This window comes from Triticum aestivum, chromosome 5B (assembly GCF_018294505.1).
Source record: "Triticum aestivum cultivar Chinese Spring chromosome 5B, IWGSC CS RefSeq v2.1, whole genome shotgun sequence".
Lineage (NCBI taxonomy): Eukaryota > Viridiplantae > Streptophyta > Magnoliopsida > Poales > Poaceae > Triticum > Triticum aestivum.
The window spans coordinates 423309838-423381926 of NC_057807.1; the positions used below are offsets into that span (position 1 = coordinate 423309838).

The 72089-nt window shown below is 43.5% G+C and overlaps 1 protein-coding gene across 4 annotated transcripts; it reads right to left on the minus strand.

Annotated features, from left to right (window-relative positions):
• Window positions 1-38414: 38414 nt before the first annotated feature.
• On the minus strand, window positions 38415-42194 carry LOC123112237 (pentatricopeptide repeat-containing protein At3g16010). 4 transcript variants are annotated; one of them, XM_044533175.1, is made up of 5 exons: window positions 41951-42194; window positions 39705-41531; window positions 39506-39604; window positions 39180-39319; window positions 38415-38836 (listed from the first exon to the last, which is right to left on the minus strand). In XM_044533175.1, exons 1-2 carry the CDS (start codon window positions 42018-42020, stop codon window positions 39715-39717), a joined length of 1887 nt encoding a protein of 628 aa, XP_044389110.1. In that variant the 5' UTR covers window positions 42021-42194; the 3' UTR covers window positions 38415-38836; window positions 39180-39319; window positions 39506-39604; window positions 39705-39714. The 4 variants fall into 4 exon arrangements, with proteins under 4 accessions (XP_044389110.1, XP_044389111.1, XP_044389109.1 ...); XM_044533176.1 differs by having other exon boundaries at window positions 38415-38896; XM_044533174.1 differs by having other exon boundaries at window positions 38415-39319.
• Between the last annotated feature and the right edge of the window lie 29895 nt (window positions 42195-72089).

Genomic DNA, 72089 nt, shown 5'->3' on the forward strand with positions numbered 1-72089 from the left:
CTCAGTGCTCGAAGAGTACCATGTTTGAGTGACATGTATCTCAATTGTAAAAACAATGCTATTTTGAATATAAAGGTTGTGTTTATACTTTTGCCCGTAGGTATTATAATGCCTCCTGTGCGGCCGCTTATGTATGTATATAACCTCAAAGTTTGCAGTCGTCAGCTTCGCCCCCACGCATATAATGCGGGGGTGTTCGAAAAAAGGCGCGTAATCACACTTGATCCAACGTCTTGGTCCATTAAGGAGGTGATAGCACGGAGAACTAAGCAATCAGACTATATAGTTTTAACACTTTCACTTAGCCATAGGAGTTTGACGGTGGGGCTACTATATAGACCGTGGTACTTCCACGTTCATCCGAATACGATGCGCGTACATACATGACCAGGAAACCTGTCCTTCTTTAATGCGGATGAATCGCAAAGATTCCACTGAGTCATCAGGTGGTTGACCAGTCTCGTGCTGTATCATGACAGTTAGTTTTCGGCTTTCTCTACTGAGGTGCTCATCCGGAATAACCAGGGCACAATCGCAGTAGTTCTCCTTTGGCCAACTTAGCCGCTAAAACGAAACATAAGGTAGCAAAACCCAGGAGCCGGGCAAACCCAACATTTGACCAAAGAAATGATTCGGAGTTGATGCATATAAGGCCAAACTCACGACGCAGAACACTCCCGAAGGTATTCGGACTTTATAACGTATACTGTGCTGAATGCCGCCCTCGATAATGAGCCCCGAATTCCAGGTACATGAATTAATCTGTCGTGACAAAATGCCAAAAACGCCAGTATCCCTCTCGGGTGTGTTAAGTACCCGGAGGGTGTCAAGCAACAAGAGACATTAAAGAAGGTTTTCACAGGGGCTTAATCTAAAGAGAAACCTTTGAGCGGGGCCCTGCTGCACGTCTGCGCCTTTGTCTCTGTAGTGCCGTATCCTGGAAGGGTGTAGCATGATGGTCATCTGTAAAAAGGAAAAACCCAGGTAAAAGAGTCTGGTGTAATCGTGCGAAAAGTTGGTTATTCTCAATGAACCATGAAAAATGCAATCTATTATTGTATTAATAGGGTCAAGCCAAACTGTGGGCTTTTTTACATGCGGGCAGCCCCTAGCACCACCTATGGGGGTATATCCATAGAACCAAGCTCAGGTTTATCTGGGCTGTTACAACCGGCGGTGCGCTGGACTCGTCTAACCGTGTCCGTGGTCTTGACGACCAATCATTTATTCTGGTTGTAGAGGCCACTCAGTGTTCGGCTGCTAGAGCCGCCACATATTCTTCCGCACGTAAGGAACGCTCTGTGTTTCCGCTAACTGTGATGATGCCACGTGGACCGAGCATCTTGAGTTTAAGGTAGTCGTAGTGCGGTACTGCGTTGAAACGAGTGAAGGCCGCTCTTTCGAGTAGTGCGTGATAGCCGCTTCGGAATGGAGCGATGTCGAAGGTTAATTCTTCGCTTCTGAAGTTGTTGGGAGAACCGAATATAACCTCTAGTACTAGAGAGCCCGTGCAGCGGGCCTCAATGCCTGGTATTACTCCTTTAAAGGTAGTATTACTTTGGCTGATTCTTGACGGGTCTATCCCCATTTTGCGGACAGTGTCCTGATATATCAGATTAAGACTACTACCGCCGTCCATAAGGACTCGGGTGAGATGGTATCCGTCAATTATTGGGTCGAGCACCAAGGCAGCCGATCCTCCGTGTCGGATACTAGTCGGATGATCCCTGCGATCAAAAGTGATCGGGCAGGCCGACCAAGGGTTGTATTTGGGGGCGATGGGCTCTACAGCGTATATGTCTCGGAGTGCGTGTTTGCGCCTTCTCTTATGTATGTGAGTTGCGTAAATCATATTCACTGTTTTGACTTCTGGTGGGAATTTTTTCTGTCCCCCAGTGTTCGGCTGGCGAAGCTCATCTTCGTCTTCACTTGGCGTCTCCCTTCCTTTGTGTTCGGTGTTTAGCTTGTCGGCCTGCTTGAAAACCCAACATTCTTTGTGGGTGTGATTTGCAGGTTTTTCGGGGGTGCCATGAATCTAACATAATCTGTCTAGAATCTTATTTAGGTTGAACGGTCCATCTCTGCTGCCTTTAAATGGCTTTTTCCGTTGACCAGGTCGAGAGCCCCTGAATCCGGCTGTCGGTGTCAAAACCGGCGGATCTCGGGTAGGGGGTCCCGAACTGTGCGTCTAAGGCTAATGGTAACAGGAGGCTGGGGACACGATGTTTACCCAGGTTCAAGCCCTCTCGATGGAGGTAATACCCTACTTAATGCTTGATTGATCTTGATGATATGAGTATTACAAGAGTTGATCTACCACGAGATCAGAGAGGATAAACTCTAGAAGCTAGCCTATGGTATGATTGTTGTTGTTGTTGGGTCCTACGGACTAAACCCTCCGGTTTATATAGACATCGGAGGGGGCTAGGGTTACACAGGGTCGGTTTACAGAGAAGGAGATCTACATCCGAATTGCCAAGCTTCCACGCCAAGGAGAGTCCCATCCGGACACGGGATGAAGTCTTCTATCTTGTATCTTCATAGTTCAATAGTCCGGCCAAAGTATATAGTCCGGCTGTCTGGATACCCCCTTATCCAGGACTCCCTTAGTAGCCCCTGAACAAGGCTTCAATCACGATGAGTCCGGCGCGTAGATTGTCTTCGGCATTGCGAGGCGGGTTCCATCTCCGAATACTTCAAGATAAGTTCCGAACACAAGGACCGTGTCCGTCTCTGCAAGATAAATTCCATATACCACCGTAGAGAGAATAATAATCCACGAATCTGATCTGGTGACAACTCTTTGTAGTGTGATAGCACGCCATGGTTTGGTAATTATTCGAACCATTTCTTACAACCTGCTTCCGCACATATTGCGAGGTGGTTTCTTTGGCACGTCTTGTCAAAGCAGAGATCGTGTCCCCTTAATGTGGGATCCTCTTCAATACGGGCGTGGGTAACCCAACCGTACCATCAATTACGGTGAGTGGGGAATGAGCAGGTTCCATTAGGCAAGCGGGGAGGTATAAAGTTTCATCGCCTCTATAAAGGGGAAAGCTTCCTCCTTTCTACCGATGCCTTCTTCTACTTCTGCTCGCCCCTTTCCTTTCGCCCGAGCCCTAGCGCCCAAGCATTCATCTTCCCCACCAACAAAGGTCCTCCTAAAATGTCCAAATCCGGAGCAGGAGGCAAGTGGATGGCCTCCTCCGTCCAGGAGAAGGATATTAAAAAGCTGCGGGCGGCCGGATAACTGGCCAAGAAAATCGGCCACCGTCTTCCAACGGCGGGACAGATTGTCTCTACTCTGGAGCCCCATGAGAGAGTCGGTTTCGTCCCCCATTTCATCCGCGGGCTTGGGTTCCCCCTTCACCCTTTTGTTCGCGGCATCACGTATTACTACGGGATTGATTTTCACAATCTATCCCCCAATTCTTTCCTCAACATCTCGACGTTTATCATCATGTGCGAGGCCTTTCTCCGCATCTCGCCGCACTTCGGGCTATGGCTCAAGATCTTTAATGTGAAGCCCAAAGTGGTGAATGGTGAACATGCCGAGTGCGGAGGTGCCATGGTGAGCTGGATACCCAAGGTCACATGGCCGACGGGTACTTTCAACGACTCCGTCAAGGAGTGGCAGCAACAGTGGTTCTATATAACTGAGCCGCGCGGCAAAAAGTGGGCCGCTGCTCCTGAGTTTCAATTTGGAGCCCCTTTGCGGCTCACGTCCTGGCCCAAGAAGGGTGTGAACTGGTCGTCGTCCGACGAACTGTCAGTGATCTAGGCGCGCGTCAAAGGTATGGAGGACAAGGCCATCAGGCTTGTTGACGTGGTCTAGGTGATGCTGGTCCACCTGATCCTTCCTTGTCAGCACAGAGGCTGTGATTTGTGGGAGTATGACCTGGCCGAGCACCAGACCCTGCGGGAGCTTTTTGTATCCTCGCACAAGGACACCTGGAAGGTGCTCTTCAAGTTCGGCAAACCATGGCCGGACTCTGCCGTAGACCACGGGTACCAATTGTCCCACCCCGCTAGTCCGGTAAGTTGTCATTATGTCCTGGCTATCCGTATGTTTCATTGATATTTCCCGAGGGAGATGTTTTTAACGTGCTTTTCCACGATCACCTCAGGGATGGACGAAGAAGGCGGAGCAGATTTATTGTCCGGCCCCGCTACCGGAAGAACCGGTGGGACCTCTTCTGACGAAGATGCTGGTCCCAGTGCCTTACGAGGCGCCGAAGAAAGAAGCTGACAAAAAGGCCAAGGAGACCAGGAGCGGTCTCCATCGTCGTGGTGCTTCGGACACGAAGTCCGAAGATTCTAGTGACCATCCCTCCTTCGGCGAGGAGGAGGAAGAGGACGAGGAGGAGGGAGAGGATGAGGAGGAAGAAGAGCTCGAGTCCCCTACGAGGGGGAGGAAGAAAAGGACGGCCTCTTCGTCCTTAGAGGCAGATTCGCCTAAGAGGGGAAGAACATCCATCCCCGAGGCGTCCACCACGGCTACCGATAGCAGCCCGGAGTGGGATCCCAGGGCCTAGCCCCTGGTAAAATTATAAGTGCATGAAATCTGAACACATTCATGCGTCCCAATTCTTTACTAGAATGTAGTATTTTGATTTGCACCATACTTTTTACAGTCCGGCGAGGTCTCCTGCCCAACAGGCCTCATCCGAGGACTCGTTGAGCTCCGATGCCTTGGAGAGCGAGACACCTCCCAGGGCCCCTTCCCCAAAGCCTGGTTGTGACACCGAGGTGTCGTCCAACAAGGACCTGAGCCAGGGGAGCGTACCTCGGGGGCCGGACACGCGGGAGCGGCGGTTCCCATGAACGTCGACAGCAGGGGCAATCATGAATTCGGCCCACAACCGGACACAGTCCCAGAGACCCTTAAGGCTCTGGGGTCAGGCAGGCAGCCCCTCTTGACTGGAGGGGGCGGTCCTGCTCCACATGCGACCTCCGTCCAACCAAAGGTGTCGAGCGGCCTATTGACAACACTGGAGAGTGCGTCCATCATTGATGAACACCGCGCCCTTATGGGCGTGGTGATAGAAAAGATTCAGGCCACCGAGAGCGGACTGAATGAATCCTGTATCAGCCTTATAAAAGGCTTGGAGGTATGTTTGTTAGAAGATTGTCATAGTATGGATGGCAGCCCCTGATGCACTGTTCGGAGAGGACAGGAACCAGACATGGGATCAAAGCTCTGTCCGCAGGAGACTCAGCTAATGACATAGATTTATTGAATTATGAATCAGGTGTCTGCAACGACTGCCTTCTCTCATACTGTGGAGGTGTCCGGACTCAAGCAGAGTCTGGAGCGGGCCGAAGAGGAACTCGGCCGAGTGAAGAAGCAGCTGGAGGATAAACAAGGTATGTTTTGAAACTTTTAGTAAGTTTTAGCACAAGTAAGTAGTTGTGTCTATCTTAAAGCATATATATCGCACACTCCAGGGGTAGATGCCGAAATTGAGGCGCTCAAGAAGGTTGTTGCCTTGGCCGAAAAGAAAGCGGCCACGGAGCAGGCTCTCCACGGAAAGCACGAGGCGAGGGTCGTGGAAGCTGAGCGAGAGCTTCAGGAAGCCGTAAAGAAAAGCGAGAGTTTGGAGCAAAGTCTATCATTGAAAGAATCCGAACTCGCCCAAGCTCTCGAGACGGCGAATGATGCTCGAGAGGAAGCCCATGCTGCTCTCTGGTAAGGGTTTTTTCTTGTTCAAAGCGCCTTACGCCTTCGCAGGGAACATTCATCGTGACCCACTGAATCCTAATTTTTCCAGGGGCATTTGCGGATCTGCCGTGTAGCATATCTGATGCCGCCCAATTCTACCGAGCTGAGAAGAAGGAAACTGCGAAGAAGCTCTTCTGGTCGCAGTATTTGGCGCCGAATTATCCAGTGCCATTTGTCGACCAGCTGAAACAGCTGATCGAACTGCATCAGGCAGCCGAACTAGCCATGAAGGATTTGGTTATCCGGCTATGGCCCACCGAGCCCATACCGAGCAGTTTCTTTGGGCTCGTGAAGCGAATTGTGGATGCCTGCCCTCGGTTGGACGTCATTAAGTGGTCAGTTTGCATAGAAGGAGCACGAATGGCATTCGCCCGTGCGAAAGTTCATTGGGGGAAGCTTGATGCTGAGAAGCTAATGACTGAGGGGCCGTCGGAGGGGAAGGAGCACCGCAAGTCCGAATTATATTATGATGGTGTCCTGAAAGGGCCCGCCTCGTGGCTGGGCAATGTGCGAAAGACATTATTTTTCCCTGAAAGCAGTTGTGCTATCTTTTGTAAGGCGAAACAGAGTCACTTATATGTATGTGCCTATTATGTGTAAATTTTATTCCTGCGCGGCCGTCTAATATGTTAGTCTTGAGAGTTGTCCAGTCATCGGCTTCTGCCCCCATGTAGGAACTACGGGGGTGTTCGGGATAAACCTGAACACTCTTTATCCCATTCTTAGGTCCATGAAGGAGGTGTTCAGCACAGCGAACCAGGCAATCAGACTATAGGGCTTTATTACTCTCACTTAGCCATAGGTATTAGGGTATGGGAGGCGCAGCCCCTGGTGTTCGGAAGACCGCACGAGGGGCTCTAATAGCGCCTGATCGGTGGACCGATCCATCGCACGCTGCATTTTATTATGGCATTATGCGGAATAAATCCTTAAAGATTTTACAACCTCTCGAACAGCTGACCATCTCTCGCCTTATCATGACAGTCGGTTTTCGGCTTTCTCTACTGAGATGTTTGTCCGGCAGAACCGGGACACAACCGCAGTAGTTCTCCCAGCGCTACCTTAGACGATATTGCGGAACGTAAGGTACCAAAACATGGGAGCCGGGCAAACCCAACCAATGACCCAAGACATGATTCAGAGATGATGCATATAATGCTATAAGTTCGGGGTGCCGAACAACCGAGAAGGTGTTCGGACTTTATTCGCCGTAGTACGGGTGCAATGAATCCCCTGGCGTTTAAAGGCATAACACGATGTTCGGATGCCATTATGACAAAATGTCATTGAGAAATAATAGCAGATAAGCGTCAAATGACTCTACATGCTGTATTTAAGTAATACGTCTATGCGTATGAGTACGGTGCATGTTATAAAAGAGAGGCATGACAGCAGGACCTGTTGGGGCCGGGCGGTGGTTAGCTGTGCGCGAGTCCGGAGGAATATCCGAATTGTATTCAGGTGGGGTGGAGATTCCCCCTGTGTGCGTCCGAGCTGATTCCAAGTCGCCGGTCCAGTTATGCGCGAAGGCGAACCTGCAAATAATGCTTAAAAGGCGTGTGTGAGCAGTGGCTGAGCCGTGGGATGTGACTCGTCCAGCTTATGCTGAAGGATCTGTATGAGCTATGATCAGGCTGGGGTATCATGAAGTAGTTCGGACTCCTTTGTCGGTGTCCGGGAGTTCGGCTGTCGAATCTAAGTTCAATTGAAAAAAACCGTGACTCGATGCTTCTGGTAATAAAGTAGCTGAATACTCTTCGGCGCCGAGGCGAAGCTCGGTCTTGCCTGCAATTGTGACTTCATCACGTGGGTCTTCGGTGATAATGCATCAAGTCGCAGTGTATCCTGGCGGTGCTGAATAGCTACTTCCTAGAGGTGTAAGACCGAAAGTTGGTGTGGCAATTTTTGGCGATCCGAAGACCATCTCTAGAGTGGCGGGGCCTAGGTGGCCTTCACGCCTAGTTGTGACACTCTAAAATGGGTTTTTTGGTGGGTCTGATCCTCGAGTGGTCCATCTCTAGACTTGATAATCTGGGCTTCTTGCCGTGGGACCTCTTCATGCTCCTTCCGGCGTCGGACTGCCAATTTGTTTAAAGACCCAGCATTCTCTATTTGTATGATTGGCTGCCGCTCCTGGGGTACCATGAATTTGACATGGGTGGTCAAGTATGTGGTTCAGGCTGGAGGGGCCCGAATTAAGATGTTGAAGTCTCTTCTCCCGCTCAACGGGTTGAGGACTACGGGCTCCTGTGTTGATCGTCGTTTCTTGGGCGCCATTCTTTGTCTTGGGACACTTATATTTGTTGCACCAAGGTTTGCAGACTCTGTTTTTGTTTGCTGATGTGCCCGGGGTGCTTGCTATGTTGTTGTTTGGTATGTAATGCTGGTCTTGCACGCAGCCCCTTGCCGCAGTGTGTTGTCGGTGGGGTGTAGGCCTGCGTTTGATTTTTAGTGCCGCCTCCTCGAATAGAGGTAGTAGCCTGTGCTTTGGGTAGTATTTTGTTTGGCGCTCGAGTCCGTATTCCTCGGCTGCTCGGGCCTTAGTCTGTTTGTCTGTGAGCAGATTCTTATCAGCTTGAAGCTCCCGCTGTTTCTTTTTCAGGCTTCTTGCAGTGGCTATAAGCCGGCGTTTGAAGCGCTCCTGCTTTATGGGATCCTCTGGTACGCCGAATTCGTCGTCGCCGAGGCTCACCTCATCTTCGGAGGGAGGCATATAGTTATCGTCCTCTGAGTATTCGTCCGTCGCCTGTTCGTCTTGGCTAGCCCGCCTGTGTTCCTGTTCGGCTTGCTCGAAGGTGGGTTGATCAGCATCATATTCCTCTTCGGCACAATTTGGATTTTCTTCTCCCGTGCCGGTGTTGATATGGCGGGGCTTGGAGCGGCGTAGGTGACACCCATGTTTTGATTTCTTCCCTGAGGGGTTATCTCATGTTGCCTCATCACCATTGTTTTCTTTGGGAGTATCCACCATATATATATCATATGAAGAGGTGGCAGTCCAGCGCCCTGTGGGCAGTGGTTCCTGTTCTTCTCCCGCATCGTCGTCTACACTGTCGATGTCTTCAGAGTCGAGGTTAAGCATGTCATTAAATCATCGACCATGGCTATTAAGTGGGTGGTGGGCGGGTAACAAATTTCTTCATCGCCTGCTTCCCACTCGAGCCGAACATAGTTTAGCCAAGAATCTCCTGATAGAGAGAGAGATTTTAATGATTTTAGCACATCGCCGAAGGGGGAGTGCTGGAAGATATCCGCGGCGGTGAATTCCATAACCGGAGCCCAGTTAGATTCGACGGGCATGGATGCACGCGGTCCGGAACATACGGCCGGAGACAAGTCCGGGGGTCCGGAGATACAGATTTCCTTAGGAGAGGAGTCTGTGTTTGGCTCCAAAGCCGATGAGTGTGCGGCCTTCGGGGTGGGGTCCATCCACCCGTCCTCGGAAGGCACGACCTACGTTGGAACAAAGTCCGGAGCCGTAGCAGGTGCGATGTTTCGGATACTGTCCGACAGCAGATCTAGGTCATGCATGTCGTGATCGTTCGACGCTCCTGACATGGGCCCGAATCCGTCGAAGATCAAGTCTCCGCGGATGTCGGCAATGTAGTTTAGGTTTCCGAACCTGACCTGATGGCCAGGGGTGTAGCTGTCGATCTACTCCAGATGGCCAAGCGAGTTGGCCCGCAGTGCGAAGCCGCCGGACACGAAGATCTGTCCGGGGAGGAAAGTCTCACCCAGGACGGCGTTGTTGAAGGTTGGAGGAGCCATCGAGCCTTACAATGACGACACAGAGGAACTCTCAATGAAAGCACCAATGTCGGTGTCAAAACCGGCGGATCTCGGGTAGGGGGTCCCGAACTGTGCGTCTAAGGCTAATGGTAACAGGAGGCTGGGGACACGATGTTTACCCAGGTTCGGGCCCTCTCCATGGAGGTAATACCCTACTTCCTGCTTGATTGATCTTGATGATATGAGTATTACAAGAGTTGATATACCACAGATCGTAGAGGATAAACCCTAGAAGCTAGCCTATGGTATGATTGTTGTTGTTGTTGGGTCCTACGGACTAAACCCTCCGGTTTATATAGACATCGGAGGGGGCTAGGGTTACACAGGGTCGGTTTACAGAGAAGGAGATCTACATCCGAATCGCCAAGCTTGCTTTCCACGCCAAGGAGAGTCCCATCCGGACACGGGATGAAGTCTTCTATCTTGTATCTTCATAGTCCAACAGTCCGGCCAAAATATATAGTCCGGCTGTCCAGATACCCCCTTATCTAGGACTCCCTCACCGGCGTTGACCGCCGTGTTATCTGGACTGTCTTCATTGTTTCAATGCTTGTTTTTATGGCATCGCGGCTTCCCATTGCCATCCCTGATTTTGGATGTGCCTGGGTCGCTAGTGCCGCTACGGGCCAACCCGTTGTCCTCTCGCGCGCAGAAGCGGGTCATAAGGCTTGTTAGGGCTGCCATTGTCCTCGGCTTTTCTTGGCCGCGGTGTCTGGTGATGTCTACTACACAACCTTCTTCTTGTAGACGTTGTTGGGCCTCCAAGTGCAGAGGTTTGTAGGACAGTAGCAAATTTCCCTCAAGTGGATGACCTAAGGTTTATCAATCTGTGGGAGGCATAGGATGAAGATGGTCTCTCTCAAACAACCCTGCAACCAAATAACGAAGAGTCTCTTGTGTCCCCAACACACCCAATACAATGGTAAATTGTATAGGTGCACTAGTTCGGCGAAGAGATGGCGATACAAGTGCAATATGGATGGTAGATACGAGTATTTGTAATCTGAAATTTTAAAAACAGCAAGGTAACTAATGATAAAAGTGAGCGTAAACGGTATTGCAATGCTAGGAAACAAGGCCTAAGGTTCATACTATCACTAGTGCAAGTTCTCTCAACAATAATAACATAATTGGATCATATAACTATCCCTCAACATGCAACAAAGAGTCACTCCAAAGCAACTAATAGTGGAGAACAAACAAAGAGATTATGGTAGGGTACGAAACCACCTCAAAGTTATCCTTTTTGATCTATCTATTCAAGAGTCCGTAGTAAAATACCATGAAGCTATTATTTCCGTTCGATCTATCATAGAGTTCATACTAGAATAACACCTAAAGACACAAATCAACCAAAACCCTAATGTCACCTAGATACTCCATTGTCACCTCAAGTATTGGTGGGCATGATTATACGATATGCATCACACAATCTTAGATTGATCTATTCAACCAACACAAAGTACTTCAAAGAGTGCCCCAAAGTTTCTACCCTAGAGTCAAGACGAAAACCTGTGCCAACCCCTATGCATAGGTTCATGGGCGGAACCCGCAAGTTGATCACCAAAACATACATCAAGTGGATCACGTGAATATCCCATTGTCATCACAGATAAGCACAGCAAGACATACATCAAGTGTTCTCAAATCCTTAAAGACTCAATCCGATAAGATAACTTCAAAGGGAAAACTCAATTCATCACAAGAGAGTAGAGGGGGGAGAAACATCATAAGATCCAACTATAATAGCAAAGCTCGTGATACATCAAGATCGTGCCATAGAGAGAACACGAGAAAGAGAGAGAGAGAGAGATCAAACACATAGTTACTGGTACATACCCTTAGCCCCGAGGGCGAACTACTCCCTCTTCGTCATGGACAGCGTCGGGATGATGAAGACGGACACCGGTGAGGGATCCCCCCCTCCGGCAGGGTGCTGGAACAGGGTCCCGATTGGCTTTTGGTGGGTAGAGAGGCTTGCGGCGGCGGAACTCCCGATCTATCTTCTTTTTCGATGTTTTTAGGGTATATGGGAATATATAGGTGAAAGAAGTCGGTCGGGGGACACTCGAGGGTCCCACGAGACAGGGGGCGCGCCCAGTAGGGGGGGCGCCCTCCTATCTCCTGGCCTCCTCAAAGCTTCCCTGGCTTGTACTCCAAGTCTCCTGGATCATGTTCATTCCAAAAATCACGTTCCCGAAGGTTTCATTCCGTTTGGACTCCGTTTGATATATTCCTTTTCTTCGAAACACTGAAATAGGCAATAAAATAGCAATATGGGATGGGCCTCCGGTTAGTAGGTTAGTCCCCAAAATGATATAAAAGTGTAAAGTAAAGCCCATAAACATCCAAAACAGGTAATATAATAGCATGGAACAATCAAAATTATAGATACGTTGGAGACATATCAAGCATCCCCAAGCTTAATTCATGCTCATCCTCGAGTAGGTAATGATAAAAACAGAATTTTTAAGGTGGAATGCTACCTAGCTTATTTCTCAATGTAATTTCTCTTTATTGTGGCATGAATGTTCATATCCAAATGATTCAAAATAAAAGTTCATATTGACATAAGAAATAGTAATACTTCAAGCATACTAATCAAAGCAATCATGTCTTCTCAAAATAACATGGCTAAAGAAAGTTCATCCCTACAAAATCATATAGTTAGGCTATGCTTCATTTTCATCACACAAAATACTCCCATCAAGCACAACTCTGGTTTTAGCCAAGCAATTGTTTGATACTTTAGCAATTTCAAACTTTTTTCAACTTTCACGCAATACATGAGCGTGAGCCATGGATATAGCACTATGGGTGGAATATAATATAATGATGGGGATTGTGTGGAGAAGACAAAAAAGGAGAAAGTCTCACATTGACGAGGATAATCAACGGGCCGTGGAGATGCCCATCAATTGATGTCAACATGAGGAGTAGGGATTGCCATGCAACGGATGCACTAGAGCTATAAATGTATGAAAGCTCAACAAAAGAAACTAGTGGGTGTGCATCCAACTTCCTTGCTCACGAAGACATAGAGCATTTGAGGAAGCCCATTGTAGGAATATACAAGCCAAGTTCTATAATGAAAAATTCCCACTAGTATATGAAAGTGACAACATATGAGACTCGCTATATGAAGAACATGGTGCTACTTTGAAGCACAAGCGTGGAAAAAGATAGTAACATTTCCCCCTTTTTTTTCTTTTTTTTTCCTTTGGCCTTCCTTTTTTTCTTTTTGGCCTTTCTTTCTTTTTTTTCTTTGGCCTTTCTTTTTTTTATTTAGGGGCAATGCTCTAATAATGATGATCACCACACTTCTATATATTTACAACTCATGAATTACAACTCGAAACTAGAACAAGATATGACTCTATATGAATGCCTTCGGCGGTGTATCAGGATGGGCAATGAATCAAGAGTGACATGTATGAAAAATTATGCATGGTGGCTTTGCCACAAATACGATGTCAACTACATGATCATGCAAGGCAATATGACAATAGTAATGTATGTCATGATGATAAACGGAACGGCGGAATGTTGCATGGCAATATACCTTGGAATGGCTATGGAAATGCCATAATAGGTAGGTATGGTGGCTGTTTTGAGGAAGATATAAGGAGGTTTATGTGTGATAGAGCTTATCGTATCACAGGGTTTGGATGCACCGGCGAAGTTTGCACCAAATCTCAAGGTGAGAAAGGGCAATGCACGGTACCACAGAGGCTAGCAATGATGGAAAGATAAAAGTGTGTATGATCCATGGACTCAACATTAGTCATAAAGAACTCACATACTTATTGCAAAAATCTGTCATCAAAAGCCAAGCATTACGCGCATGCTCCTAGGGGGGAGGTTGGTAGGATTTAACCATCGCGTGCCCCCGACCTCCACACAAGGGAAGGCAATCAAAAGAGCACCCCATGCAATAAATTTGTTACATAACTTTTACCATACGTGCGTGCTACGGGACTTGCTAACTTCAACACAAGCATTCTTTAAATTCACAATTACCCAACTAGCATGACTCTAATATCACCACCTCTATATCTCAAAACAATTATCAAGCATCAAATTGATCATAGCATCCAATTCACTTCTATGATAGTTTTCATTCAAATTACCATGTTGTTTAAGACTCTCAAAATAATATAAGTGAAGCAGGAGAGTTCATTAATTTCTACAAAATAAAACCACTGCCGTGCTCTAAAAAGATATAAGTGAAGCACTACAGCAAACAACAAACTACTCCGAAAGATATAAGTGAAGATCAATGAGTAGTCTAATAATTATATAGCTATGAGAAGACTCTCTCTCATTTAAGAATTTCAGATCTAATATATTTTATTCAAGCAGCAAGAAAAACAAAACAAAATGACATTGCAAGGATAGCACAACTCATGTGAAGAAGCAAAAACTTAGGTTCAACCGATACTAACCGTTAATTGTTGAAGAAGAAAGGTGGGATGCCTACCGGGGCATCCCCAAGCTTAGATGCTTGAGACTTCTTGAAATATTATCTTGGGGTGCCTTGGGCATCCCCAAGCTTGAGCTTTTGTGTCTCCTTAATTCCTTTTATATCTCAGTTTCCTAAATCTCGAAAAATTCATTCACACCAAACTCAACAAGAACTCGTGAGATAAGTTAGTATAAAAAATAAATCACAACTTAGGTACTATAATGAACTCATTATTTATTTATATTGGTTTTAAACCTACTGTATTCCAACTTCTCTATGGTTCATACTCTCCGATACTACTCATAGATTCATCAAAATAAGCAAGCAACACAATGAAAACAGAATCTTTGAAAAACAGAACAGTCTGTAGTAATCTGTATCAAACGTATACTTCTGGAATTCCAACAATTCTGAAATAAATTGGTGGACCTGAGGAATTTATCTATTAATCATCTGCAAAAAGAATCAACCTAAAATAACTCTCCAATAAAACAGGGCAGCTAGTCTCGTGAGCGCTAAAGTTTCTGTTTTTTACAGCAAGATCATATAGACTTCACCCAAGCCTTCCCAAAGGTTCTACTTGGCACTTTATTGAAACAAAAGCTATAAAACATGATTACTACAGCAGAATAATCATGTGTACACACAGAAACAGTAAGGGTAAATATTGGGTTGTCTCCCAACAAGTGCTTTCTTTAATGCCTTTTTAGCTAGGCATGATGATGACAATGATGCTCACATAAAAGATAAGAATTGAAACATAACGGGAGCAATATGAAGCATATGACTAGCACATTTAAGTCCAACCCACTTCCTATGCATAGGGATTTTGTGAGAAAACAACTTATGGGAACAATAATCAACTAGCATAGGAAGGTAAAACAAGCATAACTTCAAGATTTTAAGCACATAGGGAGGAAACTTGATATTATTGCAATTCCTACAAGCATATGTTCCTTCCTCATAATAATTTTCAGTAGCATCATGGATGAATTCAACAATATAACCAGAACCTAAAGCATTCTTTTCATGATCTACAAGCATAGAAAATTTATTACTCTCCACATAAGCAAGATTCCTCTCATTTGGAATGGTGGGAGTATCATAAGAGACTTGAGTACTATTAATTGTTTCCACATTAAAAGAGTAATGTTCAGAAAAAGGGTAATCATAATCATGGCATGTTTTATAAATATAATCATCACTACTTTTTATAGCATAAGTTAATCACAATAATCATCATATGTAGCAACTTTGTTCTCATCATAATCGATTGAAACCTCTTCCAAGATAGTGGAATCATCACTAAATAAAGTTGACACTCTTCCAAACCCACTTTCATCAATATAATCATCATAGGAAAGAGGCATGCTATCATCATAATAACTTTGCATATCAAAACTTGGGATGCTAAAAATATCATCTTCATTAAACGTAGCTACCCCAAGCTTGGAACAAACATTAATTTCAGAAAATATATTCTCAAATATGTCATCCTCGTCAAACATAGCATCCCCAAGCTTGGGTCGTTTCATATCATAAGCATAATCACTCTCATCTTTAATAATATGGATAGCACCAATAATATAGCAATTATCACCATCACAATGAGTAGTAGGAGCAACATCATTTGGGAGGGATACCTTCTTACCTTTGCTACTCCTTCTCTTCTTTTCTTCTTCACATTATGTGTGGGTTCAACCCTCTTCTTTGGGCTCCTTATTGATCAGATTGGTCGAATAGAAGGCTCCTCCTCGATACCTGATTCGTCATAAGAAATAATAGGAGGATAATGGGAAGTCTCTTCCCTTTCATTAGTATTCTCTTCATCTTCTATTTGTTTTCTTTTCTTTAGGTAATTGGCAATATAAGGATTTTCAATGCAATTCACCGTACAATACATATAAATATCCTCTAGATCAATATCAAGTAATTTCTCAAGGTTATATTCTGGAATATGCTTAGTTGCACGTTTCAATTCTTCATACCCCAAAAGAAGACTAAGCTCTTTATGATGCTTAAGGGTAATCAAGTTATCACAATTTTTGGACATGATTCGATCATGAAACAATTTGCATTGGAGATTTAAATGACCATGTTCATTGCAAAGTTCACAAGGAGCACGAAAAATATTGAATTTTTCAGCACAAACATCAAGGCTTTCTTGCAATAATTTAATTTCTAAATGCTTATGCCTCTTGCAGTATCTATCTTCCCTATTTGGTGCGTACTTGCAAACCCAATCAACTCCACAAAAATTTGACATGCTTATAGGAGACATTTTCATCATGACTAGAGCAATCATCATTAGTACTATGGATATTCAAAGATTTCATACTAACAACATTGCAATCATGCTCATCATTCAAATATTTATTGCCAAACATTCTAATGCATTCTTCTTCTAGCACTTGAGCACAATTTTCCTTACCATCATTCTCAGGAAAGATATTAAAAAGATAAAGCGTATAAGACAAACTCAATTCCATTTTTTTAGTTTTGTTTTATAGACTAAACTAGTGATAAAACAAGAAACAAAAAGATTCGATTGCAAGATCTAAAGATATACCTTCAAGCACTCACCTCCTCGGCAACAGCGCCAGAAAAGAGCTTGATGTCTACTACACAACCTTCTTCTTGTAGACGTTGTTGGGCCTCCAAGTGCGGAGGTTTGTAGGACAGTAGAAAATTTCCCTCAAGTGGATGACCTAAGGTTTATCAATCCGTGGGAGGCGTAGGATGAAGATGGTCTCTCTCAAACAACCCTGCAACCAAATAACAAAGAGTCTCTTGTGTCCCCAACACACCCAATACATTGGTAAATTGTATAGGTGCACTAGTTCGGCAAAGAGATGGTGATACAAGTGCAATATGGATGGTAGATACGAGTATTTGTAATCTGAAATTATAAAAACAGCAAGGTAACTACTGATAAAAGTGAGCGTAAACGGTATTGCAATGCTCGGAAACAAGGCCTAAGGTTCATACTTTCACTAGTGCAAGTTCTCTCAACAATAATAACATAATTGGATCATATAACTATCCCTCAACATGCAACAAAGAGTCACTCCAAAGCGAGAACAAACAAAGAGATCATGGTAGGGTACGAAACCACCTCAAAGTTATCCTTTCTGCTCGATCTATTCAAGAGTTCGTAGTAAAATAACATGAAGCTATTCTTTCCGCTCAATCTATCATAGAGTTAATACTAGAATAACACCTTAAGACACAAATCAACCAAAACCCTAATGTCACCTAGATACTCCATTGTCACCTCAAGTATCCATGGGCATGATTATACGATATGCATCACACAATCTCAGATTCATCTATTCAACCAACACAAAGTACTTCAAAGAGTGCCCCAAAGTTTCTACCGGAGAGTCAAGACAAAAACGTGTGCCAACCCCTATGCATAGGTTCATGGGCGGAACCCGCAAGTTGATCACCAAAACATACATCAAGTGGATCACATGAATATCCCATTGTCACCACATATAAGCACGACAAGACATACATCAAGTGTTCTCAAATCCATAAATACTCAATCCGATAAGATAACTTCCAAGGGAAAACTCAATTCATCACAAGAGAGTAGAGGGGGGAGAAACATCATAAGATCCAACTATAATAGCAAAGCTCGCGATACATCAAGATCGTGCCATAGAGAGAACACGAGAGAGAGAGATCAAACACATAGCTACTGGTACATACCCTCAGCCCCGAGGGTGAACTACTCCCTCCTTGTCATGGAGAGCACTGGGATGATGAAGATGGCCACCGGTGAGGGATCCCCCCCTCCGGCAGGGTGCCGGAACAGGGTCTCGATTGGCTTTTGGTGGGTACAGAGGCTTGCGGCGGCGGAACTCACGATCTATCTTCTTTTTCGATGTTTTTAGGGTATATGGGAATATATAGGTGAAATAAGTTGGTCGGGGGACGCTCGAGGGTCCCACGAGACAGGGGGCGCGCCTAGTAGGGGGGGCCCTCCTATATCTTGGCCTCCTCGAAGCTTCCCTTGCTTGTACTCCAGGTCTCTTGGATCATGTTCGTTCGAAAAATCACGTTCCCGAAGGTTTCATTCTGTTTGGACTCCGTTTGATATTCCTTTTCTTCCAAACACTGAAATAGGCAATAAAACAACAATATGGGATGGGCCTCCGGTTAGTAGGTTAGTCCCAAAAATGATATAAAAGTGTAAAGTAAAGCCCATAAACATCCCAAACAGGTAATATAATAGCATGGAACAATCAAAAATTATAGATACGTTGGAGAAGTATCATCTGGCGAGCCATTCATCTCGGATACTGTGCTTGAAAGCCGCTAAGGCTTTGGCATCCGGGCAATCGACGATTTGATTCTTCTTAGTGAGAAATCTGTTCCAAAGCTTACGGGCTGACTCTCCGGGTTGTTGGATTATGTGACTTAAATCATCTGCATCCGGAGGTCGGACATAGGTCCCTTGAAAATTGGCCCTGAAAGCATCCTCAAGTTCCTCCCAACTTCCAATTGAGTTTTCGGGGAGGCTTTTCAATCAATGCCGAGATGTTCCTTTCAACTTGAGGGGCAGGTATTTAATGGCGTGGAGATCATCTGCGTGAGCCATGTGGATATGAAGGATAAAGTCCTCGATCCAGACCCCAGGGTCTGTCATTCCGTCGTATGCCTCTATATTCACAGGTTTAAATCCCTCTGGAAATTCATGATCCAGTACTTCATCTGTGAAGCACAAAGGGTGTGCGGCACCCCTGTATTTTGATGTGTCGTGGCATGCTGTTGATGGCTCTTGTGTTTGGTGTTGATTCTGAGCTGGTATTCGATAAATATGATCGTTTTGGTGTCTGTGATCCTACGCCAGAGCATGCTTTTTGGATCCATAGATGGACCTGGTCACACCGTCTTTTTATCCAGGATCTCATGTAAATCGTGTGCTGACTTGTGTGCGGCATCATTAGCCGCCCTGTCGCAGCCACGAGGTGGTAGGTCCGGCTGATTGGCCATATTGTTTTTCAGCGGAATGGGTTGTATGGCCTCATCGTCGAATTCGGGCAGCAGCTTGCGCTTTGGGTAGCTCTTTGTGTGGCGATCGTCGCCGTATTTTTCTTCAGTGTCTAGCACTTTGTTCCATCTGCGGTTGAGCGTATCCTGCGCGGCCTTAAGCCTTTGCTTCTGCTTCTTCAAGCTCCTCGCGGTGGCAATAAGCCTTCTATGGAGGTTCTCTTGTTCCAAGTGTTTTTCCGAGATGATGAATGCATCGTCGTCCGGACTGTCCTCCTCTCCGGAGGCAGGTTGATGAGTTTTACCCTTGGGATCGCCGTCATCAACATCGGCTCCAAACTATGTTCAGCGTCCCCTGGCTCATCCTGCTCCATCGCTGGGTCCATAGGGTCGTCGGTTCCTATGGAGTCGACCGGGGTGTTACTTTTCCTTGCGCTGTTATCGCTGTTTTTACTGTGGCGGGATTTAGAGCGGCGCCTGCGCCGTCGCTTTGGTTTCTGCCTGAGGGGATTATCCTCCGTTGCATCCCTTTCGTCCCCGTTGTTTTCCTTGGGTGTATCCACCATGTATATATCATATGATGAGGTGGCTGTCCAGCGCCCCGTGGAGGGTGGTTCCCGTTCTTCTCCAGCATCGTCGTCCATACCGTCGATATCTTCGGAGTCGAAGTCCAGCGTGTCAGTTAAGTCATCAACAGTGGCTATTAAGTGGGTGGTGGGTGGGGAACGAATTTCTTCGCCGTCCGCTCCCCGCTCCCAAGAGTCTCCTGATAGAGAGAGAGACCTCAATGAATTTAGCACGTCACCCAAGGGTGAGTGTTGAAAGATATCCACGGAGGTAAACTCCATGATCGGTGCCCAATCAGATTCGATAGGCACAGACGCGCGCGGTTCAGAACCTATGACCGGAGACGAGTCCGAGGGTCCGATGACACAGGTCTCTTTGGAGGTGAAGTCTGTGTTCGGCTCCAGCACTGATGATTGTGCGGCCTCCGTGACGGGGTCTATCCACCCGTCCTCGGGTGATTGTTGAAGGAAATATGCCCTAGAGGCAATAATAAAGTTATTATTTATTTCCTTATTTCATGATAAATGTTTATTATTCATGCTAAAATTGTATTAACCGGAAACATGATACATGTGTGAATACATAGACAAACATATAGTCACTAGTATGCCTCTACTTGACTAGCTCGTTAATCAAAGATGGTTATATTTCCTAACCATAGACATGTGTTGTCATTTGATTAATGGGATCATGTCATTAGGAGAATGATGTGATTGACTTGCCCCATTCCGTTAGCCTAGCACTTGATCGTTTATTATGTTGCTATTGCTTTCTTCATGACTTATACATGTTCCTGTAACTATGAGAAATATGCAACTCCCGTTTACCGGAGGAACACTTTGGGTACTACCAAACGTCACAACGTAACTGGGTGATTATAAAGGAGTACTACAGGTGTCTCCGAAGGTACATGTTGAGTTGGCGTATTTCGAGATTAGGTTTTGTCACTCCGATTGTCGGAGAGGTATCTCTGGGCCCTCTCGGTAATGCACATCTTTATAAGCCTTGCAAGCAATGTGACCAAATGAGTTGGTTACGGAATGATGCATTACGGAACGAGTAAAGAGACTTGCCGGTAACGATATTGAACTAGGTATTAGATACCAACGATCGAATCTCGGGCAAGTAACATACCGATGACAAAGAGAACAAAGTATGTTGTTATGCGGTTTGACCGATAAAGATCTTCGTAGAATATGTAGGAGCCAATATGGGCATCCAGGTTCCGCTATTGGTTATTGACCAAGAATAGTTCTAGGTCATGTCTACATTGTTCTCGAACCCGTAGGGTCCGCACGCTTAAGGTTTCGATGACAGTTATATTATGAGTTTATGAGTTTTGATGTACCGAAGGAGTTCGGAGTCCCGGATGAGATCGGGAACATGACGAGGAGTCTCGAAATGGTCGAGACGTAAAGATCGATATATTGGACGACTATATTCGGAGTTCGGAAAGGTTCCGAGTGATTCGGGTATTTTTCGGAGTATCGGAGAGTTACGGGAATTCGCCGGGGAGTATATGGGCCTTATTGGGCCATACGGGAATAGAGGAGAGAGGCCAAAAGGAAGGAGGGCGGCGCCCCCCCTCTGGTCCGAATTGGACAAGGGGGGCAGCCCCCTTTTCCTTTTCCCTCTCCCCTCTTTCCCCTTCTCCTACTCCAACAAGGAAGGAGGGAGTCCTACTCCCGGTGGGAGTAGGACTCCCCTTGGCGCGCCCCCTCCTAGGCCGGCCGCACCTCCCCCTCCCTCCTTTATATACGGGGGCAGGGGGCACCCCATGACACACAAGTTGATCTTCGTGATCGTTCCTTAGCCGTGTGCGGTGCCCCCCTCCACCATATTCCACCTCGGTCATATCATCACGGAGTTTAGGCGAAGCCCTGCGCCGGTAGAACATCATCATCGTCACCACGCCGTCGTGCTGACGGAACTCATCCCCGACACTTTGCTGGATCGGAGTCCGAGGATCGTCATCGAGCTGAACGTGTGCTGAACTCGGAGGTGCCGTAAGTTCGGTACTTGGATCGGTCGGATCGTGAAGACGTACGACTACATCAACCGCGTTGTCATAACGCTTCCGCTTACGGTCTACGAGGGTACGTGGACATTACTCTCCCCTCTCGTTGCTATGCATCACCATGATCTTGTGTGTGCGTAGGAAAATTTTGAAATTACTACGTTCCCCAACAATTGTAAACTTAACCTGTATTGTCATCAATTACCAAAAAGGGGGAGATTGTAAGTGCATCTAGTGCCCCTTAGTGAATTTGGTGTATTGAAGACTTATAGGTTAAGGGACTAATGTGTTTGTGAGTATACAGAGGTTCTATAAGTCGATGAGGAGTTTGATATTTACAGTGAAAGTCGACCCCTAAAAATGAATGTCTTCGACTGAAGACTTTGGTTCCCCTGAAGACTTTGAAAATGAAGAAATTGGTGTGACCTTGAAGACTTGGATATTCATGCGAGGATTATGAAGCACGAAGACTTTTGTTTTCATAGTTTTGTTTTCTTCTTCTTGAGTCAATAGGAAACACCTACTGTTAAAGGGGGTCGAGGTAATACTAAGGAAGCTGATTTCCAAGTGATGCTCATCTCAAAATCCTACACCTACCCAATCCTTCGAGTGAAGCCATTGGAAATCTCATATCAGTTCAGTCAATTTTTCAGTGACAGAGACGAAGATCTTCTGGTCTCTGAGGAATTTGTTCCGACTGAGGAGTTAGGAATTCGCCAGTGCGAATTACCTACACAGTGAGGAACATGATAGCCCTGAGGAATTCGAACCTCAAATATTCGTCCGTTGCTGTGCTAAGCGCCAGCTGTCTCAAAATATCTACCACCTAACGGTCATATCAGCCAAGGGCATTTATGTCTTATTATGTCGGGCTGCTCCCTAGGCTATAAATAGCCGCCCTCTACAACCACTAGCTGGTTGGCTGCTCCGAGAGAAACTGACACTTGTCATTTGAGAGCATCCCATTCTCCGAGGACTTTGAGCGAAAATCATCAAGTGAGGAAATACCCAAATCCCAAACCCAAACACCTACAAACCCAAAGTGATTGAGAATCACTGAAGAGATTGTTCCTGCATGGAATCCTTGTTACCTTTGAGGATTGTGTATCCTCCAGACGGTTAGGCGTTATGGTCTGATCACCCAAGAGGAATTGTGGTTTGTCGAGTGACCAAGTTTGTGAAGATTTGGAAGTCACCTGTGAAGACTTACCACTACTGTTGGGCGAGATTTGCGTGACCTTAGCTCAAGGAGAATACGGTGAGGACTGTGTGTCCGGGACTGTGTTTCCTCGAGGTTACATACTCAGCCGCTCCAACCAGACGTACAACTGTCACATCAGTTGGAACTGGTCGACCAAATCATTGTCTTCACCGATCCTACTGGTTCTATTTCCTCAACCCTTTCATTTCCTCTGTTATGTGTTGATGAACCTGATCATTACTGTTTGAAGACTTTGACTGAAGACTTTCTCTAATTCCTCAATCCTATTTCTTCAGTCAATTTGTCTTCATCCTGCTTATCCAGTGATTACACTTTCTATACTCTATGTTTTGTCTTTCATTTCTTCATAAAGACTATGCCATTGCTTTGTTATGCTTATACCTGAGTACTTATTCCGCTGCAAGTAGTTCTTCACTTAGAATTTCCTCACCCTGAAATTCCTCAGTGAAGAATTCATAAAAATCGCCTATTCACCCCCCCCCTCTAGTCGACGTAACGCACTTTCACTACCATCATCTTTCAACTTAGCTTTCTCTAGGAACGCATTAAAATTCAAGGGAACGGTAGCACATGCTATTGATCTACAACATAGATATGCAAAAACTATCAGGACTAAGTTCCTGATAAATTAAGTTCAATTAATCATATTACTTAAGAACTCCCACTTAGATAGACATCCCTCAAGTCATATAAATGATACGTGATCCAAATCAATTAAACCATGTATGATTATCACGTGAGATGGAGTAGTCATCAATGGTGAACATCTCTATGTTGATCATATCTACTATATGATTCACGTTCGACCTTTTGGTCTCCAGTGTTCCGAGGCCATGTCTGTACATGCTAGGCTCATCAAGTTTAACCCAAGTATTCTGCATGTGCAAAACTGGCTTGCACCCATTGTATGTGAACGTAGAGCCTATCACACTCGATCATCACGTGGTGTCTCAGCACGAAGAACTTTCACAACGGTGCATACTCGCGGAGAACACTTATACCTTGAAATTTAGTTAAAGGATCATCTTATAATGCTACCACCGTACTAAGCAAAATAAGATGCATAAAGATAAACATCATATGCAATCAAAATATGTGACATGATATGGTCATCATCGTCTTGTGCTTTTGGTCTCCATCTCCAAAGCAACGTCATGATCTCCATCGTCACCGTCTCAACACCTTGATCGCCGTCGTAGCATCGTGGTTGTCTCGCCAACTATTGCTTCTACAACTATCGCTACCGCTTAGTGATAAAGTAAAGCAATTACACGACATTTGCATTTCATAGAATAAAGCAACAACCATAAGGCTCCTGCCAGTTGCCGATAACTTTTACAAAACATGATCATCTCATACAATAATGTATATCACATCATGTCTTGACGATATCACATCACAACATGCCCTGCAAAAACAAGTTAGATGTCATCTACTTTGTTGTTGCAAGTTTTACGTGGCTGCTATAGGCTTCTAGCAAGAACCGTTCTTCCCTACGGCACAAAAACCACAACGGTGATTTATCAAGTTTGCTGTTTTAATCTTCAACAAGGACCGGCCGCAGTCAAGTTTGATTCAACTAAAGTAGGAGAAATAGACACCCGCGAGCCACCTGTATGCAAAACTAGTATCATGTCTGTCAGTGGAACCGGTCTCACGAATGTGGTCATGTAAGATTGGTCTGGCCGCTTCATCCAACAATACTGGACATTGGTGGTAAGCAGTATGACGATCAACGCGCACAATTCTTTGTGTTCTACTCATGCATATCATCTACGCATAAACCTGGCTCGGATGCCACTATTGGGAAATGTAGCATGCAGTTTCAAAAAAGGTCCTACGCTCATGCAAGATCTATCTAGGAGATGCATAGCAACGAGAGGGGGAGAGTGTGTCCATGTACCCTTGTAGACCGAAAGCAGAAGCATTTGTTAACGCGGTTGATGTAGTCGAACTTCTTCTTGTTCCGACCGATCAAGCACCGAACGTATGACACCTCCGAGTTCTACACACGTTCAGCTCGATGACGTCCCTCAAACTCTTGATCCAGCAAAGTGTCGAGGGAGAGCTGGTTAGCACGACAGTGTGGTGACGGTGATGGTGAAGTGATCCATGCAGGGCTTCACCTAAGCACTACGTGAATATGATCAGAGGCGTAAATTGTGGAGGGGGGCACCGCACACGGCTAGGAATCAATGATGTGTGTTCTAGGCGCCTCCCGCCTTCATATACATATATATAGGTGGGAGGGAGAGGGGGAAGCCAAGGGGGCGCCCAAGTAGGAGGAATCCTACTTGGGGCTCTAATCCTATTCACCCCCCTTACCATAATTCCCGAAGGGGGAAGCGAGGAGGAGGCCGGGGGGAGAAGGAGGGGGGAGTCCGAATCCCTCCCCTTCCTTTCTCTCTTCTCCTCTTTCGTCCCCCCCTCTATTTCGGCCTACATGAGGCGCACCAGCCCCTTAGGGGCTGGTCTGTCCCACTCTTGGCCCATTAGGCCCATGTAGTTGCCGGGGGCATGCCTGGAACCCCTTCCGGTGACCCGATACGTACCCGGAACACTTCTGGTGTCCGAATACTATCGTACTATATATAAATATTCACCTCTGGACCATTTCGAGACTCCTCGTTATGTCCGTCATCTCATTCAGGACTCTGAACAACATTCAGTCACCAAATCACATAACTCATATAATACAAAATCGTCATTGAACGTTAAGCATGCGGACCCTATGGGTTCGAGAACTATGTAGACATGGCCGAGACACCTCTCTGGTCAATAACCAATAGTGGAACCTGGATGCTCATATTGGCTCCCACATATTTTACGAAGATCTTTATCGACCGAACTATTATGACAACATACGTTATTCCCCTTGTCATTGGTATGTTACTTGCCCGAGATTCGATAGTTGGTATTTTCATACCTAGTTCAATCTCATTACCGGCAAGTCTCTTTACTCATTACGTAATGCATCTTCCCGCAACTAACTCATTAGTCACATTGCTTGCAAGGCTTCTTATGGTGTGCATTATCGAGAGGGCCCAGAGATACCTCTCCGATACTCAGAGTGACAAATCCTAATCTCGATCCATGCCAACCCAACAAGCACCTTCGTAGATACCTGTAGAGCATATTTATAATCACCCAGTTACATTGTGATGTTTGATAGCACACAAGGCATTCCTCCGGTATCCGGGAGTTGCAAATCTCATAGTTAGAGGAATATGTATTTGACATGAAGAAAGCAGTAGCAATAAAACTGAACGACCATGATGCTAAGCTAACAGATGGGTCTTGTCCATCACATCATTCTCCTAATGATGTGATCTCGTTCATCAAATGACAACACATGTCTATGTCTAGGAAACTTAACCATCTTTGATTAACGAGCTAGTCAAGTAGAGGCATACTAGGGACACGATGTTTTGTCTATGTATCAACACATGTATCAAGTTTCCGGTTAATACACTTCTAGCATGAATAATAAACATTTATCATGAATAAGGAAATATAAAATAACAACTTTATTATTGCCTCTAGGGCATATTTCCTTCATGTACAAGTTCTCCAAAGTTGTGGTTATACTGTTTGGCCCGCAGTACTTGAGAGCACCAAATATTGCGGATACAGCCCGGTTGTTGGCGATCAATGAATCGAGAGTGATGGGGATATGGATACCTTGGATACGACCAAAAATATTACAATTTTTTTGGTCTTATCCAAGGTATCCATGTCCTCATCAGAGAGGGTTTCAGGTAATGCTTGGTAGCATAGATTGTATGCACTGGGAGGAGAAGAACTGTCCATTTGCTTGGAAAGGGCAAGATAAGAGGCATGTTAAAGCTTGCACGGTCATATTTGAAGCTGTGACATTACAAGATCTCTAGATTTGACACTCTTTTTTGGGATAGCAGGCTCTCACAATGACATCAACATGCTTCAGCAGTCTTCAGTGTTCACAAGGCTTTCAAGGCAACTCCCCAGAGGTCAACTTTGAGGTCAATGGCTACCAATACAATAGGGGATACTACATATCTGATGTTATTTATTCTCAATAGTCAACTCTTGTGAAGATAATCTCCAAGCCGGTAGGAAAGAAGAGAGCTAGGTTTGCCCAATCACAATAGGGTACTAGGAAGGATGTGGAGCGTGCTTTTCGTGTGCTCCAATCTCGATGGCTATTGTTCGACACTCTTCTAGAATACGGAGCATTCAAAAGATGTGGGAGGTGATGATTGCTTGTCTGATCATGCACAACATGATCATAGAGGATGAGCATGATGACAGCCTCTTCGACCAAGGTGGCATTTCCGGGGTGAAAATGTTGAGCCGGAGCATGGAGCGACAATGTTCGCACAGTTCGCCCAATTTCAACCAAAAATGTGTGATTGGACAACTCACATTCAATTTCAAAATGATTTGGTTGAGCATGTGTGGACTCACCTAGGAAACCAATAGATGCATTGACTCTTTTCTAATGTGCATGGTACAATTTTTAATTTATTTGATGTAAACTATGAGATTTTATTTGGCTATAAATTATTTATTGTGATGTAAAAAGTACATAATTTATTTGGTTGCAAACTATGTGCAATGTTTCTTTAATTCTTTTTATCTGTATTTATATGTGTAAGTGCATCTAGTGCCACCCCTAGTTGGTTTTGGAGTATTGACGACAAAGTTGGTTGAGGGACTAATGCGTTTCTGAGAATTGCAGGATAACGCAGGTAGTGTCCCTCATTGATTCGGTTTACCTACCGGAGATGACCCCTAAAAATGTATGAAGACATTGACGACAATGGTGGTATGTGAAGATATTCACATTGAAGACTATGACATGAGAAGACAATGAGTGAAGACTATGGAGCACGAAGAATGTGTTGTTTCGTTGTTTCCTTTTCTTCTTTGTTGAGTCATAGGAACCACCGTACTGTTAAGTGGGGTCCAAGTGAACAAAGTCAGAGTGACTGAAGTGATGCTCAACCCAAATCCTATGTCTTCGGGCGAAGACAATGAGAGCAAATCTTATCCAGAGCTGGATGAGTCAGCTTTGCTTGTAGCCCAAGTAAAGTTGCCGTGTGTGTTTGAAATCTGACCGTTGGAACACGTGTCAGTTCCTTAGTGACCCAGGGTCATTTCAGACATATCAGGTCGGGTTGCCTTGTGGCTATAAATAGCCCACCCCCTTCACCATAAATTGGTGGCTGCTCAGAGTTAGTTTACGACTTTTGTCGTTTTGAGAGCAACCCACCTCGAAGCCTTTGAGAGAGAAATCCTTGCGAGGACAAAGCCCAAACACCCAGAGCCAAAGAGTGTTAGGCCTCACTGAAGTATTTCTGTCTGTGTGACCTGAAGACTTATTACACATGAGGACTGTGTATCCTTCAGCCGGTTAGGCGTCGCGTTCTGAGCATCCAAGAGTCATTGTGGATCGCCAGTGAACGAAGTCTGTGAAGGTTCGGAAGTCTACCTTGAAGACTTACTAGAGTGATTGGGCGAGGACTGTGTGTCCTTAGCTCAAGGCGAATAAGGTGAAGACGCGGTCTTCTGAGTTGAATCCCAGCCTCCCTAACCAGACGTACAGTTGTCATAGCAACTGGAACTGGTCCAACAAATCCTGTGTCTTCAACAAGTGACTGGTTATATCCCTTCCCTCCCTTTACTTTGAGTTTGTCTTCGTGAAGTCACTACCTATTTGTCTTATCTGTTTGACTTCATTGCTTGACTACTATCATTGATTGGCTTCATACTATCTTCCATCCTGATCCTTACTACCTAGCTGCTATTAGTCTTTGTACGTTCACATTATTGCATACTTGATTATGGCTTGCTTGTTGTAGTTTATCTTCCGCTGCATATCAATTAGGTCATTTCTATTGCTTGTCTTCAAAACTTCCATATTTTGAAGACTTGATAAAAATCGCCTATTCACCCCCCCTCTAGTCGATAACTAGCACTTTCAATATGCGTAGAATATCTGTGAAAATTTGGCCGCGCAGCTGGCCAGCCAGACCAAATGGGTCAGCCGGTTGGGCGCACTGCCAAAAAAAGCGGACGAAGTCGGCCGCCGTCCCCACAATTGATCCAAACGAATAAAAAAGGATCAAATACACCCGCTTGTGTCGGCACATTGGAGATACCTTGTGACTTTGCTGGTTTTGGAAGGCCTCAAACACTTGTGGCATGTTTGGTTCATATACGAAGCTTACCACCATTTACCAGATTTCTTTGCCACACAATGCCTAAGGTTATACAATCAAAACTCGTACCACAGTTTGTCACATTTGAGACAAACTTGCCACAGTTTTTTGACTTAATAATGGCATGTGGGGTCTAGTTTACATGAAAGCAATCTTGCCACGAGTGTGGCTACAAACCAAACATAAGCTAACTCAGTCACACTTATCTAACTTTGACGTGGCAAAGTGTGACTAAGTTTAGTATGTCATCTAAGCACGCCTTTAGCAATGAAGCAATGGCAACCCATAGGCACACTAACCGGAAAGATTAGGCACATTTGCCGGCTATGCCAGTTTTGGAAGGCCGCAAGTACTCCATCTATTCTACTCCATCCGTTTCAAAAATTTTGTCTTAGATTTGTCTAGATACGGACGTATGTCCATATCTAGACAAATCTAAGACAAGAATTTTGGAACGGAGGGAGTATAATGTAATGTATATTTATTTAAATCAAATTTTGCAAACTTTATAGGTATATTTTTTAAATCAAACTTTGCAAACTTTATAGAGAAAACTATTCATATCTACAATATCAAATATAGAACTGCTTCTTATAATGAATCTAATGATATATGCTTAGTATTTTAGATGTAAATGTTTTCTCCCAAAAACTTGATCAAAGTTTGCGAGGTTTGATTTTTCAAGAAAACATACATGCACTACATTATAGAACAGCGGGAGTGTTTCTCAGTGTCAGATTCCACATAGTTATGGTGAAAGAGAAAAGTGTGATAAGTAAAGACCTGGCTAGTACTAAAATGCCCGCCAAACTACTCCCTTTGTTTCTAAACATAAAACTTTTTAAAGAATCCAATACAGAACATATACAGATGTATAAGGATATATTTCAGAGTATATTTTGCTTCATATGTAGTCCGTATCAAAATCTTTAAAAAGACTTATATTTAAAAACGGAGTACAACACAGGGAAAATAAATGTTGCCGTGCCATATAAAAGCTCGAAAAGCCAACACAAAAAGGAAGTTCGGAAAGCTACTCGCCTTGGCGTTTTAATAAAAGTCGGGGCAGAGGGGCGAATCAACATGTGGTTGGATGGTTAGAGGGACTGTGGTATCCCCAGCCCATCAGGGTTCAAATCCTGGTGCTCGCATTTATTTCTGGATTTATTTCAGGATTTCCGGCGATGTGCATTCAGTGGGAGGAGGCGTTCCCGTCGACGACGAGGCGCCTACGATGACTTCGTATGGTGTGCATGTGTGCGTTCATAGAGGTGAGTGTATGCGCGTGTATATGAGCGCTTGTGTCTGTACTGATGTTAAAAAAAAGTCGGGGCTGAGGGGAAACCCCTTTGATTTCAATTTTTTTTAGAAAGCTATGCTTAGTTGCTTACAGAGAGGAGAAATAGGGACAGCTACCGTAACTTTGATTTTAGATTCTTATGTTTGTTTTTTGCAGGTTTAAGTTTTATTCCAAAGTAACAGGCTTTACAGTCCGCTAATACAATTCGGATTGCAATATAACACCTGAAAATGTTTGATTTACCCACACAAACACAACAACACGTACCGTAACTTTAGGAATTGCAGCATGCACACTCCACTAGTAATTGCTGAAGAAGCAACTCTCAACATACTGTAGTAACTTCTCACCAAATGGTCTCAAGTTTTCAGTAACAGCCCTCGCATCTTAACGGAGAAAAGTGATTCTGAAACGAGCAATGCTACACGCACGGGGTGATCTTTACTGAGATTTATGGAGATGGTTAGCTGGGATAACTTGATTGGAAGGAAAGGAGATGAGGGGCCCACACCCCCTAAAAATCAGGGGGCGGTGAAGATTAGTTAACGAAGGAATCGTGTAAAACGCCCTTATTACTCCGTTAGTCCAGAATTTTCGTTCTGAAACCATTCAGAAAAGTATTTAGGCAGCAGAGGGAGGAGTGATTTACAGCGTCCCACAGTGTCTGATTTTGCCACGGTCGGCGGCGGCGCACTCGGCGCAGCAGGGATTTGTCATGCCCACAACACGTATAGTATTGCAATGGCAGAAAAACGGTTCAACCGGTCGCAAGACGGCTCATGTTGCAAACCTTCGAGTACAATATGAGTCATGTTGCACACAACTGGGCGCTGAGATCAGGTGACTGCCATGTCTTTTTTTTTTTTTTGCGGGTGAGGTGACTGCCATGTCACTTGCGTCATCCAACAGTTACAAAGGCAGCCGGTCCAATCCAAACATCACCAGGCCGACACGTGTTGCCGCCAAGTTATATGCTTTTTTTTTCTGGCAAGTTGCTCGTACTGGTAGTATAATAAAGAATTTGCTCGTAACTTCAACTTGTTTTCTCCTAACTGTGCATCAACACTGAAGTCTCTTTATGCTTTCAGAGCAAGTATAGTAAGGTCTAGTCAGCAGGCTGTAGCAGATGCCATGTCATTGAAATCTTAGGTGGAAGAGAGAGAAAGAAGGAGAGAGGGCAGCGGGCGCTATGTTAGGAATAAAATTAATTAGGATTAATTGTAATTAGAACCGTCATTAGACGGTTGTGTGTCCACCGCCTTTCCTGTTCCGTGCGGACGCATGTGCCCGTACGGGCACGTCCCTTTGTAATTACCGCCTTAATTGGCGACTGTTGAGAGGGTATATATACCCCAATCATCATCAATGAAATCCAGAGATTCATTCTTAATCAGTTTACTTTAACACGTTATCATGCACTTTGCTCTCCGATCGAGCGACTCGCATAGGGAAAGAGAAGAACGAGGATAAACAGGGGGCATCAGCCTTCATCGATTCAAATTTCCGAACACACGGGAAAATAGTTCGTCCATTCACTTTCATTCTTCATGCTGTAGGCCAAAAAGAAGACAGAGGATTGAGGAGAAAAATCGTCCTCACAGACGAAACACCAAGTTCGGCCAAGAACAGAAGAAGAGAAAAGGGGATCACATGAAAAATAACGAGGATCTGGGCCGCCCCTTCTCCAAGACGATGAAGCATTAATTTATACAAACACCAAACTCTCGATCTTAATTGCTACATCATCAGGTGACCATATTCCATTCTTTTTGCTCTTGCACACAAGACGCACTAACCTCCACGCCGAAGTTCTCAACGCCGGCCCGACGCTGCTTCCCCTGGCACGAGGGCACCCGGGGCTAGAGGCCCCCGGCCTTCCCAGCAGCATCCTCCAGCGCTCGTCCGAGCGACCACCTAAGGCGCTGCAACCGCACCCGAAGATCATCGGCGCTCGACGCGAGTGGGCGGCCAACGTACTCCGGTGCGGCACAGTTTCCTGCGCATGGCGGTGCCCTCAGGCGTTGTGCGACACGGCCTCGCTTCCCAAGCAGCGGCGGTGGCGCAACTACCGGCCGGTTCGCACTGAGCGGCGGCGGTTACCAGTGGCCAGGAAGCACACACGGGAGAAGAAATTGGGGATTTCTTATCTCTTTGGTGGATTTTCAATTCAGCCCTTAGATTCGAGCCTAATCTAGTATAAGTCCCTTAAAATATCTGTGTAAACCACAGTTTAACAGGTCTCTGCCGTTTAGCCCTCTGGCTTACTGCATTTTAGAACCGGGCCATTAGGCCAATGGACTTTGCTGTTTAGTACTCGAACTTACTCTTTTCAACAATTTAACCCTATGGTTATCGTAGTTTACAATCTAAGCCCTCGGCTATAGAAAAATGTATGTGGTTGACCTCAGTTCATCCTAAATTTCATACAACTTAATTGTACACCATTTTACAATGTGTAAAATTGTCTTGTGAAGCCCTCATGTCTTCATATATTTGTATGTATATAATTTGTTTTGGTCCATATGTATTACCTCTGTAATACTATTGCAAAATAATGGTTTGCTTAAATTCCAGACTATATTCCTTTGAATTTAAGATATCATCGATGTCTTACCACAAATATTCCCTATGACATGCGTTTTGGGACAACAACTATAAGTTTGCAACAGAAACATATTTTTCTTGCAAACGCAGACATAAATTCAAATAAGAATTATGAAGTGTCATGCTTAATATGACCGACTCAAATATTATTTGTGAATCACAAGGTATTGGTGGCATCTACTGCACAATTTGCAGATTATCCATCACTATTGTGAGGTCTACGTCTTATCATTTTGATAAGATGACTACCTTCAACGTGCTCTTCCAAATTAATATTAGATGTGACTATCTTAAGATATCATAAGGTAATACTGGCATCTACTGCGAAATTTGCAGATTATCCACTATTACTGTAAGGTCTACATCATGTCACTCTGACAGATGATTACCTTCAAAGTGATTTCATATATTTAGCATAACATAAGGTAATAGAATTACTGAATATCTATTGACAAAAGTCAGACTATGTTTTCTATTACTGCGAGATCTACACCATATTGGTGATTATCTTCAAAGTGTTATTCTATATAAATTGAGGTCTACACATATGGTTATAAAGCATCAGCTGTTCTAAAATTGGCTCCTCTGAAGCATTTGTTGTTGTTCACTAGAGTGATTTACTCTCATAGTAAATATTGTTCTTGCACACTTGATGTATGCCGAAATGGTATTTTTGGGGGTGCTAATATCAACAATTTAAGCCCCATTTTTCTTGAATATGTCATAGAAAATTACGCAAATATTTGCATACCATGGTGATTATTTTCTATTACATTGGTAAAATACATGGCAATGGAGTCTATGTCACTATTTATAATTATAGTGTCGTTCATCCATCAAGATGGATCCTATAATTTATAGCAACGATTTAGTGTCTCAACACTTTTGCAATGTCCACATCACATTGTGGTAATGTATTCATAGTGACTAATCAATGTTAAACATGCAACGTCTATATTTTTGGCGGTGACTCTAAAGTTGCAACGTTCATATGCATTTTATGTGTCACCAACTTCACTTAGTTCTCAAACTAAGTACATAATGGATGAATTTTTATTCACCCTGAATATTCCCCTTAAGATAAACATGATGCCATGAGCACATCACGAATGATCACCCATTCGTTTTCAAGACCTCAAGTCTACCGCAACTCACAATTCTGTCACTTAATCAACTTTCAAGTTGAGATCCCGTGATCAAATATTTTCATATGCAGATCCGGTTGAAAATTCCTTATACAATTTACCTCCTCTTAAGATGGTACTACCATTTTTATGATGAAGAAACATGGAATTTCTTAAAATCATCAGATTCACCCAGCGGGTGCTATACCATTATTTGAAATTCTTGCTAATACCGAGAATACTATGCAAGTTAGTGGTCACAAAATAGTACCATGAGGAATTCAAAGTAAAGTGGAGGCTAATAGACAACCAAAGATAGAATTATCTCTTAATAGGAATCGGTCATTTTCAAATGATCAAAAGACAACTCTCAAGTTCGTCAAATGTGCGGTTATATAAATATTGTATCTATCATTACCAAACCCTCAAACATATGGTCGAACCACACCACAAATTTATTAAAAGGCCAATAAGTTCAATGGGATAAATTTGAAAATTTGCAAATAACAACTAGATTCAGGAAAATGATTGTTCTCAGAATCTTCATCAGAAGGAGGACCAAAATCTAGTGCAGAAAATGGAGGACAAACACATTTGCACTCAGTAATATGGGAGACCTCAGGTAATCTCGTAATTATCCCAACATATTATTAGCCTATACTTCTACTACTACATGTAGTAAAATGTCCAATATCATATCCCTTGGATACATTATTCGATAAATTTGAATGTATGTTTCAATTCATACTCATTATTGTTGCGTACACAATGATTTTCTAAGTATTAATAAATTAAATATTAGGCTTGATAGCCTTGTCCATCCTGGCTTGGAGATGATTAGAAAATTATTGACAATTCTGTTTGATCACAACTTAACAAGTTGCAAAATATTCCCCATATCATCAGATTATATGTGCACCACATGTGCCATAGGGCAGATCTGTTTTAAGGAACTCTCACCTTAAAATTCTAAATGAGCCACTTATTCTCTCTTGAGCACATTCAAAAGATAAATGTGGAATGTTGAACCATTATCTGGGGTAATTTACATACTTCATGGTACTCATATACACATTCATACAATGTTTTATGTGTGTCTCTTATCACACACAATCATGATCTTACCTAATAAATTGCTTAACTTATCAAAGTAGGAGCAAATTCTCCTGAACAAATGATAAACCCATTCGAATGGACAAGTCGTTGAACTCATTTCATGAGCCTTTTTATGATTGCATTCGGTACCCTATGTACATACCCGAAATGGTTTAACTTAATTTCTTATCAAAGATAGTCAAATGAATTACATGACCACTTTTAAAGAATTGTAAATTTACCAGCCTCTTGTTGGACACATACAACCTTACACATCATAAGTATAATCTAAATCATACCAACTGCATATCATACTACTTTCCCCTTGTAGTAACTACGTGAAAATCAACAAAGTATTTCCATCTGCGATAATTCGGTTATGTACCGATATCACCACTCCAGCGTACATCAATGGGCCCTCACAGAAAATCAGGGATCTATGTGAGGAATAACAATTTATCCGTCAATCAAAATTATTCATAGCCCGTATGCTGATTGCATCAGCAATAAGGATATTTTCCGGCATTAGGGGGAGATAAGTGCCACAAAGAATGCCGAGAAATAAATTATAAATGTTATTGAAATTCAATCCTTATATCCACGTACTCAAAGAATCTGAACTATAAGTTTAGAGAATCATATATATATGCAACACATTACAAATTTGCCACATACATTTACTGATGACAAGGTGTCACTAAATTCTATATTCCTGCAGTAAAGTGTCAGAAAGAGTGGAGGTACCTGATAAACCACTCTTCTCCCCAAATGAGAGAAAGAGGGGGAGAAAGTCTGACAACACGAGATATAACTTCTCATATGCTTCCGCGGAAATAGAGGAAATCAATTCCTCAACCAGTAAATGTAATTCAACATCAAGTTGAAAGACACCTCACTGGATGCTCATCATCCAAAGCCCGGCATAAATGTGCACAAATGTTTTGGTGTCGGGACATCGAAACACCTTGCCTCCATTTGTTGTAGGAAATCACAAGGAGTTAAAAAGGAATAAATATATTATCCACAAACTTCAATGATTCCATCAGAATCATATAAACTAAAAACTACATTTGTCGACATATATTTCTTCTCAAATTGCTAAACCTTTTGGGCCCGAACCAAAATCCATGGTAGAGTGCCTCTTGCACTCATATTGGTTCAAATAAAAGGAAGTAAGTAATGAAGAATAGCACTCGCTCTACAAATGAGTAGTATTTACCACAGTAATACCTACTCCTCATAAGTATCTTCCATATGGAATACTAAAAACTTCTCATTCATAGATAAAGTCAATGAGGTGGTGAGAAAGCGAGGCTTGTAGCAAAAGGGTTCATGTAGAGACCCGACATCGATTATGATGTAACATACCCTCTTGGTATGAGTGGAATTATGTTTCGATACTAAATATCATTGGCAATAAAAATAACAACAATATCCATGCAGTTGATGGATGAAGTGGCTACATACTCATATGAGTCTCTCATTTCGGAAATCTCTATTCAAGTCCCTGAAGGGCTTATACTTCCAATCCAAAAGAAAATCGCAACAATTTTTGTGTAAAACTTCATAAGTTACTCTATGACTTGAAATAGTCAGAAATCATATGGTACTACCGACTAAATGAGTTCCTTCTTCAAAAGGATTACTAGAATAATGATGATTATTTACATGTTTAATAAAGGAATCTCAAATTTGATTTCCTTTTATCACCTTAGTGTATATTGATGACCTCATCATCAATGTCTATACAAGACCTAAACATACACATAATCATCTCAAGACGGGAAATTTGAATTCAACCAAATTTAGCTTAAGCTTACAACTTGAGCACTCTCTCAAGAATACATATCAGTCTACATATATCCAAGACATATATGAGAAGTTCAATGTGGATATATCAAACCAATAAAAGACATGTAATATGGTCATAGTACCCCTGATAGGGTACAAATCCATTCATACCTAGGGGTGATAATGAAGTGATATCAGGACCTGAAGTTCTATCTCACTAATGTCAAAGCACTCATATAATTGCAAAACTATGTCTGGCCTGACACTAAATTTGCTATCTTTGTTCAGAGTACAACCCACAACAAAAGGTATATGGCCGATATAAGAAATATTAGCTTATATCTCAAGCTCACAATAAAGCTTGGATGTTTCCATCATGAAATACAAGATATGACCATGATATGATATAATGATATTGGCTCTTTCTTTGATCCTAACAATGCCATATCAATGACTGAATTTGCGGGAATAGCCTTCATATGGAAGTCATCTAAATGAGCATTAATGGCTATTTCTAGTTATCATTTTGGCATAATTGCTTTATCTAAAAGCATTGCAAAATATGCATGGCTTAGCAGAATGATTAACCACATTCAAAATCATGTGGTTGAGATTCATCAGAATCACATAACTTGATTTATCAAGACACTACCACTTGTGTTACTCAATACCTAAAGGTTATATGAAGAGGTATATCATAAAGCACATTGCTCGAAAATTACTTATCCTCACAAATTATAGAAAGTGAGGAAACAATATGCAAACAACATACTTTGAAAATCCTATAGATTATTAATAATGCCATGATCATATCAATTTTCTAGTCTCCTGACGCATTGGGCAGATGGTGTCTGCTACAGATCGATAGGGGTATTTCTCGTCCAAAATATAACGCCAGCACATGCATTGGTATGTGGGCTTCTCTCTATGCGCATTACATTTAGGAATGGAGGGAGTAATATATAGCCAACTTATTATCTGAGTGGGCTTTTCTGAAGACTATAGGTGACATGGCATCTCTTTGTAGCCGGCAGCCGGCTACACTATTAACCATGCTCTCAGTGTGTAGCTGGATCTTAACAGTCTTCGGCCTGAAATCAATTGTCTAACACAAAAAGCAAGATGACATTTGCTCAAATAAATGACAATCGACTAGAAAACTGCAAATATTGTGCAAATGGAGGAGCTATTATTTCAGTGGACAGTGATATTAAAACGACATTATGAATGATGCTCACCCATGAACACATATGCTAAGGACATAACGACGTCATCCTCGCAGATGATGAGATTTTCCAAACCAGTGCTAGAGTTTCTGAAGGGAATCCTCCCTGACTGCACTAAGAGGCAAACATCTAACCTTCTCGCAAGCACCAGTCATCTGACGCATGGCCACGTGCCATGGCCTAGCCAACAATGCTACTCGGTGAGCCTTGTTTTTTTTTTTTCCATTCGATCCAAAACGTATCAGGTTCCACTACAAAAAATAACGGAACAAAACACAAAGTCTCACAATATAGCATCCTGTTGCAGAAACGAAAACCCCCAAAAGGATAGGTTCCAGATGCCCAGCAAAAGCATCAGCCTTGCTGACTGTGAGCCCTGTTATGGGCAGGTATGAAATCCGCATGAGCAAGAAGCGGATAGTAACACCATTTTTTTCAGTAACCCTGTTGATCTGAAACCCTATCTGAGCAAAGACCACAGTAGCTTTTATGGTAACACCATTTCTTACAAACGCCATAGAAGCTTCTATAGTGACATAAATTTTACAGACGCCAAAGACACATTCACGTGCTGTTAGTTCTGAGTTGGTCATTTGGACGATATCTCGATTCTGGACTTGGCCTACCATGTTTTTTGCTTTGCCGGTTCTTTGCTGGTTTCGGAAGGCTTCAAACACTAAGCAATGAAGCAATGGCAGCCCACAGGTAAGCCCCTGTGCACACATTAGCTGGAAAGATTAGGCACATTTGCCGGCTATGCCAAATTTGGAAGCCTGCAAGTATTGTCAGAATCCACAGAGTTCCGGTGAAAGAGAAAAGTGTGAAAAATGCTGCCAAACTACAACACACACCGGGGAAATAAGAAAATGTTTTCTCGCCGTATAAATCTGGAAAAGCTATATTTTTCAACAAGGGAAAGGAAGTTCGGAAAGCTACGTATACAGAGAGGAGAAATGGGGACGCCTACCATATCTTTGATTTTGGATTCATATATTCTGACTGTAATATAACACCTGAAAATATTTGGTTTACCCACACAAACACGACAACACGTACCGTAACTTCAGGAATTGTAGCATGCACACTCCACTTGTGATTGCTAAAGAAAGAACTCTCAACATACAGTAGTTAACTTTTCACCAAACGGTCTCAACTTTTCAGCAACAGCCCTCACATCTTAATGGAGAAAAGTGATTCTGAAACCATTCAGAAAAGTATTTAGGCAGCTGCAGATTATCAAAAAATTAAAGAAGATGGAACATAACGGTATTTTGGCCATTCGCTAACAAAAAGGTGAAATACACGTGTAGATTATCAAATTTAAAGAGGACGGAACATAACAGGATTTTGACCATGTGTTAACAAAATGGTGAAATACACACCTTCTACGGTTGACTCACTGCTGTCCTCCATGATTTTACCAAGTAACAGTTCACTTGAGTGGCACAAAAGGAAGCTTTTTATATCGAAGAGTTGCAGAGCTGCACAAAAACTGGGAGTATCACTCAAAAATATTAAAGTTTGGATCAAGATGTTTTACTTAGAACGCTACCAAAAGGCATGAATCCTGTTCCTACTGACCATGTTTAGTTCATTCTTGATCAACTTTTCCAATCGCCTCAAGTATAGATGAATATGTAATAAGATCATAGTCAAATCCTAACGCATTCATCTCTTTCATCAATTTAGCTGCCTCCTCAAACATGCCTGCATGACTCAAGGCACCAAGAACAGTATTATATGACACAGCATCTGGTTTTATTGCAGACTGTTTCATATTAGAAAGCATCCCCATTGCACGATCAGGACCTCCTGTTTTTGCCAGTGCATTCAGGATAATATTGTATGAATTGATATCAGGAATACACCCATGGTCTTGCATTCTTCTCATTGTAGTAAGGGCTTCATCAAGCATGCCTGCTCTTGCCAATCCGGACATGAGGGCGTTGTAAGCATAAACATTAGGAGTGCAACCAAGTCTGTTCATCTCATCAAACAGATCTACAGCATCATCAAGCCGTCCAGCCTTCCCTAAGTGTTTTATCATAACCGCATACACTCGAGCACTAGAGGAGCCACAATTTTCTTTTAGCTCCTGAAATAGCTCGTGTGCAAGATCATACCGTTTGGCTTTTCCAAGAGCATCAATCAGGCTGCAATATGCCGCTGGACATGGAGGGAAGCCCTTTTCATCCATCTCCTCCAGCAGCATCATAGCCTTCTCCGTCCTGTTGGTTTTGCAGAATCCATCAATCAAGATTGAGTAGGTGAATGGACTAGGGGAGATTCCACTTTCCTTCATTCTCTCGAACCATGATGAAATCTCAGAAATCCGGGATTTAGATTCAAAAAGTGCTTTTATTATAGTGTTGTAGGTCACCACGCTAGGAATACACCTTAATGTCTCCATCTCCTCAAACAACTTCATAGCATCATCCAAACGACCAGCCTTGCCCAAGAAATTTATCATATTATTCATAAGAACTGTGTCTGGCCTGCAGCCTTCTCGTCGCATTTCATAGAAGAAGTTATATGCTTCATCAAATCTCCCAGCTTTACCAAGTCCCCTAATTAATTCAGTGTAAGTAAACACATCTGGTTGGCAGTACTGATGCCTCATCTCTTCAAACAAACTCAATGCTCCATGAACATTGTCCAATTTAAAGAGCAAAGCCATTAGCATGGTATATATCTTAGCAGTTGGCTGCATTCCATTGTCCTTCATCTCATTCAACAACCAAATTGCTGAATCCTGGCGACCAAGTTTGCAGAAAGCAGAAATGAGTGCACTGTAAGTCACGGTGTCTGGGAAGCATTGGCCCTCGTTGCTCATCTCATTGTAAAGTTCATGCACTTTCTCATACTCCCCCTCATGCATTAACATGATTATCATGCTATTATATGCCTGAGCAGTGGGTTGACACTTTCGTGCCTTGATTTGGTAAAAGATTGCAACTGCCTTACTGATCATCTTGGCATTCCCCAGCATCCGGATGATGTCTGATAGCTCCATCGGCGTGACAACACACACAGGATTACGTACCATTTCTTGGATCATTTTCCACATTTCACCATACTGCTCTACTACCTCTAAACAACGTATCAATGCCATGTAGGTAGATGTGTCGTGTTCATAATTCCTCTTCCTTGCTGCCCATCTGAAAAATTGCATCTTCACACTGACCCCAACATCGGTTTTCATAACCTCTCTTACCAACCAGTGATCAACTTTCATCATTAATACCTCCAACGCCTTCTCAGCATCAGGGCCCCACTTGAATATCTTCAGGATCCTAATGAACCTCTCATCCATGACTCGTATGGAATGCGTGTACCTTGGTCCAGTGGTTGCTACTGCCTCCTCACTCCGACGAACTGGGGGCTGGAACATCTGAACAATCTCATTCTCTGCGCACCAGCAATTCAAGATTTTCAAACAAAACAAAAAAGGCATTAGTATTAAAAATGGCATTTCATACAGCAACACAGATCGTATGCTCAAAAATAATAATGTAAAACAACAATCTAATCCAGCACACATGAGGACTAATCTCAGAAGGAAGTAATTTATTCTACCGGACTAATGTAACTGTTACAAATGGCTGCATCAGAACATGATTTCACTCAAGTTAGCAGTATAAAGAAAGCTGATCTGACCTTGTAATACGTGATGATATCATAGCAACGAACAACAAAGGTCAGGTTCATGAAACCCTTTCTAATTTCCGCTTGAACTTATGACAGAGCCCACGCTTAGCACATTCTTAGCAAACCGAAATAAAGGGGAAGGGTGGGCGGATGGGGGTGGGGGGGTATATGCGCGTCACCTGTTTGTTTTACCCTCCACGCGAGGTGCGGCGACGAGGAGATGCCCCGGACGGCGAGGAGGCGCGCCATCTTCGGCGGCCGGCGGCCGGCGGCTTACGATACGGCGGGCGAGGAAGAGGAGTGGGTGGGGATAGGCGCAGGGGTTACGAACGGGCCCTGCAGGATGTAGGTGGCGTCAGATTTGGGCCGTGGGGCTGGGAGCCCAACCCGGGCATCACTGATGCGAGTTTGTTGACGAGCTCAGGAACCTCTAAAAACAAATGTTGACGAGCTCAGGAGAGTTCACAATTTAACTAGGCATGCTAAAAAAAATACACCTAGAAAAAATTAACCAGGTATGTTCTTTAAATAAGGGAAGTTATTTGTGGTTGGGACTGCCTAATGATTCACTTGTTATACCGCCCGCCTTCGGCGATGACTACCCACGTTCTCCGCTTCCCAAGGACGCATCGAGAGCGTGGGTGGCAATCAAGGCACTTTCATGGTCTGACAAAGCCGACCATCAAGCCAACCTTTAAATGCAACACAGAAAAGTCTCCAGTGTCCGGTCCCGTCATGGGTGGCCGGTTACCATGCGTCAAGGCTCTAGAGCGGCAGGCCCCGTCCTCCGTCTCGTGCCTCGTAGCCACCAAGACGGGTAACAGGCCTGGGGCTACTGCCGGTGTAAGTAAAACCAGGGTATTACTAACCCGGTAAGAGGAGCCTTGATTACGAAGGCATAGATATTTCTCCATCCAAGGGAACATCTTTTGAATACCCTGATGCACCCGTTGGACCATGGACTGGGTCGTCAGGTGATAGGTCAAGACATGAGAATATACCACCCAAGGGAGGCCATTCGCGGGGCCTTCCCGGGAGGCCGCGTTGACACACCTTCTTCCTGTTTAGGAGGAGTGGACCTTGGCTCCGGAAGCCGTGCAATGTCCCATGCCAAGGGACACTGCTTTCTGCCTCAGGAAGATGGAGGTTGAATGACTAGCCCTTGCGCATGGGCTCCGGAAGGATCCATGCGGGAGAAGTCAGCCATAGCGGCTACAATAAGATTCACCTACTACTTACGCCACTATAGTGGCGGTACCTCGCTGCCACCCGATGTATACCAAAGAAGTAGACAGGTAAGTATCCGGGGGGTAACACGCTGCCCCGGGAGGTCATCATCATCACTCGTACAAGCGTGCCATGGGCGACCATGCCATCATGGTACAGGCTATCCCAACCCACTCCAATGTATATTCAACCAATCGAAGCCTCCGATAGGTCCTCCCTCGACACTATAAATAGGGGAGACCAAAGCCTCGCCGGGGGACGATCTTTTCATCTTGTAATAGATACATTGTACCTCTCTAGCATTGCAATACAAAACAACACAGGAGTATGGTATTACACCAAGAAGGTGGCCCGAACCTGGGTAGTTCTTTGTGTTCATTTGTAGTTCATCCCCCATCATTCATCATGACTTAGGATCACTAAACGTGTTCAGTCTCTGGCCAAACTCTCAATGGGTTGTTGCTCACAACTCATATGTAGGTTCTTAGAAACTGACAGTTGCGGCCGGCGTCGGGCACACAACGTCCATCCAACTCCTCATCCATCTCTTCCTAGAGGAGGTGTGCGACGGGGTTGTGTTCATTCTGGATAGGATGGTTACGCCCCCTGTTGGGGATATAACTATTAGGTATGACCCGCTTAGGAGTAGCCGGGTTATACCTACGACAATTCTTCATACGAAGCCCACAAGGATATCAAAGATGGCGGTTCAAGATAAGGGCCCAAGGCCCAAGGGTGACTTAAGGCCCGTAGGAGTAAACTGCTATATATGTAAGACTTGTATTGTAAGGCATGTATAGATAGTCACCAAGCCGGACACGTTGTCTACGAGCCGGCCGGGACTCCGTGAGCCACTGGGCGTCACCCTATGTACATAAAGGGACGACCTGGCGGCGGTTCAGGAGAAGAGAGAACAGATCGAAATCTAGGTTAAGTGAATTCGCTCCCTGGTAATCGAGACATAAGCAATACCACCTCAAATTGGATTAGGCCTTTACCTTCACCGCAAGGGGCCGAACCAGTATAAACTCATGTGTCCTTTGTCCCATTTAACCCCTTTAAGCTAACCTAGTTGCGATGGCTCTACGAATAAGTCCTTTCACGAGGACATCTGACGTGACTATTCCACGACAGTTGGCGCCCACCATGGGGCCAGCGCATGGTGGTTTCGAGTTCTTGAAGGGCAGCTTCGAAGGGATCAAGGGATACGCTGTGGGCCAGATGACCAAGAGTCGCCGCGGCAAGCTCTACATCGACGATGCAGGCTGTGGCCCCGACGCAGGCTCAATTGAGTACGGGTACCGGGTCCCCTTCGGCAGAATCCACGTCTTCATCGGCAAGATCGGCGAGCCGGGCCCTGAGTCGGACATCTACACCGACATCATCAAGACGGCTCAGGATGCGAGACCCGCCCGAGCTCAGCTCGCTGTGAAACGTGCCTTCGTGGGATGCATCCATGGAGCGGAATTTGATGAAGGATCCATGTCTGTTGGTGAGACGGCCATCTATTCTGATGGTGAGTCGTCCACGGGCGAGACTACTTCATTGTATCAACTGCAAGATGGCAGGCTTGGGGATTATTCTGATGGCAACAGTATTCCGGACCCCTATGAGCCGCCAAACAGGGTCGGGATCTTCCTGGCCGGTACGTAGCCGGGTCAGAATTCTTCAACTGCAGCGGCAATAATCTCTCGGTCAACAGCGGCGGCGGCGGCCGGGGTAGGAGGCCCTGTGCGCTCGCCGGCTCAGGTTTTGACGGACTTAATGGATAAACTGACAGATCTGTTGGCAACAGAGGTCACCCCGGCAAATCAAGCTCAGCATAATGCAGAGATTGCAAAGTTACGTGATGAGGTAGCACTAGCCAAGGAAGACCTGGCAGCAGAGAACATCAGGATAGCCATAGAGCGGGCCACCCTGGATGCTCAGGCTCAGCGGATCCAGTCAGAGTCTTTCCGGCTTACGATGGATCAAAATGCTTCAAATGAAATCATGAGGAGGAGACACCAGTCTCGTCTACCTCCGGTTTACGAGGCTAGAAACCTCTTCCGCACGCCTGGAGCGGGGACCAGTAACCCGCGGGAGATAAATCGGGTTGCGGTACCTGGAGTCGGAACGCCAGTTCAGCCACGCATGACGTAACCCCCTCGTCTGAACAACACTCCGCCTCAACATGTCCCAACACCACCGGGTCATTATTCCAATCCCTTGGAAAACATGATTGTTGCGCCAGTATGATTGGCGGCTCGCCCAGTGGACGGCGACTCTCCAGCAGCGGTTGAAACACAAAAAGCTAGAGAGCTTCTTCAGACAACATTGGTGCAGCAGAAGGCATATTCTTACAGATGGGATAGGATTCACTTGACCCCTCGCCTAAGCCGGAGTTATAGCAGGCACATGGACTCACCAGCCATTTTAAGCAATGCCCAGCGTCGTGACCAGCCATGTGGGCATGACCCGGCGCGTGATGGAGCTCATAACATGGTCGGTCAGGACAGAGTGCGTCAAGAGGCTGAGCAGGCGGCTCAGCGGGCGTCTCACCAGTCCCTTCCGGTTTACCCAACGACATCAGTAGATCTACAAGTGTACCCTGTTTGGTGCCGGCTCTACGTAATGAGCGTTTGCCCAAGGATTTCAAAGGACCTCGTAAGGTGCCTAATTACATAGCCGACTTACCCCCTGAGGCGTGGATTGAAAGTTATGAGATGGCCATGGAACTGTTGGAGGTCAGTGACATCGCGTGCGCTAAGTACTTGACCATGATGCTGGATGGAATGACCCATACTTGGTTAAAAGGGCTGCCGACTAATTCCATCGGGTCGTGGGTTGAGCTAAAGGCTCGGTTTTTCAGAACTTTAAAGACACGTGCAAGCAGCTGATAACCCACAAGTGTAGGGGATAATTGTAGCCTCTTTCGGTAAGTAAGAGTGTCGAACCCAATGAGGAGCTTAAGGTATAACAAATATTCTCTCGAGTCCTATCTGCCACTGATACGACTCTACGCATGCTTAGTGTTTGCTTTACCTAAAACAAGTATGAAACTAGAAGTACTTTGTAGGTGTTGTTGGATAGGTTTGCAAGATAATAAAGAACACGTAAATAAAAGCTAGGAGCTGCTTAGATGAAGACACAACTAAGTTAGTTTTAGTAGAGAGCTTTTTGTCACGAGAAAGTTATTTGTCCCTAGGCAATCGGTAACTAAACCGGTAATCACTATTGCAATTTTATTTGAGGGAGAGGCATAAGCTAACATATTTTCTCTTCTTGGATCATATGCACTTATGATTGGAACTCTATCAAGCAACCGCAACTACTAAAGATCATTAAGGTAAAACCCAACCATAGCATTAAAGCATCAAGTCTCCTTTATCCCATACGCCACAACCCCCTTACAAGGGTTTATACTTCTGTCACTCAAGCAACCCACTATAAGCGAATCATGAACATATTGCAACACCCTACAGCGGGAATCCCTCATGCTTGCGCGACACGGAGGGCACAATAGGACAACACCAATAATAAAACATGCAACTCAAACCAATCACGATCATCAATTAACCCATAGGACAAAACGGATCTACTCAAACATCATAGGATGGCAACACATCATTGGATAATAATATGAAGCATAAAGCACCATGTTCAAGTAGAGGGTACAGCGGGTTGCGGGGGAGTGGACCGCTGAATATAGAAGGGGGAAGGTGATGGAGATGTTGGTGAAGATGGTGGAGGTGTTGGTGAAGATCACGGTGATGATGATGGCCCCCAGCGGCGCTCCGGCGCCACCGGAAGCAAGGGGGAGAGAGCCCCCCTTCTTCTTCTTCTTCTTCTTCTTCCTTGACCTCCTCCCTAGATGGGAGAAGGGTTTCCCCTATGGTCGAGAGGGGCGAGAGCCCCTCCGAGATTGGATCTGTCTCTCTGTCTCTCTCTGTTTCTGCGTTCCTGGATCCTGCCCTTTCACCGTTTCTTATATATCAGGAGATCCGTAACTCTGATTGGATTGAAACATTCGCCAAGATCTTTTCTGAAAATTAGCTTTCTTGCACCCAATGTAGAGCAGCAACTGCCTTACGGGGTGCCCATGAGGGTCAGGGGCGCGCCCCCCTGCCTTGTGGCCCCTGATACGTCTCCAACGTATCTATAATTTTTGATTGTTCCATGCTATTATATTACCTATTTTGAATGATTATGGGCTTTATTATACACTTTTATATTACTTCTGGGACTAACCTATTAATCGGAGGCCCAGCCCATATTGCTGTTTTATTGCCTGTTTCAGTATTTCGAAGAAAAGGAATATCAAACGGAGTCCAAACGGAATGAAACCTTCGGCATCATGATTTTTTGGAAGAATATCACCCAGGAGACTTGGAGTTCACGTCAGAAGAGCCTCGAGGAGGCCAAGAGATAGGAGGGCGCCCCCCTACTGGGCATGCCCCCTGTCTCGTGGGCCCCTCGAGCACCTCCCGACCGACTTCTTTCTCCTATATAAACCTACGTACCCTAAAAACAACGAATATCCAGATAGATCGGGAGTTCCGCCGCCGCAAGCCTCTGTAGCCACCAAAAACCTCTCGGAAGCCCTTCCCGGCACCCTGCCGGAGGGGGGATCCTTCACTGGTGGCCATCTTCATCATCCCGGCGCTATCCATGATGAGGAGGGAGTAGTTCACCCTCGAGGCTGAGGGTATGTACAAGTGGCTATGTGTTTGATCTCTCTCTCTCTCTCATGTTCTCTCTCGTGTTCCCTCTATGGCACAATCTTGATGTATCCCGAGCTTTGCTATTATAGTTGGATCTTATGATGTTTCTCCCCCTCTGCTCTCTTGTGATGAATTGAGTTTCCCCTTTGAAGTTATCTTATCGGATTGAGTCTTTTATGAGAACACTTGATGTATGTCTTGCCGTGATTATCTGTGGTGACAATGGGATATCATGTGCCACTTGATGTATGTTTTTGGTGACCAACTTGCGGGTTCCGCTCATGAACCTATGCATAGGGGTTGGCACACGTTCTTGACTCTCCGGTAGAAACTTTGGGTCACTCTTTGAAGTACTTTGTGTTGGTTGAGTAGATGAATCTGAGATTGTGTGATGCATATCGTATAATCATGCCCACGGATACTTGAGGTGACAATGGAGTATCTAGGTGACATTAGGGTTTTGGTTGATTTGTGTCTTAAGGTGTTATTCTAGTATGAACTCTATGATAGATTGAGCGAAAAGAATAGCTTCATGTTATTTTACTACGAACTCTTGAATAGATCGAGCAGAAAGGATAACTTTGAGGTGGTTTCGTACCCTACCATAATCTCTTTGTTTGTTCTCCGCTATTAGTTGCTTTGGAGTGACTCTTTGTTGCATGTTGAGGGATTGTTATATGATCTATCTATGTTACTATTGTTGAGAGAACTTGCACTAGTGAAAGTTTGAACCTTAGGCCTTGTTTCCTATCATTGCAATACCGTTCACGCTCACTTTTATCATTAGTTACCTTGCTGTTTTTTATAATTTCAGATTACAAATACCTTTATCTACCATCCATATTGCACTTGTATCACCATCTCTTCGCCGAACTAGTGCACCTATACAAATTACCATTGTATTGGGTGTGTTGGGAACACAAGAGACTCTTTGTTATTTGGTTGCAGGGTTGTTTGAGAGAGACCATCTTCATCCTACGCCTCCTACGGATTGATAAATCTTAGGTCATCCACTTGAGGGAAATTTGCTACTGCCCTACAAACCTGTGCACTTGCAGGCCCAACAACGTCTACAAGTAGAAGGTTGTGTAGTAGACATCAAGCTCTTTTCTAGCGTCGTTGCCGGGGAGGTGAGTGCTTGAAGGTATATCTTTATATCTTGCAATCAAATCTTTTTGTTTCTTGTTATATCACTAGTTTAGTCTATAAAAGAAAACTACAAAAAATGGAATTGATTTTGTCTCATACGCTTCATCTTTTTAATATCTTTCGTGAGAATGATGGTAAGGAAAATTGTGCTCAAGCACTAGAAGAAGAAATCTATAAAATGTTTGGCACTAAATCTTTGTATGGTGAGAATGATTGCAATGTTATTAGTATGAATTCTTTGAATACCCATGATGCTAATGATATGCAAAGCCACAAGCTTGGGGATGCTATGTTTGATGAATATGATATTTTTTATCCCCCAAGTTTTGATGAGCAAATTTATTTTGACGATAGCATGCCTCCTATTTATGTTGATTATATTGATGAAAGTGGGTTTGTAAGAGTTTCAACTTTAGGTAGTATTGATCCCACTATTTTGGAGGATGTTGAATCTTATTGTGATGAATACGAAAGTGGATTTGGAAGAGTGTCAACTTTATTTAGTGATGATTCCACTATTTCGGAAGAGGTTCCAATTGATTATGAGAACAAAGTTGCTATCTATGATGATTATTGTGATGACTTGTATGCTATTAAGAATAATGATAACCATGAAACTTGTCATCATGATTTTAGTTTTCAATTGGATTATGCCTCACATGATAGTTATTTTGTAGAGTTTGCTCCCACTATTATTCATGAGAAGAAATTTGCTTATGTGGAGAGTAGTAAATTTTCTATGCATGTAGATCATGAAAAGAATGCTTTAGGTGCTGGTTATATTGTTGAATTCATTCATGATTCTACTGAAAATTATTATGAGGGAGGAATATATGCTTGTAGGAATTGCAATAATATCAAGTTTCCTCCCTATGTGCTTATTGCTTAAAATCTTGAAGTTATGTTTGTTTTGCCTTCCTATGCTAGTTGATTATTGTTACCATAAGTTGTTTGCTCAAAAAATCACTATGCATAGGAAGTGGGTTAGAATTAAATGTGCTAGTCATATTCTTCATGATGCTCTCTTTATGTTTCAATTCTTATCCTTTATGTGAGCATCATTGAAATCATCATGCCTAGCTAGAAAGGCATTAAAGAAAAGCGCTTGTTGGGAGACAAACCAATATTTACCCTTAATGTTTTTGTGTGTTCACATGATTACGATACTGTAGTAATCATGTTTTATAGCTTCTGTTTCAATAAAGTGCCAAGTAGAGCCTTTGGGAAGACTTGGGTGAAGTCTTTATGATCTTGCTGTATAAAACAGAAACTTTAGCGCTCACGAGAATAGCTTCCATTTTTTACTGGAGATTCTTTTAGGTTGATTTTTTTTGAATATGATTAATATACAAATTCCTCAGGTCCAGAAATTTATTTCATAATTTTTGGGGTTCCATAAGTATACGTTTGATACAGATTACTACAGACTGTTCTGTTTTTGACAGATTCTGTTTTCATTGTGTTGTTTGCTTATTTTGATGAATTTATGGCTAGTATGTAAGGGTATGAACCATAGAGAAGTTAGAATACAATATATATTACACCAATATGAATTTAGAATGAGTTCATTACAGTACCTAAGTGGTGATTTATTTTCTTCTACTAACGGAGCTTACGAGTTTTGTGTTGAGTTTTGTGTGGTTGAAGTTTTCAAGTTTTGGGTAAAGATTCGATGGAATATAGAATAAGGAGTGGCAAGAGCCTAAGATTGGGGATGCCCAAGTCACCCCAAGGTAATATTCAAGGACAACCAAGAGCCTAAGCTTGGGGATGCCCCGGATGGCATCCCCTCTTTCGTCTTCGTTCATCGGTAACTTTACTTGGAGCTATATTTTTATTTTCCACATGTTATGTGTTTTGCTTGGAGCATAATTTTATTTTGTTAGTATTTTCTTGCTGTTATTTAGAATAATGTTTTGAATAAAAATTTCAAGGATAGCCTTTGCCATGCTTATTTTGCTAGTATACATGTTGATGTTTGAAAACAGAAAGTTTACCGTTGTTGCAAAAATTCCCTAGAAAAGTCAGAGAGTGATATAATGTTGAATCTTTTTGCATAATGAGCTCTGATAAATATTTTAAAGCTTAGTATTTTTCCTATATTTTGGAGTTAGGGAAGTAGGATGAATCTTGTATTCTTTACAGACTATACTGTTTTGGCAGATTGCTGTTATGTTTGCATTGTTTGCCTATGCTTGCTTGTTTAATGATTCTATTTGAGGATATGAGTATTAAATATGCAGAGACATTTAGTATTCAATGTTGAATAATAATCTTAGTGATTTGTTACAGTAGAAGATGATAAGGTTTTGCATTGTTTTATACTAACTTATCTCACGAGTTCTTGTTGAGTTTGGTGTGGATGAAGTTTTTGAGATTTAGGAAACCAAGATATAAAAGGAATTAAGGAGACACAAAAGCTCAAGCTTGGGGATGCCCAAGGCACCCCAAGATAATATTTCAAGAAGTCTCAAGCATCTAAGCTTGGGGATGCCCCGGTAGGCATCCCACCTTTCTTCTTCAACAATTAACGGTTAGTATCGGTTGAACCTAAGTTTTTGCTTCTTCACATGAGTTGTGCTATCCTTGCAATACTATTTTGTTTTTTTTCTTGTTGCTTGAATACAATACCAATATCTGAAATTATTTAATGAGAGAGAGTCTTCACATAGTTACATAATTATTTAACTACTCATTGATCTTCACTTATATCTTTTTGGAGTAGTTTGTCATTTGCTCTAGTGCTTCACTTATATCTTTTAGAGCACGGCGGTTGTTTTATTTTGTAGAAATTAATGAACTCTCATACTTCACTTATATTATTTTGGGAGTCTTAAACAGCATGGTAATTTGAATAAAAACTATCGTAGGAAGTGAATTGGATGCTATGATCAATTTGATACTTGATAATTGTTTTGAGATATGGAGGTAGTGATATTAAAGTCATGCTAGTTGGGTGATTATGAATTTAAATAATGCTTGTGTTGAATTTAGCAAGTCCCATAGCATGCACGTATGGTTAAAGTTGTGTAACAAATTTGAAGCATGAAGTGTACCTGGCTTGTGCATCCTTATGAGTGGCGGTCGGGGACGAGCGATGGTCTTTTCCTACCAATCTATCCCCCTAGGAGCATGCGCGTAGTGCTTGGTTTTTGATGACTTCTAAATTTTTGCAATAAGTATATGAGTTCTTATGACTAATGTTGAGTCCATGGATTATACGCACTTTTACCTTTCCACCATTGCTAGCCTCTTCGGTACCGTGCATTGCCCTTTCTCACCTTGAGAGTTGGTGCAAACTTCGCCGGTGCATCCAAACCCCGTGATATGATACGCTCTATCACACATAAACCTCCTTATATCTTCCTCAAAACAGCCACCATACCTACCTATTTATGGCATTTCCATAGTCATTCCGAGATATATTGCCATGCAACTTTCCACCATTCCGTTCATCATCATCATGACATACATTACTTTTGTCATATTGCCATTGAATGATCATGTAGTTGACATCATATTTGTGGCAAAGCCACCATGCATAATTTTTTATACATGTCACTCTTGATTTATTGCACCATCCCGGTACACCACCGGAGGCATTCATATAGAGTCATATCTTGTTCTAGTTTCGAGTTGTAATTCATGTGTTGTAATCAATAAAAGTGTGATGATCATCATTATTAGAGCATTGCCCAAAAAAAGGCCAAAAGAAAAAAAAGGAAAGGCCAAAGCAAAAAAAGAGAAAAAAGAAAAAAAGAAAAAAGCAGAAAAAAGGAAAATAAATAAAAGGGCAATGCTACTATCTCTTTTTCCACACTTGTGCTTCAAAGTAGCACCTTATTCTTCATGTAGGGAGTCTCATATATTGTGCTTCAAAGTAGCACCACGTTTTCATGTAGAGAGTCTCATAGGTTGTCACTTTCATATACTAGTGGGAATTTTTCATTATAGAACTTGGCTTGTATATTCCTACGATGGGCTTCCTCAAATGCCCTAGGTCTTCGTGAGCAAGCAAGTTGGATGCACACCCACTAGTTTTCTTTTGTTGAGCTTTCATTCATTTATAGCTCTAGTGCATCCGTTCCATGTCAATCCCTATTCCTCATGTTGACATCAATTGATGGGCATTCCCATAACTCGTTGATTATCCTCGTCAATGTGAGACTTTCTCCTTTTTGTCTTCTCCACACAATCCCCAATCATTATTCTATTCCACCCATAGTGCTATATCCATGGCTCACGCTCATGTATTGCGTGAAGGTTGAAAAAGTTTGAGATTATTTAAGTACGAAACAATTGCTTGGCTTGTCATCGGGGGTATAGAAGTTGGGAACATCTTTGTGTGACGAAAATGAAGCATAGCCTAACTATATGATTTTGTAGGGATGAACTTTCTTTAGCCATGTTATTTTGAGAAGACATGATTGCTTTTATTAGTATGCTTGAAGTATTACTATTTATTTTGTCAATATGAACTTTTATTTTTAATCACTTGGATCTGAACATTCATGCCACAATAAATAGAAATTACATTGAGAATTATTCTAGGTAGCATTCCACATCAAAAATTCTGTTTTTATCATTTACCTACTCGAGGACGAGCATGAATTAAGCTTGGGGATGCTTGATACATCTCCAATGTATCTATAATTTTGATTGTTCCATGCTATTATATTACCTGTTTGAATGATTATGGGCTTTATTATACACTTTTATATTACTTTTGTGACTAACCTATTAATCGGAGGCCCAGCCCATATTGTTGTTTTATTGCCTGTTTCAGTATTTCGAAGAAAAGGAATATCAAACGGAGTCCAAATGGAATGAAACCTTCGGCATCGTGATTTTTTGGAAGAATATCACCCAGGAGACTTGGAGTTCATGTCAGAAGAGCCTCGAGGAGGCCAGGAGATAGGAGGGCGTGCCCCCCGACTAGGCACGCCCCCTATCTTGTGGGCCCCTCGAGCACCTCTCGACCAACTTCTTTCGCCTATATAAGCCTACGTACCCTAAAACATCGAATATCAAGATAGATCGGGAGTTCCGCCGCCACAAGCCTATGTAGCCACCAAAAACCTCTCCGGATCCCTTCCCAGCACCCTACTGGAGGGGGGATCCTTCACTGGTGGCCATCTTCATCATTCCGGCGTATCCATGACGAGGAGGGAGTAGTTTACCCTCGAGGCTGAGGGTATGTACTAGTAGCTATGTGTTTGATCTCTCTCTCTCTCTCTCTCTCTCTCTCTCTTGTTCTCTCTCGTGTTCCCTCTATGGCACGATCTTGATGTATCCCAAGCTTTGCTATTATAATTGGATCTTATGATGTTTCTCCCCCTCTACTCTCTTGTGATGAATTGGGTTTCCCCTTTGAAGTTATCTTATCAGATTGAGTCTTTTATGAGAACACTTGATGTATGTCTTGCCGTGATTATCTGTGGTGACAATGGGATATCATGTGCCACTTGATGTATGTTTTTGGTGACCAACTTGCGGGTTCCGCCCATGAACCTATGCATAGGGGTTGGCACATGTTTTCGTCTTGACTCTCCGGTAGAAACTTTGGGACACTCTTTGAAGTACTTTGTGTTGGTTGAATAGATGAATCTGAGATTGTGTGATGCATATCATATAATCATGCCCATGGATACTTGAGGTGACAATGGAGTATCTAGGTGACATTAGGGTTTTGGTTGATTTGTGTCTTAAGGTGTTATTCTAGTATTAACTCTATGATAGATTGAGCGGAAAGAATAGCTTCATGTTATTTTACTACGAACTCTTGAATAGATCGAGCAGAAAGGATAACTTTGAGGTGGTTTCGTACCCTACCATAATCTCTTCGTTTGGTCTCTGCTATTAGTTGCTTTGGAGTGACTCTTTGTTGCATGTTGAGGGATTGTTATATGATCTATCTATGTTATTATTGTTGAGAGAACTTGCACTAGTGAAAGTATGAACCTTAGGCCTTGTTTCTTATCATTGCAATACTGTTTAAGCTCACTTTTATCATTAGTTACCTTGCTGTTTTTTATAATTTCATATTACAAATACCATTATCTACCATCCATATTGCACTTGTATCACCATCTCTTCGCCGAACTAGTGCACCTATACAAATTACCATTGTATTGGGTGTGTTGGGGACACAAGAGACTCTTTGTTATTTGGTTGTAGGGTTGTTTGAGAGAGACCATCTTCATCCTACGCCTCCTACGGACTGATAAACTTTAGGTCATCCACTTGAGGGAAATTTGCTACTGTCCTACAAACATGTGCACTTGCAGGCCCAACAATGTCTACAAGAAGAAGGTTGTGTAGTAGACATCAGCCCCCTCGGGCATCGTCTCGCATTGATTTTTCATCCCATATTTCCCAAATATTTCAAAAATATTCTCCGTTCGTTTTTATCCCGTTTGGACTCCGTTTGATATGGGGTTTCTGCGAAACATAAAACATGCAACAAACAGGAACTGGCACTGGGCACTGGATCAATATGTTAGTCCCAAAAATAATATAAAAATTTGCCAAAAGTAGATGAAAGTTGTAGAATATTGGCATGGAACAATAAAAAATTATAGATACGACGGAGACGTATTAGTAGCCCATGTCGATTGTGGACTTGGCTACTTGCGCCCAAGAGGAGGTGAATCAACAACCCATTGGGTGCGTCGGGTCAAAGCTATCATACATTCATCATATAACATGAATGTCGGCTCTGCAGTCTTAATGTTGGAGAAAAATTGCCATTTTTTTGCCTCTTAAGCAGAAGCTAGGGCAGCTCAAGCGCGATTGTAATGATATGGGGCAGCTGATGGCGGCTCTAATCAAATATGTCGACTCTAATAATACCAAGGACCCTGAGCCTTATGATGACAAGCCGGGAAAGGGAAAGAAGAATGGCAACGCCAAGGGTCCGCAGCATAGCCCGACGAATCAGGGGGCAACGGTAAACGCAAGGCTGATGGTAGCTCGGAGTTTGTGGCTAACACCAATGCACAGAACAATAATCAGCATCGTAAGTGGAGGCCGCCTCCTCGGGCTGGTGGATCAGGTCCTACTCTTGAGCGGTTGCTGAATGAACCATGTCCAAAGCATGCCACGCAGGAGAAACCAGCTACTCACCTTTGGAAAGATTGTTCAATTATGAGGGCCTTCAAAAATTGTAACTCGTTTCACAACAATAATGGGCCAAGTGGCAGCTCAAGTTCCGGAGGCAGTCCTCATGGCCTGGGTTATGGAGGTGGCGGTTCTAATTCCGGCTTCCAGGGCCACCAAAGTAATCAGGGTGGTCATAATCAAGGTAGTCAGGGCGGTTATAATCAAGGTAATCAGGGTGGTTACAATCAACAATCCGGCCAGGGGGGTCAGCAGCAGCAACAATATGGATATGAGAGTCATCCAAAGCAGTTGAATAGTGGGCAGTATCATGAGTTCACCACAAGCTTGTGCAAACGGGACCAGAAGCTTCGCCAAGATTTTTTTTTCTGAAAATTAGCTTTCTTGTGGCCAAAGTAGAGCAGCAACCGCCTTACGGGGTGCCCACGAGGGTCAGGGGTGCGCCCAGGGAAGGCAGGCGCGCTGCCTCGTGGCCCCCTCGGGAACCGTCTTGCGTTGATTTTTTATCCCAAATTTCCCAAATATTCCAAAAATATTCTCCGTCCGTTTTTATCCCGTTTGGACTCCGTTTGATATGTGGTTTCTGCGAAACATAAAACATGCAACAAACAGGAACTGGCACTGGGCACTGGATCAATATGTTAGTCCACAAAATAATATAAAAAGTTGCCAAAAGTACATGAAAGTTGTAGAATATTGGCATGGAACAATCAAAAATTATAGATACGACGGAGACGTATCAGCATCCCCAAGCTTAATTCCTGCCCGTCCTCGAGTAGGTAAATGATAAAAAGATAATTTTTGATGTGGAATGCTACCTAGCATAATCTTGATCATATGTCTAATCATGGCATGAATATTAATACATGAGTGATTCAAAGCAATAGTCTATCATTTGACATAAGAACAATAATACTTCGAGCGTACTAATAAAGCAATCATGTCTTTTCAAAACAACATGGCCAAAGAAAGTTATCCCTACAAAATCATATAGTCTGGCTATGCTCCATCTTCATCACACAAAATATTCAAATCATGCACAACCCCGATGACAAGCCAAGCAATTGTTTCATACTTTTGATGTTCTCAAACCTTTTCAACTTTCACGCAATACATGAGCTTGAGCCATGGATATAGCACTATAGGTGGAATAGAGTATGATGGTGAGGTTGTGTGGAGAAGACAAAAAGGTAGAGCCCATCAATTGGTGTCAATGCGAGGAGTAGGGATTGCCATGCAACAGATGCACTAAAGCTATAAGTGTATGAAAGCTCAAACTGGAAACTAAGTGGGTGTGCATCCAACTTGCTTGCTCATGAAGACCTCGAGCATTTGAGGAAGCCCATCATCTGAATATACAAGCCAAGTTCTATAATGAAAATTCCCACTAGTATATGAAAGTGATAACTCAAGAGACTCTCTATATGAAGAACATCATGCTACTCTGAAGCACAAGTGTGGTAAAAGGATAGTAACATTGCCCCTTCTCTATTTTTCTCTCATTTTTTTATCTTTTTTGGTGGGCTTCTTTGCCCCCTTTTTTTATTTGGGCTTCTTTGGCCTTTCTTTTTTTATTAAGTCCGGAGTCTCAACGCGACTTGTGGGGGAATCATAGTCTCCATCATCCTTTTCTCACTGGGGCAATGATCTAATAATGATGATCATCACACTTTTATTTACTTACAACTCAATATTACAACTTGATGTCTAGAACAAAGGTATGACTCTATATGAATGCCTCCGGCGGTGTACCGGGATGTGCAATGATCTAGCGTAGCAATGACATCAAAAAATGAACAAGCCATAAAAACATCATGCTAGCTATCTTACGATCATGCCAAGCAATATGACAATGAATGCTCAAGTCATGTATATGATGATGACGGAAGTTGCATGGCAATATATCTCGGAATGGCTATGGAAATGCCATGATAGGTAGGTATGGTGGCTGTTTTGAGGAAGATATAAGGAGGCTTATGTGTGACAGAGCGTATCATATCACGGGGTTTGGATGCACTGGCGAATTTTGCACCAACTCTCGAGGTGAAAAAGGGCAATGCACGGTACCAAAGAGGCTAGCAATGATGGAAGGGTGAGAGTGCATATAATCCATGGACTCAACATTAGTCAAAAAGAACTCACATACTTATTGCAAAAATCTATTAGTCATCGAAACAAAGTACTACATGCATGCTCCTAGGGGGATAGATTGGTAGGAAAAGACGATCGCTCGTCCCCGACCGCCACTCATAAGGAAGACAATCAATAAATAAATCATGCTCCGACTTCATCACATAATGGGTCACCATATGTGCATGCTTCGGGAATCACAAACCTCAACACAAGTATTTCTACAATCCACAACTACCCACTAGCATGACTCTAATATCACCATCTTTATATTGGAAAACTATTGCAAGGAATCAAACATATCATATTCAGTGATCTACAAGTTTTATGTAGGATTTTATGACTAACCATGTGAATGACCAATTCCTGTCATGTCTCTAAATAGATATAAGTGAAGCAAGAGAGTTTAATTCTTTCTACAAAAGATGTGCCCACGCTCTAACAAATATAAGTGAAGCAAAAGAGCATTCTACAAATGGCAGTTTTCTATGTGAAGAGAAACAGGCAATCCAAACTTCAAATGATATAAGTGAAGAACATGAAGCATTCTATAAAGCCATACTCAAATGATTTAAGTGAAGTGCAATGAGCATTCTATAAATCAACCAAGGACTATCTCATACCAGCATGGGTCATAAAAGAAAAGTGAAAACTAAATGAAAAAGACGCTCCAAGACTTGCACATATCGCATGAACAAAACGAACCCGAAAACATACCGATACTTGTTGAAGAAAGAGGGGATCCCTTCCGGGGCATCCCCAAGCTTAGATGCTTGAGTCTCCTTTAATATTTACTTGGGGTGCCTTGGGAATCCCCAAGCTTGAGCTCTTGCCTCTCCTCCTTTTCCTCATATCGAGACCTCCTCGATCAAACACTTCATCCACACAAAACTTCAACAGAAAACTCGGTAAGATCGTTAGTATAATAAAGCAAATCACTACTCTAAGTACTGTTACAAACCAATTCATATTTTATTTTTGCATTGTGTCTACTGTAATATAGCTTTTCCATGGCTTAATCCACTGATTGAAATTGATAGTTTCATCAAAACAAGTAAATCATGCATCAAAAAGAGAATCTGTCAAAAACAGAATAGTCTGTAGCAATCTGAACATTCACCATGCTTCTGGTACCCCAAAAATTCTACCAAAATTATAAAGAATAAAAAATTGTACAGAAAGACATTGCAAAAAGAATCAGAACCGTTGTCCTTCACCGTACAAACCAACATGCATTATAAACATCCTAAAGGCAAACCTTGGCACATTATTTTTATAATACAATGGAATTGTACAAGGGGATAATTATTTTTGATGAAAAGTTTCTGTAATTAAGATTCACAAAGTTTCCGTGAGCATGAACAAAGTTCAAGGAGCTCTCCCACTTCAACAATGCTTGTCTCTCTCACTTTCACTTTCCTTTTTGAAAAGTTTTGGGTTCCCCTCTTTATTTTTTTTTGTTTTTAGACTATATAAAAGCACTCAACAGAAATAAATGACTCTCTAAAACTTCCAGGTTGTCTCCCTGGCAGCGCTTTCTTTAAAGCCATTAAGCTAGGCATATAGTGCTCAAGTAATGGATCCACCCGGATCCCAAGGTATATCAAAGACAATTTTAATTAACAATGATTTGTAATTTAGTAGTGAGCACAAAGTAACATATATCATGTAACAATGAAGTCTAACTCTCTTCCTATGCATTGGCATGTCATAAAAGAAAAATTCATGCACACCAAGTAAAGGCCAATGCATAGTATAAACAGTTTCTTGCAATTTTATCATATTGGAGACATAGGGAGGTGGAGATATAGTTCCTCTCTCATAATAATTGAAAGTAGGAGAAGTAAGAACAAGCATATTATATCTATAAAAACCATCATGTGCGGTAGTAAAAGGCAACCCATCAATATAATCCTTAATAAGCACAAACTTCCCCGATATAGTGTAGTCGGGAGAATTCAAAAAGATAATAGGACTATCATGCGTGGGTGCAATAGCAACAATTTCATGTTTAACATAAGGAAATATAGCAAGTTCATCTCCATAAGCATCATTCATATTGGCATCTTGGCCACAGCATAGCAAGCATCATCAAAAAGGGGTATTTTAAAAGAATCAACGGGATCATAACAATCATCATAGCAATCATCCTTCGGTAGGCACGAAGGGGAATTAAACAATGTATGAGTTGAAGAGTTACTCTTATTAGAAGGTGGGCACGGGTAGCTAATCCGCTCTTCCTCCTTTTGTTCTTCGCTCTCCTCATCATCTTTTTCATCCAATGAGCTCACAGTTTCATCAATTTCTTGTTCCATAGACTCCTGCAAAATATTAGTCTCTTCTTGGACAGCAAAGGAGTCCTCAATATATAGTTTAACATAGGCATTAGAAGCATAATTATCATAATAATATTTAAGTATGGCAAAATTTTCAGATTTGTAGAGAGTAGCATCATACTTTTCAATCAAAGAAGCAATTTCATAAGCACCCTTAAAAGCAACAAATTCTTCAATTTGTTGAACATCATAGTAATTATAAACACCCTTAGCATACAAAGATACGATTCCATTATCACTAAACTCACATTGGTAGGGAAGGTGTTTCTTAGGGTTTTCAGAACAACAAGTAAAATCATATATTTCACATAAATTCCAAGCATAGCATTGCAAACGATGAATTTGATCCAGTAAAAGTTTCCCTTTTTCAGATATACGGTGTCGCACATAACAAGCATGCTCATCTAAAGATTTGCCATCAACTAAGCTACTTGGGGTTTCAGCACGAGCATAAAGGGATCGAAGATGATCCAAGTAAAAAGCTTCAAGAGTGTGATAGATTTTGAGTGGTTCTTCAACCATAGGTTCAGTAGGTACAACTAGTTTTTTTTTGGTATTTTGCGTTCCATATCCATAACTAAAGATAGAGAACAACTTAGAACAGCAAATAAAAATTACTTAGTGATAAAGCAAACAAGCACACACACGACAATATTCACCCCACGCTATGACTCCCCAGCAACGGCGCCAGAAAAAGGTATTGATAACCCACAAGTGTAGGGGATAATTGTAGCCTCTTTCGATAAATAAGAGTGTCGAACACAACGAGGAGCTAAAGGCAGAACAAATATTCTCTCAAGTCCTATCTGCCACTGATACGACTCTAGGCACGCTTAGTGTTCGCTTTACCTAAAACAAGTATGAAACTAGAAGTACTTTGTAGGTGTTGTTGGATAGGCTTGCAAGATAATAAAGAACACGTAAATAAAAGCTAGGAGCCGTTTAGATGAAGACACAACAAAGTTAGTTTTAGTAGAGAGCTTTTTGTCACGAGAAAGTTATTTGTCCCAAGGCAATCGATAACTAGACCGGTAATCACTATTGCAATTTTATTTGAGGGAGATGCATAAGCTAACATATTTTCTATTCTTGGATCATATGCACTTATGATTGGAACTCTAGCAATCATCTACAACTACTAAAGACCATTAAGTTAAAACCCAACCATAGCATTAAAGCATCAAGTCCCCTTTATCCCATACGCCACAACCCCCTTACTCAGGTTTATGCTTCTGTCACTCAAGCAACCCACTATAAGCGAATCATGAACATATTGCAACACCCTACAGCGGGAATCCTTCAAGCTTGCGCGGCACGGAGGGCACAATAGGACAGCACGAATAATAAAACATGCAACTCAAACCAATCACGATCATCAATTAACCCATAGGACAAAACAGATCTACTCAAACATCATAGGATGGCAACACATCATTGGATAATAATATGAAGCATAAAGCACCATGTTCCAGTAGAGGGTACAGTGGGTTGTGGGAGAGTGGACCGCTGAATATAGAAGGGGGAGGTGTTGGTGAAGATCGCTGGATATGTTGGTGAAGATGGTGGAGGTGTTGGTGAAGATCGCGATGATGATGATGGCCCCCGGTGGCGCTCCGGCGCCACCGGAAGCAAGGGGGAGAGAGCCCCTTCTTCTTCTTCTTCTTCCTTGACCTCGTCCCTAGATGGGAGAAGGGTTTCCCCTCTGATCCTTGGATCCCATGGCTTGGGTGGGGCGAGAGCCCCTCCGAGATTGGATCTGTCTCTCTGTCTCTCTCTGTTTCTGCATTCCTGGATCCTGCCCTTTCACCGTTTCTTATATATCCAGAGATCCATAACTCCGATTGGATTGAAACCTTCACCAAGATTTTTTTCCGAAAATTAGCTTTCTTGCGGCCAAAGTAGAGCAGTAACCGCCTTACGGGGTGCCCATGAGGGTCAGGGGCGCGCCCAGGGAAGGCAGGCGCGCCCCCTGCCTCGTGGCCCCCTTGGGCACCGTCTCGCGTTGATTTTTCATCCCATATTTCCCAAATATTCCAAAAATAGTCTCCGTCTGTTTTTATCCCATTTGGACTCCGTTTGATATGGGTTTCTGCGAAACATAAAACATGCAACAAACAGGAACTGGCACTGGGCACTGGATCAATATGTTAGTCCCAAAAATAATATAAAAAGTTGCGAAAAGTATATGAAAGTTGTAAAATATTGGCATGGAACAAACAAAAATTATAGATACAACAGAGACGTATCAGCAGCCCATGTCGATTGTGGACTTGGCTACTTGCGCCCAAGAGGAGGTGAATCAATAACCCATTGGGTGTGTCGGGTCAAAGCTATCATACATTCATCCGATAACATGAATGCCGGCTCCGCAGTCTTAATGTTGGAGAAAAAATGCCATTTTTGCCTCTTAGGCAGAAGCTGGGGCGGCTCAAGCGCGATTGTAATGATATGGGGCAGCTGATGGCGGCTCTAATCAAATATGTCAACTCTGATAATACCAAGGACCCCGAGTCTGATGATGACAAGCCGGGAAAGGGAAAGAAGAATGGCAATGCTAAGGGTCCGCAGCATAGCCCGACGAATCAGGGGGCAACAGTAAACGGAAGGCTGATGCTAGCTCGGAGTTTGTGGCTAACACCAATGCACAGAACAATAATCAGCGTCGTAAGGGGAGGCCGCCTCCTCGGGCCGGTGGATCAGGTCCTACTCTTGAGCAGTTGTTGAATGAACCATGTCCAAAGCATGCCACGCAGGAGAAACCAGCTACTCACCTTTGGAAAGATTGTTCAATTATGAGGGCCTTCAAAAATTGTAGCTCGTTTCACAACAATAATGGGCCAGGCGGCGGCTCAAGTTCCGGAGGCGGTCCTCATGGCCCGGGTTATGGAGGTGGCGGTTCTAATTCCGGCTTCCAGGGCCACCAAAGTAATCAGGGTGGTTATAATCAAGGTAGTCAGGGCGGTTTTAATCAAGGTAATTAGGATGGTTACAATCAACAATCCGGCCAAGAGGTCAGCAGCAGCAGCAATCTGGATATCAGAGTCATCCAAAGCAGTTGAATAGTGGGCAGTATCATGTGTTCACCACAAGCTTGTGCAAACGGGACCAGAAGCTTCATAAGAGGGTTGTGAACGCCATTGAGCCGGCTGTTCCTCATTACTTGTGATGGTCTGAGCAGTCCATAATGTGGAGTGCTACGTCTTGAGCTTGAGTTGGTTTCCTTGAAGAGGAAAGGGTGATGCAACAATAATAGCATAAGTATTTCCCTCAGTTTTTGGGAACCAAGGTATCAATCCAGTAGGAGACTCCTCACAAGTCCCACGCACCTACACAAACAAACAAGAACTCGCAACCAACGGAATAAAGGGGTTGTCAATCCCTTCATGGCCACTTGCCAAAGTGAGATCTGATAGAGATAATATGATAAGATAAATATATTTTTACTATTTTATAATATAGATTGGAAAAGTAAAGATGCAAATAAAAGTAAATAGCAAGCTTATATGATAAGAGATAGACCCGGGGGCCATAGGTTTCACTAGTGGCTTCTCTCAAGATAGCATAATTATTACGGTGGGTGAACAAATTACTGTCGAGCAATTGATAGAAAAGTGAATAATTATGAGATTATCTAGGCATTATCATGTATATAGGCATCACGTTCGTGACAAGTAGACCGACTCCTACCTGCATCTACTACTATTACTCCACACATCGACCGCTATCCAACATGCATCTAGAGTATTAAGTTCATAAAGAACAGAGTAACACATTAAGAAAGATGGCATGATGTAGAGGAATAAACTCATGCAATATGATATAAACCCCATCTTTTTATCCTCGATGGCAACAACACAATACGTGCCTTGCTGCCCCTGCTGTCGCTGGGAAAGGACACCGCAAGATTGAACCCAAAGCTAAGCACTTCTCTCATTGCAAGAAAGGTCAATCTAGTAGGCCAAACCAAACTGATAATTCGAAGACACTTGCAAAGATAACTTAATCATACATAAAAGAATTCAGAGGAGATTCAAATATTTCTCATAGATAAACTTGATCATAAACCCACAATTCATCGGATCTCGACAAACACACCGCAAAAAGAGTTACATCAAATAGATCTCCAAGAAGATCAAGGAGAACATGGTATTGAGATCCAAAGAGAGAGAAGAAGCCATCTAGCTAATAACTATGGACCCGAAGGTTTGTGGTAAACTACTCACAACTCATCGGAGAGGCTATGGTGTTGATGTAGAAGCCATCCGTGGTCGATTTCCCCTCCGGCGGAGCGCTGACCAAGGCTCCAAGATGGGATCTCGCGGATACAGAAGGTTACGGTGGTGGAAATAGTTTTTCGAGGTCGCCTCTGATGTTTTCGCGGTACGTGGGTATATATAGGAGGAAGAAGTACGTCGGTGGATGCCCGAGGGGCCCACGAGACACGGGGGTGCGCCTAGTAGGGGGGGGGGCGCCCTCCACCCTCGTGGCTTCCTCGATTGCTTCTTGACTTGCACTCCAAGTCCTATGGATTGCGTTTGTTCCAAAAAGATCGCTCCCAAAGGTTTCATTCCGTTTGGACTCCGTTTGATATTCCTTTTCTTCGAAATACTGAAATAGGCAAAAAAAACAGCAATACGGACTAGGCCTCCGGTTAGTAGGTTAGTCCCAAAAATGATATAAAAGTGTAAAGTAAAGCCCATAAACATCCAAAACAGGTAATATAATAGCATGGAACAATAAAAAAATATAAATACGTTGGAGACGTATCAAGCATCCCCAAGCTTAATTCCTGCTCGTCCTCGAGTAGGTAAATGATAAAAACAGAATTTTTGATGTGGAATGCTACCTAGCATAATTCTCAATGTAATTTCCTTTATTGTGGCATGATTGTTCAGACCCAAATGATTCAAGATAAAAGCTTATAAAACATAAAAAATAGTAATACTCAAAGCATACTAACAAATAATCATGTCCTATCAAAATAGCATAGCCAAAGAAAGCGTATCCCTACAAAATCATATAGTTAGGCCATGATTCATTTTCATTACACAAAATACTCCCATCATGCACAACCCCGACGACGAGCCAAGCAATTGGTTCATACTTTTTAACGCGCTTCATCTTTTTTTCAACTCTTACGCAATACATGATCGTAAGCCATGGACATAGCACTATGGTGGTATATGGTGGTGGTTGTGAGGACAAAAATGGAGAAGATAGTCTCACATCAACTAGGCGTATCAACGGGCTATGGAGATGTCCATCAATAGATATCAATGTGAGTGAGTAGGGATTGCCATGCAACGGATGCACTAGAGCTATAAATGTATGAAAGCTCAACAAAAGAAACTAAGTGGGTGTGCATCCAACTTGCTTGCTCACGAAGACCTAGGGTATTTTGAGGAAGCCCATCATTGTAATATACAAGCCAAGTTCTATAATGAAAAATTCCCACTAGTATATGAAAGTGAAAACACAAGAGACTCTCTATCATGAAGATCCCGGTGCTATTTTGAAGCACAAGTGTGGAAAAGAGATAGTAGCATTGTCCCTTCTCTCTTTTCTCTCTTTTCTCTTTTTTTCCTTTCTTTTTCTTTTCCTTTTTTTCTTTTTTTCTTTTGGTGGGCTTCTTTGGCCTCTTTTTTTATGGGCTTCTGTGGCCTCTTTTATTTTTATAAAGTCCGAAGTCTCATCCCGACTTGTGGGGGAATCATAGTCTTCATCATCCTTTCCTCACTTGGGACAATGCTCTAATAATGAATATCATCACACTTTTATTAATTTACAACTGGAGAATTACAACTCAACACTTAGAACAAAATATGACTCTATATGAATGCCTCCGGCGGTGTACCGGGATATGCAATGAATCAAGAGTGACATGTATGAAAATTATGAGGGTGGCCTTGCCACAAATACAATGTCAACTACATGATCATGCAAAGAGCAATATGACAATGATGGAGCGTGCCATAATAACGGAACGGTGGAAAGTTGCATCACAATATATCTCGGAATGGCTATGGAAATGCCATAATAGGTAGGTATGGTGGTTGTTTTGAGGAAGGTAAATAATGGGTGCATGATACCAGCAAAATTTGCGCGGCACAATAGAGGCTAGCAAAGTGGAAGGGTGAGTGTGCGTATATCCACGGACTCACATTAGTCATAAAGAACTCATATACTTACTGCAAAAGTCTACTTAGCCCTCTAAGCAAAGTACTACTACGTATGCCCCTAGAGGGATAGATTGGTAGGAAAAGACCATCGCTCGTCCCCGACTGCCACTCATAAGGAAGACAATCAAAAGAGTACCTCATGCAACAAATTTGTCACACAACTTTTACCATATGTGCATGCTACAGGACTTGCCAACTTCAACACAAGTATTTCTCAATTTCATAATTACCCACTAGCATGACTCTAACATTACCACCTTTATATCTCAAAACAATTATCAAGCATCAAATTGATCCTAGTGTTTAATGCACTTTCTATGATAGCTTTTATTATACCCAACTTGGATGCTCATCATTCTAGGACCAAATTTATAACCATAGCAAATACCATGCTGTTCTAAAAGACTCTCAAAATAATATAAGTGAAGTATGAGAGATCAACAATTTCTTCAAAATTAAGCCACCGCCGTGCTCTAAAAATATAAGTGAAGCACTAGAGCAAAAACTATCTAGCTCAAAAGATATAAGTGAAGCACATAGAGTATTCTAATAAATTATAATCAAGTGCGCTTCTCCCAAAAGGTGAGTGCAGCAAGGATGATTGTGGTAAAATAAAAATCAAAGACTAATATCATACAAGACGCTCCAAGCAAAACACATCTCATGTGGCGAATAAAAATATAGCTCCAAGTAAAGGTACCGATAAACAAGGATGAAAGAGGGGATGCCTTCTAGGGCATCCCCAAGCTTAGGATTTTGACTATTCTTGAATATATTGGGGTGCCATGGGCATCCCCAAGCTTAGGCTCTTGCCACTCCTTATTCCATAGTCCATCAAATCTTTACCCAAAACTTGAAAACTTCACAACACAAAACTCAACAGGAAATCTCATAAGCTCCGTTAGTGAAAGAAAGAAAAACCACCACATAAGGTACTATAATGAACTCATTATTTATTTATATTGGTGTTAAACCTACTGTATTCCAGGTTCTCTATGGTTCATTCCCTTACTTACTAGCCATATTACTAAACCGTAAAACTAAGCTAGCTATGACCTCCCACAGCGATTTCACGTCTTAAACCGTTTGATCTGTTGTCTCAATGCTCTAGATCACTGCACGTCGCTCAGCCCGTTTCACCGTGCTAGCTCTCGTAGGCCCAACATCTCCGAGCTGCTGCTCCGCAGACCGGCCTATGCTTCTTCTGGTTAATCGGGCCGACATGATGTGAAATGCAAGCCCAGACTTTTCCTTAACCGGGCCTGCATTTTAGGCCTGCACTGTGAAGACAAGGCCTCGTCGGCCGACTAAGTGGCAACGATGAGGGCGTCGATGCGGAAGAATGGTCTGTTCGCTGGCCGATCAGAGAAAGCAATTCAAAGGGTTTTGTCGTGGGCAATTAATGTGAGGAAGAAAAAAATGCGAGGAGTAGATCTGTCGTTCCTATAGGACATTTAGGAGTGCTCGATCAAGTCTAATATCCTCGTTCTCTTCACCGTCCAGGCGGCGCGGACGTAGGTAGATGGAACCTTGGGACGAAGTTAGACGGCGGCAAAACAGTGAGCGGCCTCTCCACTTTCCTCCCATTTTTTTTGGCTTTTACGTTGCTCTCCCCCGTCTGCCTCACCCATGATCGAGTGTTCCCAAAGCACCTGCTGTGCTACTCGCAGCTCGCAGCTGTATGAGTGCAACTCCAGTGATGATCTGGATTGCTTTGTAGTAAATAAACATGTAGGAAATCTGTTTACTCATATTGTCAGAGTCAAAATCATGGCGTGGATCTTCTTTTGGCTATCTTGATAAAACCTACAGGTTTGAACTCTCACATTATTAATTTCTTCTCATTTATTCAGTAGGATCATTACATGGAATTTTTGTGAAGAAATTGTCTGTGACAGTTTTGGCAAACCAAGTTAGAAGACAAAGATCTCGAAGTGCAACCTAAAATCTTTCATCTTTAACTCTAAATAAAATCATGTAATGCAGATGGATAGTCATGGTTAACCATCGAACCAAATGCACGTGGTGACACTATGGTACAGAGCCCTTGAAATTCTTCTGGTGCAAGACAATTTTTTGTCATGTTGATGTGTGGTCAATTCGTTACATTTTTGGCAGAAATGGTGAATCAAAAACAAGTGGTCTTCGGTTAAGCTCTTCCACAGATATTTAAATTGGGTGGGCGCGGCAACGCGCGCCAACATGGTCTAGTATGCATCAAAATAAGCAAACAACACACGAAAGGCAGAATCTGTCAAAAACAGAACAATCTGTAGCAATCTGTAACTTTCGAATACTTTTGGAACTCTAAAAATCCTACCAAAATAGTACTTCCTGGGGAATTTGTCTATTGATATACAGAAAAAAGAATCAATGCATGTCGGGGAAACTGATCCACGAACACCTATGGGACCGGCGGACCGAGCCCCTTTCGGTTTGGCGGGGGGCGGAGGTCGCACGAAGAGCAGATCGAGGCGAAGCACACGAGCAGTTTACCCAGCTTCGGAGCTCTCTGGAGAGATAATACTCCTACTGCTGCTTGTTTGATTGTATTGTGTTCTTGCTCAAGAGAGCTAAGTGTTTTCCTAGCTTCGAATGGTACGAACTAGCCGAATTTGCGAACCAGTCGAGCCGAACCTCTCCTACGTTGCGCATGGGCCTCCTTTTATACGCACAAGGGGTCACCGACAGGTGGCAACACAGAGAAGGGTAAAAAGTAAAAAGAGAGGTGGTTGGTACAGTTGCTTGTACAGTGCACTCTACCTAACCCTGACGGCAGGGGACAAGGGCATTAAATGCCCGTCTGTGTCGCCCGAACAGTGCAGAAAAGGACCGTTAGGGGCGCCACCGTTTGCCACGATGGCGATCTTGTCAGCGTCGCATGCCTCCGCGCACCGCTGGCTGCACAGCCCTCCGCCACGCGCGCCCGGAGAGGCCCCCAGGGCGACACGTTGGTGGATGCGCTGGAGCGTGGGCACAGAGTGGCCGCTTGCGTGGGGCGCTGCGACTGCCCGTGCACAAGTTCGGGGTACTAGGGTACCCCTATTCTAGTACACCGACAGGAGCCCCCGGGCCTGGGCCACACACGGTGCCGAGCGCTGTTGGGCCAGGCCCAAAACAGGGCACGGGCACGCGCGGCCCGGGTAACGCTGAATCTTGCTCCGGATCCACCGCGCCCTCCCCCAACGGCATGCGCTGAACACGGCATCGTGGGAGAGATCGTGGGGGGTTCTTTATTCGAAGGGCGAAATGTCCGCCCCTCCTTCTTTATAAGCAGGGGAAACAGGGGCAGTTTCCCCACTTCGCCGTTTGTTGCTTCGTCCTCGAAAATCTCCGCCGCTCCCCCTTTCTTCTCAAATCCAAGAGAGAGCAGTGCTCCACCCCCCATCACCACCAGCACCACCAACACCGTCGACCTCCCCTGCCACTTCCGCCATGGCTCCGAAAGCTGACAAGGGGAAGGGCGTGAAGTGTTGGAAATATGCCCCAGAGGCAATAATAAAAGCATTATTATTATATTTCTTTGTTCATGATGATTGTCTCTATTCATGCTATAATTGTATTATCCGGAAATCATAATACATGTGTGAATAATAGACACCAACATGTCCCTAGTAAGCCTCTAGTTGACTAGCTCGTTGATCAACAGATAGTCATGGTTTCCTGACTATGGACATTGGATGTCATTGATAACGAGATCACATCATTAGGAGAATGATGTGATGGACAAGACCCAATCCTAAACATAGCATAAAGATCGTGTAGTTCGTTTGCTAGAGTTTTTCCAATGTCAAGTGTCCTTTCCTTAGACCATGAGATCGTGTAACTCCCGGATACCGTAAGAGTGCTTTGGGTGTACCAAACGTCACAACATAACTGGGTGACTATTAAGGTGCACTACAGGTATCTCCGAAAGTGTCTGTTGGGTTGACACGGATCGAGACTGGGATTTGTCACTCCGTATGACGGAGAGGTATCACTGGGCCCACTCGGTAATGCATCATCATAATGAGCTCAAAGTGACCAAGTGTCTGGTCACGGGATCATGCATTACGGTACGAGTAAAGTGACTTGCCGGTAACGAGATTGAACGAGGTATTGGGATACCGACGATCGAATCTCGGGCAAGTAACATACCGATTGATAAAGGGAATTGCATACGGGGTTGCATGAATCCTCGACATCGTGGTTCATCCGATGAGATCATCGTGGAGTATGTGGGAGCCAACATGGGTATCCAGATCCCGCTGTTGGTTATTGACTAGAGAACGATCTCGGTCATGTCTACATGTCTCCCGAACCCGTAGGGTTTACACACTTAAGGTTCGGTGACGCTAGGGTTGTAGGGATATGTATATGCAGTAACCCGAATGTTGTTCGGAGTCCCGGATGAGATCCCGGATGTCACGAGGAGTTCCGGAATGGTCCGGAGGTAAAGATTTATATATGGGAAGTCCTGTTTCGGGCATCGGCACAAGTTTCGGGGTTATCGGTATTGTACCGGGACCACCGGAAGGATCCCGGGGGTCCACCGGGTGGGGCCACCTGTCCCGGGCGGCCACATGGGCTGTAGGGGGTGCGCCTTGGCCTACATGGGCCAAGGGCACCAGCCCCAAGAGGCCCATGCGCCTAGGGTTACAAGGGGAAAGAGTCCTAGGAGCGGAAGGCACCTCCTAGGTGCCTTGGGGGGAGGGAAACCTCCCCTTGGCCGCCGCCCCACCCTAGGAGATTGGATCTCCTAGGGCTGGTGCCCCCCCTTGGCCCTCCTATATATAGTGAGGGAAGGAGGGCTTTTCTTACACGCCTTTGGTTGCCTCCTTCTCCCTCTCCAACACCTCCTCCTCCTCCATAGTGCTTGGCGAAGCTCTGCCGGAGTACTGCAACACCAACAACACCACACCGTCGTGCTGCTGCTGGTGCCATCTCCCTCAACCTCTCCTTCCCCCTTGCTGGATCAAGAAGAAGGAGACGTGGCTGTTCCGTACGTGTGTTGAACGCGGAGGTACCGTCCGTTCGGTGCTAGGATCTTCGGTGATTCGAATCACGTCGAGTACCACTACCTCATCCCCGTTCTTTGAACGCTTCCGCTTGCGATCTACAAGGTACATAGATGCATCTAATCACTCGTTGCTAGATGAACTCCTAGATGGATCTTGGTGAAACCGTAGGAAATTTTTTGTTTTCTGCTACGTTCCCCAACATGAAGTCGGTCGAGGCACAGCGGCTCACGGCGCTGCGGAAGGAGCGGGCCGTCTTCCCCCCTCAGCTCGACGCTAAGGAGCTGAGGGAGCACTACTACCTTTTCTAGTCGACGGAGACGTGGGCGCACCCGCGCACGAGGGTACTTCCGGCCGCCGCATCGGAATTGGCTCCAACCGGGTACCCGTTCCTCGCATTGTTCTTCTACTGCGGGCTCTGCCCGCCCTTCTCGGAGTTCTTTTGTGATATCATGAACACGTACGGGCTCCGCCTCCT

Coding starts and splice junctions, on each gene's coding strand:
- LOC123112237 (XM_044533175.1), bottom strand. CDS start 42,020: ATGGCGCGCCTCCTCGCCGTCCGGGGCATCTCCTCGTCGCCGCACCTC. Junction 41,532..41,950: donor GTGGAGGGTAAAACAAACAG/GTGACGCGCATA, acceptor GCTGGTGCGCAG/AGAATGAGATTGTTCAGATG.